Raw genomic sequence first — 72,089 nt, 5'->3', positions numbered from 1 at the left:
CTTTTTTAAACCTGGAAAATCTCACCTCAAGGAACACCTCAGCTGCAAAAGTCATCCCAAGCGGAGCGCAAAAGTATCACAATAAGGCTGCCTCCACCTCTTTTTCCTATGGACCGTCCCTAACCCTAGGTAGATGGACCTGCCTCCACTTAGGGTCAGGGTAAGGGTTACGCCTTGGGTTGGGGTTTTTAAACTAGGAAACCCAGAGCTCCAAGCACACTGCAGCTGCCAAAGGATCTCAAGGGCAGCGCAAATGTTGAACAATATGGCTGCTTTCACAGCTTTTTCCTCGGCACCATTCCGACCCCTAGGTTGATTTACCTGTCTAGGGTTATGGTTACGATGAGGGCTTTTGTTTAACAAGGAATTTCTGAGCTGAAGCAATTTGGCCGCTGCAAAAGGCATCCCAAGGGGAGCGCTAAAGTACCACAACAAGGCTGCCTCCACCTCTTCTTCCTGGGGACCGTCCTTAACCCTAGGCTGATTTACCTGCCTAGGGTCAGGGTTAGTGTTAAGCCTAGGTTTAGGGTTTGGTAAACCACTGAACCCTGAGCTCCAAGCACACTGCAGCTGCCAAAGGCATCCCAAGGGGAGCACAGAACTGCCATAACATGGCTGCCTCCACTGCATTTTCCTTGGCACCATCCCTAACTCTAGGCTGAGTTTCCTGCCTAGGGTTAGGCTTAGGGTTTAACCTAGGCTAAGGGGTTTTTTAAACTAGGAAAGTCTGAGCTCAAGGAGCACTGCAGCTGTGAAAAGCATCACAAGGGGAGCGCATAAGTTCCAGAACATGGCTGCTTTCACAGCTTTTTCCTTGGCACCATCCGGACACCTAGACTGATGGACCTGTTTAGGGTTAGGGTTAGGATTGGGATTCCGGCTAGAGTTAGGATTAGGAGTAGGGTTAGGGCAAGGGTGAGGACTAGGGTTAGGGTTATGGTCACTATTAGGGTTAGGGTTAGGTTTAGGGTTACGGTTACATTTACGGTTAGGGTTACTTTTACGGTTAGGGCTAGGGTTCGGGTTAGAGTTGATGTTTAGGCTTAGGGTTAGGGTTAGGATTAGGGCTAGGCGTCGGTTTAGGTTTAGTCTTTAGGCTTAGTGTTAGGGTTAGGGTTAGGGTTTCTTAAACCAGATAAATCTTACCTCAAGGAACACTTCAGCTGCAAAAGTCATCCCAAGGGGAGCGCAAAAGTACAACAACCACGCTGCATCCTCCTCTTTTTCCTGGGACTATCCCTAACCCTAGGCTGATTTACCTGCCTCCCATTACTCTTACAGTCAGGCTTAGGGTCAGGGTTAAGCTTAGGGCTTCTTAAACATGGAAAATCTTACCTCAAGGAGCACTTTACCTCTAAAAGTCATCCCAACTGCAGCATAAAATTACCACAACAATGCTGCCTCCACCTGTTTTTCCTTGAGACAATGCCCAACCGTGGGCTGATTTACCTGCCTAGGCTTGGGGTTAGGCTTCTGCCTAGTGTTGAGCCTCCTCTTAGGGTTAGGTTTAGGGTTTAGGGTTGGGCTTGGGTTTAGGGTTTGGTATACGGTTAGGGTTAGGGTAAGCGCTTGGGTAAGGGTTGGGTTTATGGTTAGGTATAGAGTTAGGGTTAGGGTTAGGGTTTAGGATTAGGGTTAGCGTTAGGGTAAGGTTTAGGATTAGGTTTAGGGTTAGGGAGAAGATTAAGGTTAGGGTTAGGGTTAGGGTTAGGGTTAGGGTTAGGGTTAGGGTTAGGGTTACGGTTAGGGTTACGGTTAGGGTTACGGTTAGGCTTAGGGTGAGGATTAGGGTTAGGGTTAGGGTTAGGGTTAGGGTTACACTTAAATTCTGGGTAATGTTAAGGGTTTCTTAAACCAGGAAAATCTCACTTCCAGGAACAATTCAACTCTAAAATTCATCCCAAAGACACCGCAAAATTTCCGCAACAAGGCTGCCTCAACCTCTTTTTCTTTGGAACCATCCCTAACCCTGGGCTGATTTATCTGCCTATGTTAGGGTTTGGGTTAGGTTTAGGGTTACGATAAGGGTTAGGGTTAGGGTTCAGTGTTAAGGTTAGAGGTAGGGTTTGGCTTAGGGTTAGGGTTAGGATTAGGGTTACGGTTACGGTTAGGGTTAGGGTTACTTTTACGGTTAGGGCTAGGGTTCAGGTTAGAGTTGATGTTTAGGCTTAGGGTTAGGGTTAGGTTTAGGGCTAGGCGTCGGTTTAGGTTTAGTCTTTAGGCTTAGTGTTAGGGTTAGGGTTAGGGTTTCTTAAACCAGAAAAATCTTACCTCAAGGAACACTTCAGCTGCAAAAGTCATCCCAAGCGGAGCACAAAACTATCACAATAAGGCTGCCTCCACCTCTTTTTCCTATGGACCGTCCCTAACCCTAGGTAGATGGACCTGCCTCCACTTAGGGTCAGGGTAAGGGTTACGCCTTGGGTTGGGGTTTTTAAACTAGGAAACCCAGAGCTCCAAGCACACTGCAGCTGCCAAAGGATCTCAAGGGCAGCGCAAATGTTCCACAATATGGCTGCTTTCACAGCTTTTTCCTCGGCACCATTCCGACCCCTAGGTTGATTTACCTGTCTAGGGTTATGGTTACGATGAGGGCTTTTGTTTAACAAGGAATTTCTGAGCTGAAGCAATTTGGCCGCTGCAAAAGGCATCCCAAGGGGAGCGCTAAAGTACCACAACAAGGCTGCCTCCACCTCTTCTTCCTGGGGACCGTCCTTAACCCTAGGCTGATTTACCTGCCTAGGGTCAGGGTTAGTGTTAAGCCTAGGTTTAGGGTTTGGTAAACCACTGAACCCTGAGCTCCAAGCACACTGCAGCTGCCAATGGCATCCCAAGGGGAGCACAGAACTGCCATAACATGGCTGCCTCCACTGCATTTTCCTTGGCACCATCCCTAACTCTAGGCTGAGTTTCCTGCCTACGGTTAGGCTTAGGGTTTAACCTAGGCTAAGGGGTTTTTTAAACTAGGAAAGTCTGAGCTCAAGGAGCACTGCAGCTGTGGAAAGCATCACAAGGGGAGCGCATAAGTTCCAGAACATGGCTGCTTTCACAGCTTTTTCCTTGGCACCATCCTGACACCTAGGCTGATGGACCTGTCTAGGGTTAGGGTTAGGATTGGGGTTCCGGCTAGGGTTAGGATTAGGAGTAGGTTTAGGGCAAGGGTGAGGACTAGGGTTAGGGTCACTATTAGGGTTAGGGTTAGGTTTAGGGTTACGGTTACGTTTAGGGTTAGGTTTAGGTTTTTGGGTTACGGTTACGTTTAGGGTGAGGTTTAGGTTTAGGGTTACGGTTACGTTTAGGGTTAGGGTTACTTTTACGTTTAGGGCATGGGTTCGGGTTAGAGTTGATGTTTAGGCTTAGGCTTAAGGTTAGCGTTAGGGATAGGGATAGGGATTGGTTTAGGTTTAGTCTTTAGGCTTAGTGTTAGGGTTAGGGTTTAGTCTTGCTACTAGGGTTTGAACTAGCGTTAGGGTTAGTGTTAGAGTCAGGGTTAGCTTTAGGGTTAGAGTTTAGGGTTAGGGTTAATGTAAGGGTTAGGTTTGGGTTAGGGTTAAGGAGAAGAGCAGGGTTAGGGTTAGGGTTAGGGTTAGGGTTACGGTTAGGGTTTTTTAAACCAGAAAAATCTTACCTCAAGGAACACTTCAGCTGCAAAAGTCATCCCAAGGGGAGCGCCAAAGTACAACGACAATGCTGCATCCTCCTCTTTTTCCTGGGACTATCCCAAACCCCAGGCTGATTTACCTGCCTCCTATTACTCTTACAGTCAGGCTTAGGGTTAGTGTTAAGCTTAGGGCTTCTTAAACATGGAAAATCTTACCTCAAGGAGCACTTTACCTCTAAAAATCATCCCAATTGCAGCACAAAATTACCACAACAATGCTGCCTCCACCTGTTTTTCTTTGAGACAATGCCCAACCGTGGACTGATTTACCTGCCTAGGCTTGGGGTTAGGCTTCTGCCTAGTGTTGAGCCTTCTCTTAGGGTTAGGTTTAGGGTTTAGGGTTGGGCTTGGGTTTAGGGTTTGGTATAAGGTTAGGGTTAGGGTAAGCGCTTGGGTTAGGGTTGGGTTTATGGTTAGGTATAGAGTTAGGGTTAGGGTTAGGGTTTAGGATTAGGGTTAGCATTAGGGTAAGGTTTAGGCTTAGGTTTAGGGTTAGGGAGAAGAGTAAGGTTAGGGTAAGTGTTAAGGTTACTCTTAGAGTTACGGTTAAGTTTTGGGTAATGTTAAGGGTTTCTTTAACTAGGAAAATCTCACTTCCAGGAACAATTCAACTCTAAAATTCATCCCAAGAACACCACAAAATTTCCACAACAAGGCTGCCTCCACCTCTTCTTCCTTGGAACCATCCCTAACCCTGGGCTGATTTACCTGCCTAGGGTTAGGGTTTGGGTTAAGGTTAGGGTTAGGATAAGGGTTAGAGTTAGGGTTACGTGTTAGGCGTAGTGGTAGGGTTTTGCTTAGGGTTAGGTTTAGGATTAGGGTTTACTTTAGGTTTAGGGTCAGGTTTAGGGTAAGGGTTAGGGCTGGGGTTAGGTTTTATCGGGTTCTTTAGGCTTAAGGATTAGAGTTAGGGTTAGTGTTTACGGTGAGGGTTAGGTTTATATTTAGGTTTAGGGTTAAGGCTGGAGTAAGGATTAGGGTTCAGCTTAGTGTTAGGGTTCTGTTGAAGGATAGTGTTAGTGTTAGGAATGGGGTTAGGCTGTCTGAAACCTGGAAAATCTCACCTCAAGGAACACTTCAGCTGCAAAAGTCATCCCAAGCTGAGCGCAAAAGTATCACAATAAGGTTGCCTCCACCTCTTTTTCCTATGGACCGTCCCTAACCCTAGGTAGATGGACCTGCCTCCACTTAGGGTCAGGGTAAGGGTTACGCCTTGGGTTGGGGTTTTTAAACTAGGAAACCCAGAGCTCCAAGCACACTGCAGCTGCCAAAGGATCTCAAGGGCAGCGCAAATGTTCCACAATATGGCTGCTTTCACAGCTTTTTCCTCGGCACCATTCCGACCCCTAGGTTGATTTACCTGTCTAGGGTTATGGTTACAATGAGGGCTTTTGTTTAACAAGGAATTTCTGAGCTGAAGCAATTTGGCCACTGCAAAAGGCATCCCAAGGGGAGCGCTAAAGTACCACAACAAGGCTGCCTCCACCTCTTCTTCCTGGGGACCGTCCTTAACCCTAGGCTGATTTACCTGCCTAGGGTCAGGGTTAGTGTTAAGCCTAGGTTTAGGGTTTGGTAAACCACTGAACCCTGAGCTCCAAGCACACTGCAGCTGCCAATGGCATCCCAAGGGGAGCACAGAACTGCCATAACATGGCTGCCTCCACTGCATTTTCCTTGGCACCATCCCTAACTCTAGGCTGAGTTTCCTGCCTACGGTTAGGCTTAGGGTTTAACCTAGGCTAAGGGGTTTTTAAACTAGGAAAGTCTGAGCTCAAGGAGCACTGCAGCTGCGAAAAGCATCACAAGGGGAGCGCATAAGATCCAGAACATGGCTGCCTCCACTGCATTTTCCTTGGCACCATCCCTAACTCTAGGCTGAGTTTCCATCCTACGGTTAGGCTTAGGGTTTAACCTAGGCTAAGGGGTTTTTAAACTAGGAAACTCTGAGCTCAAGGAGCACTGCAGCTGCAAAAATCATCACAAGGGGAGCGCATAAGTTCCAGAACATGGCTGCTTTCACAGCTTTTTCCTTGGCACCATCCCGACCCCTAGGCTGATTGACCTGTTTAGGGTTAGGGTTAGGATTGGGGTTCTGGCTAGGGTTTGGATTAGGAGAAGGGTTAGGGCAAGGGTGAGGACTAGGGTTAGGGTTAGGGTCACTATTAGGGTTCGGGTTAGGTTTAGGGTTACGGTTACGTTTAGGGTTAGGGTTACTTTTACGGTTAGGGCTAGGGTTCGTGTTAGAGTTGATGTTTAGGCTTAGGCTTAAGGTTAGGGTTAGGGATAGGGATAGGTTTAGGTTTAGTCTTTAGGCTTAGTGTTAGGGTTAGGGTTTAGTCTTGCTACTAGGGTTTGAACTAGTGTTAGGGTTAGTGTTAGAGTCAGGGTTAGCTTTAGGGTTAGGGTTTAGGATTAGGGTTAATGTAAGGTTTAGGTTTGGGTTAGGGTTAGGGAGAAGAGCAGGGTTAGGGTTAGGGTTAGGGTATAGGGTAGGGTTTTTTAAACCAGAAAAATCTTACCTCAAGGAACACTTCAGCTGCAAAAGTCATCCCAAGGGGAGCGCAAAAGTACAACGACAACGCTGCATCCTCCTCTTTTTCCTGGCACTATCCCAAACCCAGGGCTGATTTACCTGCCTCCTATTACTCTTACAGTCAGGGTTAGGGTTAAGGTTAGGCTTAGGGCTTCTTAAACATGGAAAATCTTACATCAAGGAGCACTTTACCTCTAAAAGTCATCCCAATTGCAGCATAAAATTACCACAACAATGCTGCCTCCACCTGTTTTTCCTTGAGACAATGCCCAACCATGGGCTGATTTACCTGCCTAGGCTTGGGGTTAGGCTTCTGCCTAGTGTTGAGCCTCCTCTTAGGGTTAGGTTTAGGGTTTAGGGTTGGGCTTGGGTTTAGGGTTTGGTATACGGTTAGGGTTAGGGTAAGCGCTTGGCTTAGGGTTGGGTTTAGGGTTAGGTATAGAGTTAGGGTTAGCGTTTAGGATTAGAGTTTGCGTTAGGGTAGTGTTTAGGCTAAGTGTAGGGCTATTGTTAGGGTTAGGGTTAGGGTTAGGGTTAGGTTTAGGGTTTCTTCAACCAGAAAAATCTTAACTCAAGCAACACTTCAGCTGCAAAAGTCATCCCAATGGGAGCGCAAAAGTACAACAACAACGCTGCATCCTCCACTTTTTCCTGAGACCACCCCTATCCCTAGGCTGATTTACCTTCCTCCTATTACTCTTATAGTAAGGGTTAGGGTTACTGCTTCTTAAACATGGAAAATCTTACCTCAATGGGCACTGTACCTCTAAAAGTCATCCCTACTGCCACGCAAAATTACCACAACAATGTTGCCTCCACCGGTTTTTCCTTGAGACAATGCCCAGCCGTGAGCTGATTTACCTGCCTAGGGTTAGGGTTAGGGTTCCGCTAGGTTTAGGATTTTTCAATCCAGGAGACCCTGAGCTCCAGGCACACTGCATATGCGAAAGGCATCTCAAGAGGAGTGCAGAAATGCCACTACATTGCTGCCTCCAATGTTTTTTCCTTGGGACCATCCCTAACCCTAGGCTGATTTATCTGCCTAGGTTTTGGTTTAGTTTTAGGATTTTTTTAATCAGGAACCCCTAAACTCCAGGCACACTTCCACTGTGAAAGGCATCCCAAGGGGACCGCAGAAGACCCACAACATTGCTGCTTTCACAGTTTTTTCCTTGGGACCATCTAGAACCCTAGGCTTGTTTACCTACTTCCTAAGTACCAAAGCCACTCCCTCACTCCTCTCCACAGCTATAAAGGGGAGGGAAAATTTAATGAAATGTTCATGGGTTACATGAGAGGAGATCGTCAAATACCATCATGGACAAAATAGGCGTTAATTAGAATTACGAATTAAATGTATTGCTAACAAAATCAGAGCAGAATAATGCGAAGTAAAATAAAGCCTTAGAAACACTTTCCCCCCAACCCTCCCTCCTTCCCAGCTCTGCCTCCTACTCCAGCCGCATAAAGCAAGAAGAAAATGACGGTTATGATCAGTTCATCACGTTTTCTATCTCTTACTGCCCAGGAGAGGAGTTGCTCCCTTGCTCCACCCTGGGTTCCCTCCTTTGGAGAGAACTCTGTGAACTTCTCCAATGTGTGAGTCCATCCCAGGGGCAGCAGTTTTCCCCAAACCACTGCAGAGTTGGGTCACTCTTGCATGGTGTGCAGTCCCTGAAGGACAGGCTGCTCTAGCGTGGTCTCCTCTCTCCATGGGCCTCTCACTGGGTCACAGCCTCTTCTCAGGCACTCCCAGCTCCTCCACAGGCTGCAGGTGGATCTCTGCATCCCTGTGGATCTCCATGGGCTGCAGGGCACAGCTGCCTCACCATGGACTGAACCACAGGCTGCAGAGGAATCTCCCCAGCTCTGGTGCCTGGGGTACCTCCTGCCCTGCCTTCTCCACTGACTTTGGTGTCTACAGAGTTGTTCCTATCACATATTCTCACCCTGCTCTGGCCACAACTACAACAGCGCAGTAACTTCTTTTTCTTTCTTCTTAAATGTGTTAGCCCAGAGACGTTGCCACCACCTCTAATTGGTCCAGCCCTGACGAGCAGCACATCCAACTTTGGAGCTGCCAGGAATTGGTTCTGCCAGACACATAGGAAGCTTCTAGCAGCTCCTCCCAGAAGCCATCCCTGTAGCCTGCTGGCTACCAAAGCATGGCTGTTCAAACCCAGTGTACCCTCTAAGGGGTAAAATAAGGAAACAGATCAGAGAGTATGTTCATTGCTGCTGGTACTCCCAAGTTCTTGGAGGAAACCATCCATGTGAACATTGCACAGTGCTGTGTCCCCACATGATGCTTGGGGTTATCACAATGTGGCTCACCCTGCCTGGGCCAGCTCTTCAGCAAGGAAAAGAGGCATCTCACAGTCCTGCTTCTTGTTTAAACAGTAGATAAATACACTCTGCCACTCACTTTATGAGCCAAAGGGCTGTTTTCTGTTAGAGTTGCCTATGGTAATGCTAATATGGAACAGTTTTATGAACACCATCAGCAATTCCAGCACAGTCCTTCAAACAAAAGAACTGAGAAAAAGGAAAAAAATGTAAGAAATAAAGTACAACATATGCAAAACCTACCAGTGCCTTTACAAGGTTTCTTGTTCTCCACCATAAAGCAAGGCAATCACAAGGCGTGCTGAAGTTTAGCTGGTGTTTTTCTGTAAAGACAAAGAGAAACAATAATCTTTTGCACAAAAAATAATTTTTACACATTAATATGGGGAATCTTTCATGTCTTACAGCTGTTTTCCTATACTCTATGGAAGAGCTTGTGCCATTTCTGTTAGCCTGTAGCCTAAAATGGCCTGTGAATGCCATGAGACATTATTTTTAATGTTTTTCTTGTTCAGAGTATCCAGTACATGTCCTTGTATGCATTTGATGGCTGCAGTGACACCCACCTCCAGAGGTGTATTTTACAACACAAGACCAAGCTGTGTTTTGGACTCCCTGGGGCCCAAAGCACAGTGGTATTGTGTTGGAGGTCTGTGTAAGGCAGGAGGATGTAAAGCTGGGGCAGCCACATCATGCTGTTACTTGGGTGTCCTTCCAACCATCCCCGGTCCTCATTAGAAGCAAAACTGTTCAGCATTCCATCCCCTACAGCCACCACTGGTTTTCACTGTTCCCTTTGCCTTACCCTTTCCAGCAGGCACAAACCAGCACAATTTCAGGCCATTGTGAGGTTTTGTGCTCCTCCCCTGCAGAAGCTACAGCCTGACACACTTGAAATGAGAAACTCACCCACACCAGCAGACATTATTTCTAACTATTCCCTTTCTTTTGATTAATCAGCTGCATCTCAAGCAGAAGTCAATCAAAAAACTGGGTCATAGTCCTTCTGGCTGCAAATATGTAGTATTTCCTACACACCTATAATGTTAATGGTGGCATAAGCATCTATATCTTGATCAGATATATAAGTCGGGGAGATTTCCTTAAAAGTTTTTGCATAGTCCCACAGTACCCCCTTGAGTATCCCATAATGTTCCCAGTAATCTCTAGTAATCTTCTTTCCCTCTTATCAGCTGAGAAGTCTAGGATGAATCCCTTTGAGAAAGTCTGCAATTTCAGAGGTCCAACAAGTAGTGGCTGAAGAGTTTTAGTCTTGGATACTGTGCCTTCTATCCCTAGTCTGCTCAGCTGATGTTGTTTTGCTTCTTTATCAATTTGCCTATTGATTGCTCCCAATTAACTGGTAATGTCCAGCATCATATGGTCTAAATGGAGCAAGTAAATTCACATCTTTCCACATAACCTTGAAAAGAGGAGAAAAAGCATCTCTGAGAAGTTACTAGGAAAGGCTGCTCTTCAAATGTCAGAGGGACTTGTAGCGCTAAACATGCATCTCCAACATCATGCATCTCTTCTGCTTTTCAGTTTCTCAGTTGTCTCAGGACAATAAGCACTTGAGACCACTTGGTCCTAGTGGTAAACAGCCCTTGAATCTATCAGATTTTGTTTTTGGTTGATCAGTTTTAGGCTGCTGCTACATTGCCATCAAGGCTTTAGGCAGAAGTTACTTGACCTTATTTTTCTGTTTCCTCCCTGGTGAGGAAATACTTCTTGTAGCTTTCATTGAAAAGAAATTATACCTGTATTTAAGCTTCCCCTCTTTCGGCAGCACCTCTGTGATATCACAAGTGCCTCTCATCTGACATCTCTGTTTGGCATCAGAGAACTCATTTTCTCATTTTCAGGTAACATCACTTTGGTGAGGCCTTGCTGCTTCAGGTGAAATGAAGGTAAGGATTTTTTTTCCCTGGATCTGTGTTTTCCACAGAAGGAAGGGGAAGGTACCCATAACAGGAGCAGGACATTTGAGCATTCACATAAAATGCAAGCAGCATATTGTCTGGCCTAACATGCATCTCATATGTAATGAACATCTGCATTTTTATGAATGAACAGCCAGATGGATATGCCATTACATTAGGGCATACTTCACATGACTCTTTGATCTTTAGTTTCCTTGTTTTCTAGGCAGTAGAAGGAATTAGCAGAATATTCTGCTTTCTTTTGATGCAGAAATTGGGACTTGAAATGTAGTAATCAGTTCTATTTCATCCTTTCAGTCAAGTAAAATTGAAAGATAAATTAAGGAACAGATTATCTGGAAAAATGCACATGTGTCTCAATGATAATAGAAAGAGAATCACAAAATCAAGGTTCTAGAATGGACGAACACCAGAATTAGGCAGGAGCTAGTTAATATAGGTATTGGTTTTGTGTGGCTAGGTTTTGGTAGCTGGGGAGGCTCAATCTTACCTGAGAAGCTGCTAGAAGCTTCTCCCATGTCTGGCAGAGCCAATACCAGCTGCCTCCAAGAGGGACATGCTCCTGGCAACGATTGAGCCCATCAAGAATTACAGTAATACCTGTGTGATAATATATTTAAGAAGGATAAAAAGAGTTGTTGCACAGATCCAATTGCGACCAGAGAAGAGTAGGGTGAGAACATGTGAGAGGATGTCTTGGTTTGAATGACAGGTATCTGCCAAGGAAGGTAGAAACCTCCCTCGGAATGAAAAATGTTACTCACTTCCCTCCAAATTATTATTATAATGATAAAAGTAAGGGTCTTTCAGGTGAAGGTATGGGAAAAGGAATAACAGTTCTTCACTAGTATGCATATGGATAACAAGACAAACAAACAATGACAGCAACAACACTAAACGGAACCTCAAACCCAGTCCCACAGGCACTTTCCCTTTTGGTGCAGTTCAGGTGACAGCCGGCAGGGGCACTGGTGGCTCCTGGCCGGGCAGAGTGGGTGCAATTATTCATCCGCGCCTGCAGGGGGCGCTGCCGCGTGAGCTCACCCACCTTTCCACGTGGCAATGGAGACTCAGGTGACACAGAAAAGGGGAGGTGCTGCCTTGGCCACTTTTGTCACTTAAGTACCTGTCGTTATCATCTCTTAGGCAACAAATGGGACAAAATTCTCTGAAGGAAAGAAGAAGAAGAAAATAAATTCCTAACCTCCAGCAGAGTATTAGCTCTGCAGACACTCAGGTCAGTGGAGAAGGAGGGGCAGGAGGTACTCCAGGCTCCTGAGCTGGGATTCCTCTGCAGCCTGTGGTTCAAACCGTGGTGAGGCAGCTGTGCCCAGCAGCCTATGGGGATCCATGGGCATGCAGAGATCCATCTGCAACCCATGGAGGAGCCCACACTGATGTAGTTGGGTGCTTGAGAGGAAGGAAGCCTGTGCTGGAGCAGGCTCCTGGCATGGATCTGCAGGCCCATAGGAGAGCAGCCCATGCTGGAGCAGATGTTCGAGTAGAAGTTGTGACCCTGGAGCAGGCTGTGCCTAAAGGGCAACACTGGAGCATTTTATGGAAAACTGTTGTCCATGGGATGGACTCACAGTGGAGAAATTATTGGAAAACTGTCTTCTGAGGGAGGAACTCCATGCTGGAGCAGGAGAAGGACTCCTCTCCCGGAGCAGCAGGAGAAACCACAGGTGATGAACTGACCATAACCCCCATTCCCATCTGCCTGCACTGCTGGGGGAGGAGATAGAGCTGGGAAGGAGGAAATGTGTTTTTAAGATTTAATTTACTTGTTATTATCTGTCTCTGATTTTGTTATTAATAAATCCAGTTAATATCTCCAAGCTGTTTTGCCCATGACAGTATTCAATGAGTGATCTCTCCCTGTCCCTTAGCTCATGAACCTTTAATTATCTTTTCTTTTTTCTATCTCCTTATGGAGGGGAGTGAGAGAGTAGTGGGTGCTGGGCATCCAGCCAGGGTCAATCCACTACAGTCTTTTTGGTGGAATGATTGTGATCATGAGGATTTTGTGATAGGGATAACAACTGGGAGGGGTAACAGGCAAAACAACTGTACTGGACAATGTTAGAGAGTGGAATGATCATGCAGAATTTTTCTTGTAATTGTGGTGACCAGACAAGGGGTAGATTATATGTAAATTATCCACTTTTGTTCAATATTTGGATGATGCTATCTTGATTTTTGTGGGGGTAATTTTTGTTTTGTTTTGTTTAGTTTGGCTTGTTGATGTAAGTGAAGGCTTGTGATGAATGTGGATTTTAATGATAATCCTTTAATATGTGATTCATAAAGGTGATGGGAGGAATGCTGGAGTAGTCCTGTAGCTCCTCCACTACCAAAACTTGGCCACACAAACCAAATTCAATAACTAAACCTCTGAAAAGAAAAATTAAAAAGGGTAGTTTAAATTGCTCAGTATATACAAAAATAAAGACATTTAAAAGTTGTCATCTTCCTCCTGTCAATGAACATATTGAAAAAGAAAGATGAGTTGCTGGAGAAAAACTACAGGAATTCCTCCTGGAAATAACTTCACCTTCAAGACACTTTCAAACAGTTGCAGCAATGACAGAAAAGCAAATAGGAAGGGTACTGAAAGCTGTAAGTAATCTGAAATTAACATCTAGGGAAGAAAATGTTGACTGCATCTAAAAAGGATGTTCATCTAGAACTGATCTTGAACTGGTGACCTGATCTGGGTTGAGGCATTCTCCCTCAGTTCCCTCCTCCACAGCCTTCAGCTTTGGCCAATTTTCCCCTCAACATTCCAAAAAACATTCTCTTGCTTGTTAGTTCATCTTTTCTTGTAGCTGAGTTTTGTTATATTTCTTTTCATTTGCAAGTTTGCTTCTTACGCCAAGATCTGTTGACACATTGAAGTTTTGATTTATCAAGAAGTCCAAATAACTCAAATACAATTCACTTGAAATTGAATGTGTTCCATAATACCATGTAAAAATTAATTGCTTTCCTTGCCTGTGGAGAGAGATAAGATGGAATTGAGCTACAGGCTATGGGACGTGCCTACAGAATGCCCTGGCAGCACAGAGAGGCTTCTTTCTGCCTGACCTTGGGGGAGGAGATGTGACATGGCAGATGCCCTACGGAGAGGAGCCTGCTAGAGTGTGCTGGATGAACATGCACGTGATGAACAGCACGTGATTGCCAACATATAATATAAAGACATTAAAGGGTGTTGCTGATGTGGAAATATGTGATAGGTCGCTTTGTGAAAAATACCATGTAAGGAAATACTGTGCCTTGAAGAAGTGTATAAAACCAGCTCATTTCTCTCGATAAATGTCTCAGTATTCCTGCTGATCTGAGTCCCTGCATCAGCCATTCGCACCTGCCTTTAATCATCTTTATACAAAACCAATGAGATCCTACAGTGCCTAGGCTAGAGCAACAGAATTGGGAAAGGAATTCCAGTTTTAGGATGCAAAGCATCAGTAACTGCATCACACTGAAAAACTTTAATAGAAGTCTCTGAAGGGCTGCAAGCAACAACAAGCAACAAATTTATTTCACTGATCAAACTGAGGAAACAATGCCAAGAAGATATTAGGGAATACTTGAGAATTTAGATATAAATGTGCCATTTCAAATCTTGTCATCGAGGTACAGAAAACCAAGACTTTTGTTTCAGAAATTTTGAGTTGACTTTAAGAATTCCATTCATCATTGTGCATTAGAGGTGACACAACCACCAGAGACAGCAGAAGAATAACTGTTTCAATCCCTGCCTTGCAAAACAAATTGAAAATTGCCCTTGCTTGCAGCTGAGTGCTGTGCATCTCCAGTTTGATTAACAGTGCCACAGGCCAGGTAGCCAAGAGCCATTCATAATTGCATTACAATTCTTTATAGATTTAATTCTATACAAGAAAAGCTAAGCTGGACAGACACCTTGTCAGACTGTCTCAGTAGTACCCTATTCTTTTTCATCAGTAGATCTTGAAGTGCTCAAGGACTCCATGACCTTTCAACTCAGCTATCTCAACAGAAAGTTATGGCTTTCCAACAAGACAAAGCCTGTAAACTTCCAAGGCTTTTCATTTTATATCAGATAGGAGAAAAAATTTAAAGCCCAGTAAAAATATTGGCTTCAAACAACCGATATTTTTGATTTGCTCACATTTCAGAGCTCCAGACTGCAAATTTCCTCCCAAATTCTAATAATTTTCAACTAAATTAAGTAAATACAACAAGAGTGTTATACTAGGAAATATTTAGCTGCTTTTATAGTGTCATAGAATATCCTGTGTTGGAAGGGACCCACAGGCATCACTGAGTCCCGGTCCTGGCCCTGCTTTGACATGTGGATCTTACCAGTCAAAATACAGTAAGTATATTCTGCAGGAAATTATCAAGCTCTGTTTTTCCTTTTAGTGCCTTCCCTGTTGCATTTAGATATTCACCATATTTGAGTTTTCTTTCTGGAATACAAAAAGACCAATAAAGGATGAAAAGCTGACAAACAAGCCCCTGGCTCCTCTTTGTCTTCTGCCAAAGCATTGCTGAGTATCTTCGACAACAACCTTTCCTCAAAAACACTCTCTCTCAAAAATATATCAGAAATTGACAACAGCTAATTCTTTCTATTTAATAATTTCCCTGGGCATTGTCCTCTCTGCCTACTAACTTCTTAGTTCATCTGTTTCTCTCTGCACTGGAGGAGCCAGAGGTGGAGCACTAAGCTGAAAGCATCTTGTGAGAAGCAGGTAACGGAGAGCATTAGTTAAAGCCCTTTGGAGCAGCCTTGAATGACATGTGGCATAGCAGCATGAGAAGTCTTCATAAGAAAACACATTTCTGTGCAGGTATCCACATATCTCAGTATATCTTCCCTACCTCCAGCTTTTACAGCAATACTGTATTTCTGGCATCAGCCCACAAGTTATGCAAGTCAGGGAGTCTTTAGAAGGTAATGCCAATGCTTAGATTTCTAAATGCGGGGCTAAATAAAAAATATTTCCAAGGCATTGAATTTGAACATTGCACTCCTAATATATACAATAGAAGTCAGCTGGACCTGTCAGACATTCAACCCTTCTGAAAATTTGGCTTGCCAATTACTGAGTCAGGAGCCTTACGTTAGATGTATATCCACTGCTGACCATCCAAGCTGCTGCTTTACAGATTTCCACACCACCAGCCTCTACAACTGCTCAACAGAAATGCCACACTCACAACGTGCAATTACTACGCCCATTCCTGTGTCAAGAATTATTTATGCATTTAATTCAAAATGCCTTTGAGGTCTTCCCCATCCCCCACTTTTTGTTTCAATAATTATTTGATGGGGAAAACAGTTATGGAGAGCATTTGTTTTCACTGTTCTCTGTCATCCTTTGAAAAAACAGTCCAATTTCTGCTTCATATTTATTATGGCAATATTTGGATTACAATTTGAATAAACAGCCAGGGGGAGTTTTGCTTATTTGTAGTTAAGTGTTTCTCAAGAACAGGGGTAGAAACTTCTGGTCAGTGTTGCTGCAACAGGAAGTACAAACTAATATTTTCCAAAGCTCACTAATTTAAATTACCTTGTGTACAAACTGTCAGGAAATCAGTAGGAAGCCTTGCAGTGATTTTCGCCTTAGAAGGAGCATGGTGGAGAGTGAACTAACACACAGAGTCACACACCACATGGATGAGCACATTTATAGTAAAAGACAGTATCTGGGCAAATGTGTGGTGACTGACCACACTGAAGCAAAGCTTAGGTGCAGCTGCTCAGAGGAAAACCCATGCAAGTCCCTAGGTCCAACAGGCTCCTGCTCATCATGCCTTCCTGGAGGCTGCAGGTACAAAATAACACATTCCTGCTGTTGGATATGGGGCTACTTAGAGTCTTGAGGCCAGTGATGTTCATTAATGTGTGTTCATTAATGTCATTGCTCTGACTCTCACTTACCTAATACTGTGCATGGTTCACTGATGCACAAAAGCCAAGACAGTGTGGTAGACAAAACATAGGCTAATGTGCCCTGTGCTTGGTATTCCTCTCTACACTATAAAACCCTTTTGCCTCAGCAGTGGCACTGGAAACCAAAATATTCCTTAATTAGGTATTTGTAGGTTTGTGCTGGACCAGCACAACCTTATTTATGTTCTATCGTGACTTCACTGATGTTTTCTGACTGGATTGGTTAATGCTTCTGGACATGAGTCCCATTGCTGCAGCAAATCAGAGCAGCTGGAAGAGGCAGTTCTCCAGTTGCACAGCTGGCTACACCAAAAGAGTGTCTGGCTCCTCACTTAACATATGTCACTTGGTATTAGGTGATTGCCAGAGATCAAATTTTTTTCCTTCCCCTGTCAACACTGCCCCTATTACAGTTTGTGTAACCTCTGTAGAGGGGTGTTGTTTGCATTAGTTTCTGCATTAACCATTTGTAAGTAAAGTCACATTTAACTCTGATTTTAGCTGAACCCAATTTTCCTATAATTCATTAATGTTGCTACAGTACCATCTCGAACCATTCAGACTTCACTCAAATGTTGTCCATGACATATAGTGCGGCTGCAAGACCATTTGTAAAAATAAGCAAAAAAAACCAGTTCAATCCCTTTGACTAAACTTTGCTTAACTCTTTTTTTGTTTGTTTGTTTGTTTGTTTTAAAGGGCTTGAGGGGTTTTGTGATTTATTTATTTTTAAATTCTGCACTAGGGTCCATAACTGAGGGTCTCAGAGAGAAGGTCACCTTCCTTCCCCATGTTTCCTTGCTCAGATGCCACCTACCAGCTGCTAACTTTATTTTGGGGTGCTGTTTATTTGTGTTTATTTGTGTGCTGTTCCTGCTAGGACAGGAGCCACTCAGTCTGTGCCTCATTGTCACAAGGGAAAAACATATCTCCACTGGTAAATTCTTCATTTCTCTAGAAACAGTTTTGGGAGTGCTTTTGCATTGGCCTCCGTACCTACTTTTTGTTGACACAACCAGACTACTTCATTTGAGTCTTCATACTGATATGAAAATGCAGCTCAGGGAACACAGAAGCTGTTTTAAAACCCAGCACTAAGAAACACGCTGGAAAGTCATTGCATTGATAGCTTCATCTTTAAATCAGCTCTGGGACAGAGTGAGAGAAGGGAGAGCAGTGAAAATATGTGATACTTATATTCTCCCCCTCATCAGAATAGCATTCCCAATAAACCAGCCAAGACAAACACCTTCTCATTAGTTTCCTTGAATTTAGCCATTGCCTAAGAATCTTGTAACAACAGAGTTGCAGTGTGGTTAATGCACAGGGAATACCCACAGCATTTCAACCCCACTCTACATGTGATCACTCCAGTATGGTCAACCATTGTCCTCTCATGTTCAGAGATCAAGGCCCCTGCCAGACGGAGAAAGAAGGAACAGTTACAGGTCAAAACAGGGTAGGTTACTCTGTAATTACAGACACAGATCAAGAAGAAGAATGGGAATGTTTGTATTGAGGAATAATTTGCACACAAGAGTCCCAATGAACAAACTGGACTTTTCCTTCTTGAAGGACAGAACTTATTTCTTCTTTTTGTTACTCATGCCCTGTCTTTTTAAGGTTGTTAAAAAGTGCTGCAGATGAGCACTTTCAGATCCACAGATTCTGAATATTTCAGTTGACAGAACATACATTTATTTATTACTTTCGAAGAATAAAGCATGCTTGGCTCAAATATAATTATATGCTGTACATGTACCTTATATTATAAAAGTGATTAGCAAATGACCTAAGCTTCACTTTAAGTGTGCATTGGGACCAGGATCTCTGTGTTGCAGATGGATACACTCAGCATAGAAAAAGATCTGCTTTGCCACATGCAGTTAAAATAAGTCTCATCAACATCCCCACACATATCCCCCTTACAGAAAAAAAGATCTCTGGAAATCATACTGTCCAATCAGGCTGTCCAATTTCCCTTAATTAAAGTTGATGCAGATTCCTTTAATGAAATAAGATTAAACATGGCTTATCAATGAACCAGTATTAAAATCCTGTGCTGTTTGTCAACATGCTGGATCACAAGGCAGATATCTAGGTAATTACAAACCATGAACATTACCATGGGATTCTAGATATGTCACCAAAACATAGCAGTTTGCAATTCACAAGCCACATTGTGCAACTTGCTTTAACGCACCTTATTAAACACTTAAGAAACAATTTATAAAAAAAAAATCCCACTTCTTCCCACACTGCTAACTAAGCTCAAGCTCAATGCTTTACAAAGATTTATTGCTATCACAAGTGCTTTACTACCAAAGAGTGTGATCAGCTGGCGATGGGCAGATGTGGGCAGGAGGTTTTGGAGCTGAGGGAACACTCACAAACATCCTCCCCATAACTGAGGCTGCTGAAAGAGGAGGCGTTAATCCTGCAGCAAAGCCAAACCAGCTCCTACAATCCCTGTTCCTCAAATCCCAGTTTATGCCTTTCATCCTCTTTACTGGGCTTGGTTCCTGTATCATTTTTCTCTGTTTGCCTTACAGGAAATCGAGTCCAGGGTCCTCTTCCCTAAGAGCAGGACCTTGCCTTCAGCTTGCTGTGTGACTGCAGATGAACCAGTTGCAGTGATAGTCTGACAACACACATTGCCGTTACCAAAACTTGCCATGGATACAGCACAGCACCATTTTCCCCAGAAGCATTCTTACTTTACCTGTTCATAAACAGGACTGGAAGTTGAAATAAACAGGGCCACGAGACTTCTTCTCCTTTTTAATGCCTTTATTAAAAGTGATCAACTCAGGATTGGGCAGCTCGACGGGTCTGCAGCGTCCGTCGTCTCTCCCAGGGGGACTCAAGAGGAGGAGGATAAGCACAGCTCTGTCCACCAGGGGCAGAGCTGGGGGAATCCGGTCCTCGTGGGAGCCTTTAGGGTGTGATGTCCCCGTCAGATGGTGCCCCTCCCACTCAGTCGGCCTGGTCTAACTGCCGGGGTCAACTCCCATGGTCAGGGCGAGAGGGTCCGAAGGTGTTCCGTGTCTCTGCAGGCTCAGCACTCGGCTCCTCACGTCCAGACATCACTCCAGTCTCTCAACTCTTAGGTGGCTCATTGTTTTTGGGGTTTCTCAGTGGGTATGGAGTCGGGGGTCCCACAAAGCATTCTGGTCTTGGGAGTCACTTTGCATAACCCCCCCCCCACCCTCTCAGGTGTCTTCACTATTCTGGGAAAGGTACAACTTAGCCTCAGGAATGTCCCCACCTGTTACAGTCTCAGGAGAAGGGCCATTAACTCGCCCCAGCCAGGGCTTTTACTAATACAAAAACAACCATTAACAACAACGACCCGTGATTACAATAACAAAACACGCAGAACTTGGGCAGGGCCAGTGATCTGGCTGCCTCTTTGTAACTTTTTTCTCACAAAAAAATATTAACCGAATTTTTGTTCATAACAGTCCACCCTCTTTTTCTTTGATCGAGCTTGAATTCTAAGCTCGCATCAACTCACAATTTTTTGTTTTGAATCTACTATAAATCTCTTGTGCACTTTGGTAATCATGGTTACTTAACCTTGTTACTTTCCTTGGTTTCTTCAGGTTGGTCTGCACGGCAAGTACTATTCTACTAAAACAGATAAATAAGCATAGTAAAAAGAGAAATCCTCCAAGTATACACACTGTGAGAAAAAGTACTTTTTCCCATACATCCTTTTTGAAAATCTCCAGGTTGCCCTACCCACTGGGATCAAGTGTAGGAGTTTGTTCTTCATTATTTAGGGGCATGCTAACATTTTTATTTCGTTTGAAATGTTCCTAATAATTGAATTCTTTATCTTTAATACTGCCTGGAGCCAGATAACTTTGTTTAACAGAGATATTGGGATCCGAATTTGGCTTTTACAATTTTGGATTTTCTCAATTTCTATTTCACTTTGCCTGTTCTGTTTAATTTCTCCCAAATCATTATATATAGGAACTCCCAAACTTGATCCAGTTTCTTTGGGTAATAAGAAAATTGGTTTTATCACTCTAGCGGCGCAGCTGCCAGACGAGATCAAATCTAGGGGTTTAAGGCTCCCCTGAAATGTGTTCCAAAAGGAGTTTATCTCTTTTCCAGTACACTCATATAAATACTTGTAAGAAACAATTTTTCATACCATTTTCATCATTTCTTTGCTTTTCACTACATCTGCTGAGCTTGTTTCAGCAGCATCACATTCAAAGCACAACCAGGCTTCCCCTATAGGGCACTCTCCTAGGAGTGGCTGCCTAAAAGTGGCAGTATTGTATGCTCTCCAATACACTCTCTTATTTTTCTGATAAAGGACCAATTGGGAGAGGTTAATACAATCAGGGTTAGAACTGATGTGGACTCTCGACAAGGAGCTCACTTCCTCCTCATAGAGGGGTTGGTAGCATTCACTGCACTGCTCAGCTGGGCTCCCCTGAGCACCACCAGCAATCAGAGCCGTCAGTACTACCCTTCCCAAGAGTCCGGTATGGGTCATCTTGCACAGCCTGCCCACCTGGATCCCCAAATTCCTCTTGGGGAATTTTACTGAGGAAAAGCTTCCAAGCTCTTTAGAGTCCCTTCTACCCATTTCTCTGGTTAAACCTCTCTTGGTCTGTTCCCTGCCAATTTTGGTTTCCCCTCCCAGGGGAGTGTTCTGTAGAGGATTAACCTGGAGTCTTTAGAATTAAATTGGGGAACTTAACCAGAATTACTTATTTACAGTCTTAAACTTTTTACCAACATAGTTTACACAGAACAGTTTTGAAACCTTTTAAACAATATTAGAACTCTTGATACCAATTTTTTCCCACACAGTTCAGTCTTTTTGACTCTTCCTTCTGAGAGTCAACTTTAAATCCTTTGGTCCTCAGTATACTCAGGTGAATTAACTTGTGATGTGGATGAATCCTTATCCAGTGCCCAGAGGTGAGAGTGGTGTGGACTCTGGCCCAATGCCAGAGGGAAAAACTGGGAGTCTGGCCCAATGCCAGAAGGAGAAAGGGGTGGAGTCCGGTCCAATGCCAGAGGAAGAATGGGGTGCAGTCCAGTCCAATGCTAGAATGCCAGAGGGAGAAAAACCTGATGTTGAATCCTGGTCCAATGCCAGGGGGTGAGAGTGATGTGAGTCCAACCTTTTCCTTTTGGTCTGCACCGTCGAGTTAGTAATGGAGAGTACCTGAAACGGGCTTTCAAACACAGGCATTAATGGTCTGCAATTTAATGATTTTATCAAAACTCAGTTTCTCTCTTTAATGTTATTGGTTAATTTCTCTTTTTCCATAGCTTGCATGTTTCTCTCATCAACTTCTACATACTCTGTATTTTGCAAGGAGTTGTATTTCTCAGCTAACTTAACTCCCAAAGTATTTTTATTCCCCTATTTTTCTGTGTATTTAAGTCACTGGTTTTTCTGTTCTATTTTTCAAGATCTTATCTATTTATCTCTTGCTTTTGTTTCTCACTTTCACTTACAGCTTAAATACTTCTTTCAATCCCTTACACTTATTTTTTTTTTTTCTTACACCATTCTTCTACACAATACACTTCCCTCTAAGGAGATGTGGTAAAACTTATAATGCACAATCTACATTACCTCTATTCTAATTTGTCTATATTCATTCTCACACATTCCTTCACACCCTCAAGACACAAAGTGGATCATTATTCCTAGATAATCACTGTGGCTCCCCTCACCTTGGGGTTTGCCCACAGGTCTCAGTATCCCTGGGCCTCTTGGAAGGGCCCTGGCTCTGGTTGCCTCTGGTGCACATTCACCTGTGAGGCTGTCTGCGTGTCACTCACGCTCTAACAGCTACGGCTCCCTCACACATCTGGGGAGCGCTAGTCTGGTTTGCAGGTCACACACACTCTTTGGTCACAGCCCCCACCCGCCCGGGGGACACAAGCCTGGTTTGCAGGTCACACACACACACACACTTCCACTGCCCCCTTCCCACCTGCCCGGGAAGTTGAGGCTGACTTTGTGACTCGCTCTCACACACACAACAAGACAACAATAAGGTACCTTTTACTTTCACATCACTTATTACAAGTTAAGTATTACTGGTCAGTTTTGGTGCTATTGGATATCCTTTCTACCTAGCTGTTTTTGTCTAACTTCATATGTTTTTCACTATACTATACTATACTTCTTAGTACTTTGTTGAGACAGGACTTATCTGCTCCTGTATCTACTTCAAAAATTCAAATTCTTCATTTAGGGGTCCCACCTCAAAGTTTATCAAGGGCTCTTCTAGATGTTGCATCGGGTCCCCTATAGTGTAAAGCCCCTGACCCTCTAATTGTCACCTTTAAGGATCTTCCCTAAATTATCTTGTTCCCTGGCTATTGCCGCATCGAGACTGAGCTTTCTACAAAACCTCCTGACGTGTCCTGCCTTTCCACAGTAATACAAATGCCGTTCTCTCAAAGGGACTTGGGGTGTCTCCATCCCTCTTGTACCTGACAGTACCGGCCTATCCTTGCCTCCTCCTGGTGGTGGACCGGCCCACCCTGCACTTTCTCTAGCTACAGCAACCATGATTTTAGCCTTGGCCTTTGCTTTATCTTCCTCCCTCCTTAAATACACCTTCAATGCCCCTCTTAATAACTCATTATTGTCCTTCTCTTGCCAATCTTCCATCTTTTCCAGTTTTCTCCATATATCAGGCCAAGATTTGGTAACAAATTGGACTTTTAGCAGCATTTGACCTTCCGGGGTGTCTGGGTCTATTCTAGAGTACAACTGGAAGTTCCGCCTTAGGCGGTTAAGCCAGGCAGCAGGAGCTTCATCTTTCTCCTGTGTACCCTCAAATGCCAATTGGGTGTTAGTTCCTTTGGGAACTGACTCTTTGATCCCCCGTATTATCAAAGACCTATATTCCCTCATGGCCTCATGGCCTTCCTCCCCTCCTCCTGGTTAGGGTTCCAGCTGGGATCCGTTAGTGGCAATTTCTGTTCACCTGTTGGCACCTGGGGTCCTGGACTGTTATCTTTCTCACAAATTCTTATGCCAGCCGCCCTTATCATCTGGACCTCTTCTGGGGAAAATAATATACTCAGGATGGAATTCATCTCCCCCCAAGTGTAGATATTTGGACCTAGAAATTGATCCACTTGGTTGGCTATGCCCACTGGGTCCTCAACTAAATGCCCCAACTCTTTCTTGAATCCTCTCACCTCAGAAGCAGTTAGGGGAGCATTCACAAAGCCAACACCTCCTGCTACTCCTCCCATAGGAACCTCTCTGAGGGGAAACAGTCTCTCTGCCTTGGAGGTCTTGGATCTGGTGCTACAGTACGGCCCATCTTCAGATGCCAAACTACTTTGAGGGATATCTGGGTTACCCTGAACTTTCTGCCCATCAGCAGGTGTATTTGCTGATAGCTGTTTATCGGGCGAGGAGGCATTTGTATCCCAACTAGGAGGAGGTAAAGGGACAGCAATAGGAGGGGGAGAGGGACCTGAGTAGATATTAAGCGGAGCTGGAGAAGGGGTGGAGAATGCAGCAGGTGGAGTAGGCACTTGTGGTGGTGCAGAAGGAACTGGAGGAGATACTGGGTTCATCATAGTGGAAGCTGAAGAGGTAGAAGGAGGAGTTTGAGCAGGTGGTAATGAGATGGCAGCCGGGGGAGGAACCGGACCTGCCATTTGAGGTGCCTGAAGAAGAGGATTATAAGGTGGAGGGGCAGAAGGAGGCAAATAATCCAGAGGGTCCCATCTTTTACTAGTTCTATCATCCCCTCCTTCATTCCCCTCTTTCTTCCTCTGTACCTTACAAATTCGCACCCCTTCATCCCCAACAGCGTTCTTTAACCAGCAAGCCACATACAATAATTGCTCAGGATCAGTATCTCTTCGAGCTGTCAGATAATTATTTAATTGTTGGCACATCCACTTATCCTTCGTCCCACACCAAGGCCATCCTCCTTGCAACTCTAATTCTGGCCACGCTTCCATACAATAATGGATCATTTTCACTTTATCTAATCCCTCCATGGCCTCTATAGAATCCCATTTTACTAACAGTTCTCCTAAGGGACTACTGGGAGGTATATCTCTCAGTCTCTTGCCAGTCTTTTTACTATTACAACCTCCCATTTTTCAGGTCTCAATAAAAAATCCTGAAGGTGCCTCTACTGACCGGGAATTTCAAAAAGCCTTGTTTGAGGAGCTTCAGCCTCCTCCACTGAACTTCAAATTTCTGCCTAATGCTCAGGACTTTATACTGAAACAACTGCCCAATCTCTTGATTGCCCAACTTCCCAACGTCAGGTCTTACATCTATTGGGACTTGAACACACGAAGCCTCGGCTAAGAATCCGGGTCGTGCCTGACTCCCTCAGTCAGGAAAAACAACTGCCTGATTTTTAGTTTGCCTAACCCACCAATTTTTAGGCTTCACCGTATCAGGACTTAAAGCAAACCACAGCCTCCTTCGCTGGGGTTTGTGCCTGACTCCTTTGTCAGGACTTACTTTGCCTGCAGGGCTTGTGAAACACCCGAATCCTTCTCGGGACTGACAAATCTTACTCGAATCCTTCTCGAGACTTACAAAAGTGCCTGACCTCCCTTTGTCAGGACTTTGGGGTGCGTGCCACTCATACACAGTAATTCACTCCTCACGCCCGGAGTGGGGGGGCCCTTTATTCCCCCTTGGGAGAGGACTTCACTCACGCTAATTCCACTCGCTTTCCCCTGTTTCTGGCCTGCCCCTTCACAGGAGTCAGGAAACGTGGTACTGAGGGGTCCCTCTCACTTCGAAGGTCCGGCTGCTGGCCCTCGTCTCACTCACACACACATGCGCACGTCTCCCACTCCCGCCACCAGATTTCTCACCAGTCTGGTGCTCCGGTGCTCCTCTGCATCGCTGTCCTGAGCCGATCCCTGGTCCTGGTAGCCAGCTGTCCTCTGAAGATCCAAGATGGCCAGTCCTGAGTCCTCTTGCGGCGTGGCTATCCCAGACGAGCGCCCCAGCTGAAATAAACAGGGCCAGGAGACTTCTTCTCCTTTTTAATGCCTTTATTAAAAGTGATCAACTCAGGATTGGGCAGCTCGACGGGTCTGCAGCATCCGTCGTCTCTCCCAGGGCGACTCAGAGGAGGAGGATAAGCACAGCTCTGTCCACTAGGGGCAGGGCTGGGGGAATCCGGTCCTCATGGGAGCCTTTAGGGTGTGATGTCCCCGTCAGATGGTGCCCCTCCCACTCAGTCGGCCTGGTCTAACTGCCGGGGTCAACTCCCATGGTCAGGGCGAGAGGGTCCGAAGGTGTTCCGCGTCTCTGCAGGCTCAGCACTCGGCTCCTCACGTCCAGACATCACTCCAGTCTCTCAACTCTTAGGTGGCTCTTTTTTTTTGGGGTTTCTCCGTGGGTATGGAGTCGGGGGTCCCACAAAGCATTCTGGTCTTGGGAGTCACTTTGCATAACCCCCCCCCCCCCACCCTCTCAGGTGTCTTCACTATTCTGGGAAAGGTACAACTTAGCCTCAGGAATGTCCCCACCCGTTACAGTCTCAGGAGAAGGGCCATTAACTCGCCCCAGCCAGGGCTTTTACTAATACAAAAACAACCATTAACGACAACGACCCGTGATTACAATAACAAAACGCGCAGAACTTGGGCAGGGCCAGTGATCTGGCTGCCTCTTTGTAACTTTTTTCTCACAAAAAAATATTAACCAAATTTTTGTTCATAACAGAAGTTTTTCAAAATACTTTGAGAAGTTATGAACAAGGCCTCATTCTTCTTTTACTGAAATTAAAGAGAAAGGAGCTCTGTTATTTTAACAGGTAAGTTTGATTCTACTGATCAGCTTACAATTTGTAATGCTACATAAGATAAAGTTAAACCTGGAAAATTTCAGCATATTTTTGAAAGATCCCCCCCAAAATGCTGGTTTAGAATGCAAAGTTCCAGTACTCACAATCTGTATTTTATCTGTTTTACCAAAGGATGAACAATTTCCCCATACATGTCTCTTTAGAATTTTTTTTTTCTTTTAGCCCAGGACTGAAGATAATGTTTTCCTACTAAATTCAGTATTATAGCTCCAGAGTGAATTTCACATAATTGCAGCCTGAAGGATATCTTTTGTGAAAATGAAAAATGAACACACTATTTACCTAACAATACTGTAGCACATGCATTCATGTTATACATCAGCAGTTTGCTTCCCCAGTTGTAGCATTCTAAGATGCACCTTGCACTGCTGAGGCTCTGCTGGGAGGTTATCTGTTATAAAGAGCTTTCAGCTGCTGGGCAGAGAAAATGTCTCACTGCAAGCTAACTGTTAACTACCATAATTTGAGTCTAATTCACTCCTCCCTTCCCTTCCACACAGAGTAGCTTCCTGCTTTTTTGCAGTTTATAATGGTGCTAATTGTACTGGCTTCCCATTAAGTGCTGTCACCCCATGCTGTTATTGGGTTCAACCAGGTGTTCCTAGAGGATGGGCCACGCTTGCAGTCCTGTCTTGAGCATTTTCATTCCAGCTGATTCATAACATGCAGAATAACATGCTTTAGGGGTTGTTTTCTTTGAGCTGCCTCCTGGCAGAAGTCCAGCTACATGGCACTGCCAGGCTGGGCTGTGCCTCTGGCTCTGGGGTGCTGCTGTCTGAGCCTCCTTCACAGGGCCATGTTGGGACCCAGAAGGCTCTTCAAACTATGTGTTCATGATCTGTCAAAGGTGTAGGTTTGATGTCTGGGTGTCTGTTCATTAACCTGAATGTTAAATGTACCCTGACCACATCAAATGTGTGGGCCTTAATAGGGTGCCACATGTTCCTTGCAGTAAAAATAACTTTAGAGTAGGACAGGTAAAGTATGTTGTTAGTCAGAAGCTGAAAGGCTTTTTCAGAAATATAGCAATACTGACAGAAGGAAGAAGCAGCAGAAGAATTCCTACTCATTCTGATCTCATCCTTATTCAGAAGCTGATCCACAAACTTTAATCTGTGTTATGACTAACCTTGCTTTTGGAGGAAGGGTATTTTGAGGAGCACTTTAGAGATGAAACATGTTATAATGAACCCCTGTAGCATCTTGCTGGCAGACTAAAATCCTCCAAATTAAATGGGTGGGTTAGAAGGTCTTGTCTTGCATGGCCCTGCGCTCTGCACATGCCACTCTACTTTCACCTGACTTTCCCTTGACTGTTAATTTTTCAGCCTTCAAAGTTTCTTTCACTCTCTCTGAAAGTCGTATCTCCAATCAACTACATATGTTTCTGAAAACTAGAGTTTTTGAGGAAATTTACTCAAAGTTCTGATTTTTAAAAGTGGGATGAGATAACCAAATGTTATGAAGATAAAAAGTTTTTGACAGCAACCTAGGTTTTTTGGAGTTTCTTAAATAGTTTGAAATGTCAGTCCTTTGCAATGAGCACACACAGTCTCTCAATACCAAAGCTGGGCAGTAGAAAGCTGTACTGAATGTATCATTGTGCAACAGACTGCAGTTGAAATCTTCAGTACAGGTCCTGCCTGGAGTAGGGGAAATCAGCGGAAATTTTGGCATTGATTTTAATAGAGATGGGCTGTCAAATTTAACATTTCTGCCTTGTGTCCTCTGTGAAAAACACCAATCACCTGTTTTAAATTTTTAAAAGTTTAATAGTAATAAAAATGGTTATAAAAATAGTAATACAAATTAGAGCAATAAGAATTTGGACAATTAAGTTAGGACAATAAAGGACAATAAAAGCAAAGAATTGTGAACGCTCAGATGCTTTCCTCTTGAAAGCATGGTTCGCAAACAAAGGATTAACTCTTAAAAGAAATAGCCTGCTTCATATTCAATATCTCATACATGATTCAAAAATTCTTTTCAAACAAAGGGTGTTTGCTGGTTGTTGTCAACTTCTTCCCTCATCTTGTAAATCAATCATCTTGGTACGTTGAAGTCTGGTCCCCAATAAAGAGGCAATAATTCTTCTCTTGTGGTCTTGATGTCTTGTTGCTGTTATCTCTGTGCGAAGAATTTCTTGAGCTAGTTAGAAAAAGTATTTTACATCACATAGTTTTTATTTTAATATTATGTTATAGCCCAAAACTATATTTAACATGCTACTGTAAAGGATTATTACAGTATAACTTTCTAACATAACACATATAATATTCATTTTTACATTTGCAAAAAGCCAATCATACAATATGCATTTTTCACACCTCTGAGATGCTTTTTGTAGGAGCAGAAAGAACTTGGAAAATTGTAGAAATAAGCTGAGCTCCTGTAGGTACTTGCTTGGCTATTGGCATTTGAATTCATGTCTCTTCCCAGGAAGCAGGATCATGTCTGGAAAGTTAAGCCCTGCAGCAAAGCTGCTCCCCACTAAGGCACTACCAAAATCTAGAGCAACAGTCCCATCCTGTTCTGTCTGAAAGGATGAACTAACCAAGCAGACACTAGTTTGATGGAAACAACTTCAATTTCAGGGCTGGAACTCCCTAATGAGATACAAGGGGCAGCATTCTGCTGCCCTCAGCTGGGGTTTGATTCCTGGCAGCAGTGCAGACAGGGAGCAGTTACCTACTGCTAGGGAAAAAGCCAGAGAAAACCTGCAAAGAGGGGCCAAACTTTGCAGGGAAGCTAGTCAGGAGGTAAAATCCAATAATAGATTGCTGACTTGCTGGCTTGCTTAACATGAAATTAATTTTCATAGACTTTTTGTTTTATAAAAGGATATGAACAGCTCAGTGCTTGCATGCAGGTCAGCTCCTGGTAGGATTGATATGAAGTGGGATAAGAACTATGAGCAGGAGGAACAGTTTCTGACTACACATTCTCCATCATATATGGAACAAAAGTATTCCCTGCCCACATTTATGAGCAGTAGAAATGGGAAAGAGTGAGAAATAGGGCTTCCAGTTAATTTTATCCATTTCCTTTCCCATATCCCCATAATGTTTGTTTCTTTTCCCAAACATCAGATTTTTTATGGCTTTAGAAAGTCAGCAGATACTGCCCAAGCTATGGAGATCACTGAATCCCTTCTATACATCATATACATAAAACATCTCACGCACCTAAATCTTGTAATCTTCTGCACTGTGAACAACTACCCTAAGTTAAACCTGTTGCACAAAAGTTGTAAAATGAATAATTTTTATAAGTGGCAAAGAGAGGTCAGGATGCATTTGCAGAGAAATAAAAGCCATTCATTATGAAGGATGGTCATATTGCTTTTACCTATAAAATTCCATGTTGTAAATGTACTGAGACAGTCATGAGACTTGAAGATCTCTTGATCCTGTTTTGATACACATGAAAGTTATGTATAGCCATTTCTTAGCAGGCACCAAAATACAGAATCAAATATCCATGGATGTCTTCTTAAAAAAAAAAAAAAAGCACATATTTAAATGTCTCAGTAAGGTAGGGAAAAGTTCTGATGATGTGCAATGGATAATAAGCAGAAGTACTTCAATTGCAGAAATAATTTTTTTCAGTACTTCCATCAAAAATAATTTCGTAGTAATCCTAATAACTTCTAATGAAGCTTCAGGGTAAAAGTTCAAAAGTGTGTTTGTGTCAGATTCCAAAAAGTATTAAAGCATCTGAGAATATACCAGGTTTATGATTCTACAGAACTATCAGAACTATAAGCAAATTTATGCAGCCAAGAGTATAAACAGACAACACTATTTGAAAAACCCCAAACCTTTCTTATCATTCATACTACACCTTCATCTCTGGAGAAACAGTATTTTCTGGAGAAATCTTGCTAATTCTCCTTGCTTTAAAAAACAAAACTGAAATCACAACATACTTGAGACTAGCTTTGCAGGGGGGTCATCATCCCAGCTTTACCAACTGAGGGATTTCACAAAGGATCCAGACAGCATCAGAGTAGCATGACTGGTCCCATGGAAAAACAAATGCTCAAAACTGAGCACTATTGTAAATTCTGGTGCATCACTAGAAAGCACCAGATGAGCAGTTCTCAATGTCAAACACCAACTGCCAGCACCAAACACTTTCCAAACTGTAATCCAATATAAGATAGCAAATGAAGTCCTTGAATATATTACCCAGAGCTTCTACAGAAAGAACCTGATGCCTGAAAAATATATATTGAATCTGAAAGCAAGACTCCTACTGATTGCAAAAGGCTCAGAAAGAATCTTGGTAAAATTTCCATGTGACAAAACTGGGCACCAGGTGGGGTGGGGTGGAGAATGTATGAAGTGAAAGGAGAAATGTGTTGACTTCAGAATGGAAAAATAATAAAGTGTAAAGAAATGTCTCATGGGGCAAATCTTGCACAGGCCAGTGACAGCACATTACTCCATGTACTTAAATCCTCAATTACTGATAGTATGCATTACAAAATTATACTTATCTTCTGAGGGTAGGTGTCACAGACATCTTTCCATGAAATCCTTTCCTTAGGATTTTTTCCTCTAGAGAAGCTGTGAGGCCTCAGGGACAAAATGTAAATAATGCTTATCTGCTGCTGTGGAATGCAACAGGTGGGTCTGTGATTGGGCTCATGTGGATGTTTGGAACTAATGGCCAATCACAGCCCAGCTGGCTCGGACACTTTGTCCAAGCCACAAATCTTTGTTATTCATTCCTTTCTATTCTTAGCTTAGCTAGCTTTCTGAGATGAAACCTTTTCTTCTATTCTTTTAGTATAATTTTAATGTAATATATATAATAAAATAATAAATCAAGACTTCTGAAATATGGAGTCAAATCCTCATCTCTTCCCTCATCCTAAGACCCCTGTGACCACCGTCACAGGTAGGAGCACAGAATTTTTAATTTTTTATGCTCACAATCTAAAGCCATGACAATTAACCTTTTAAGTGTATGCTGCCAAAAAAAATCTTTTGTGACTTTTACATTTTTTGGTAGTTAGGAGCAAATTTAATCCCCTTCAGTGTCTTTTTGGACATGTAATCCTTGAGAACTAGAGAGAAATTATCACAATCAGTAATCTGGCAGGTGATGATGGCAAGCACCCACCCAAAGCTGCTGGGTGTCTCAGAGCTGTGCCTGCAATCATTCTGCTCCTTTATAATGAAATTGATATGGCAGGACATGGAGACAAATGGAATAGATGCCAGGAGATGGCCAGGATTGGCATTATATGTTCCCACTGGAAGATCATGTGACATTGATTACACATATACACCTTGCCAGGCATCAAAGAAAGCTGCAGGGAAAGATGATATATTTTTTTACCTGGTGTGTGAAGTGTGCTAAAAAGAGGCCCCAGGTACCAGGAGGAGAATTGCCTGATGCATCCATTCTTTCCTGTGCTTGTCTTCTTGTGCAAGCATGTATTTTATGTTGGTGACAGCCACTAAGTGACTGGCTGCCTGTGTGCAGGAAAATACGACTCCATTTAGGAAATGTAGAATCTGCCTGAAAAGAGAAGAAAAGCAAAACATTGGAAAGATTTAGAAGTCAAAGAAACTAAATGCCAAGGCAATCATCTTCTGAGAAATAAATCAAGGTATCATTTTCATACACTGTCAAATTATGACAGATAAACAGACCATCTAAAGAGAAAATCCTTTTAATTAATTTAAAAAAAAATTGCCTTCTGGGAGGGCCAGCCAGCTGATATTATGTATTTCTAAGGCATTTGTCACTAATGCTTTACTTTGAAGCTTTCACTTCAGTGTTGTCAACAAAATTACTCTCCCCATTCAGTACATGTAACCAATTTCTTATAGATCCATCCTGCTCAGACAAAACTGACTGTCATGGCTCAATGTCTGCCCCTTCAAAAGGCGTTCCACTGGAAAACTGTAACACTTCAGACAATCTGCATACAGTTTGTTTGTCATGAGGCACACTGTTAGTTTTTGAAGAGCTAACATGAATGAGCCTTTCATATTTTAATAAGCAGGTGCAAAAAGAAAGAACTAAAATGTCCCATTTTTTGGGACACATTAAACTGGGTGTTTCAGAGGATGCATGAAGCAGTCATAAGGCTTGAAAAACAGCTATGGGAATTAATTTCCAAGGCAGTTGAAAAAGGAACTTAATATATCTGGTATTGGGTGTTGGAAGTCATATGACTTTTTTTCTCATCATTATCCCAATACTTCCTAGAGCTCTGTACTAGCCTTTTCTATACTCCGAGAAACTCCTGTGAAAATGACTGTCATCATATTCTGTGCAACAGGTCCTGACAGAGACAGGACACAGACACAGACAGAGATATGAAGCATTTTGGTAATGTATGTGTTGAATAACAATAAAGACTGATGTTTCTTTAATACCTGGGAATCTCAAAGACAGAGGATAATGTAATACTCTTGCTTTCTCTTTCACTTTCTCTGTGAATTGGTCTTATTTTAGTAAACACAGGACCAATTTCATCCACTTCAAATCCCTGTTCTGTTGTTTGTAGAAGGCAGTAGCTGTCAGCAGTAGCATTTTCACATCTGCTCTTGGCTAAACATCGTAAATTATGCTAAAATGGCTTCTGTAAAGATGCACAGCATGGGAAGATTGAATTTGCTGTTTTAAAAAGACAGTGGAAAAATATCAGATTTCAGTTGAAACACCAGATAATGAGAAATGCGTAGGAGTAATTTTCTGTTCTCTTGTTTTTATAGGAGGTAGAGAGAAGTACAGAGTGGAAATCAGGAGAAGCCATTAGGACAGGCTCTGTCAGTGCCTTTTAAGTCAAAATGCTTATTGACTTCAACAAAATATTAATCATGTTAAAGGGATTTGTCTGCTAAATGAACAGGACTAATGTCAGGGTCAAGTTGTGTTGTTTCAGATTTAAGTGCACAGCTGCATTGGCTGATCCATGATCAAAATCTGTGGCAAATGGTATCAAAGACAGACCTGAAGGCTCAGGATCTTGCCATGCTAGTGGTGCAGTTAAGCTCTCTTATCTATATCCAGGGCTCTTTTTTGCTAATTGCTTGGCAATATCTGCTGGCAGATGTTATTTCTAAGGCAGAACATTTTCAGCTTTTGCAGCCATCCAAGGAGAGAGAGAAAGGAAATCCAAGTTATAAATGATCAAATTGAGAGCCAAATTTATAAGAAAATTTAGCGATGATTTATTAGATTGTCAGCAAAACAGAATTTCAATTGGCAAAAAAACCCCGGGATCAATGCTTAGTGAACACACGGACCTGACCCCCGAATGTCAGAGTTCACGCATGCCATTTTGCACAGCAAGTTTTTATACAGTTTATTCTGCCTGAGGCAGAGATGACCGAATGTTCCTTTGCATCCCTTCACATGCAGAACCGGGGCTATACATGTGCAGAGTTAGACAAAAGTCCAGTCCAGGTGTCTAGATGTTGTCAGAGCACTCCGGAGAAGTTGGCATTCACATGGAACAGGGTGGTGCTGGTGATCACTGGTAGTAGTATGTTGCGGTGTGTTGTAATAACCTGTCTTAAACTTCCGGGTCCCTTCCCCAGGTGTGCCAATACCCCTCTTCCCCTTCCCCCCTCACCCCCTGCTGGGCTGTCAATCAGTTTTAACATTCCAGCAAGGCGTCGTGTGGTTCGTCACTTTCAAAGGATGCCCCTCAGGCCTGGGGGTCATTGGCCTGTTTAGGTGTCCCTCATCTCTTGAGACCCTGCCCCTCCCACCTGGTTGGTGGCTCACCTGTCCCTCCCCTCCCCCTGTCCCGGAGCTTAAAATGTGAATCAGACCATGTGCTCGGGATTCTGTTGGAGCTGTAACCAAGATTCAGACCTCTGTGACCATGGAATAAAGCTTTGGATATCAACCCTCCAGCAGAATCCGTCTCCTTTCTCTTCACCATCGCCTGAAGCTTCCTCCCCTGAGGTAAACGGAGTTCCTAACAAGCCTGGACTTGTTCAGCTGCCCAGCTGCAACCTTCAGCAAGCTAAAGGTATCTCTGAGGTGATACGCCACAGTTGCCACCTTTGGCCCAGCAGCAAGGGTCAGACTGGCCCTTGGCACAATCTACTTGGTAATATTGGGATTCATATTCCAATAGTAGTAGAGACAATCTTCGAGGTGTGAAATCACTCTTGAGTGGTCCTGGCATTCCAGGGGAGTCAGTGATCATCACTCAGGAAGGTTCCATTCTTACGTTAAAGCACTTGATACTGTCGTCTGGGAACGGGATGAAAAAGAATAAGACTGTGGTCCCAGCTGGGGTAGTCAAAAGACATAGCTTAGATCTTATAATATTTTATACATTAATAGCATGAATTATCTTTACCATATGCTACAAAGTGAAATTCAAATTTTCACAATGAGGAAGGAAATAAAGTTGCAATTTCTTATTTCCAGGTGAGTTACCTATCATAAATTGTGAGGCTGCAGGCTGAATGCAATTAGAACTGGTCAGCCCTTCCATTGGTCCTTTTGGAGAACAAACCCTGAGGTGAGAGCAGCTGCATCATCCAGTGAGGCAGATCAGATTTATAAAGCCATGCAGTGTAAAACAAACACACTCATCCTAAAGCAGAAGGTTGAATGTGGCCACTAGCTTCCCATGGGACACATTCTCTGGGTTTCACAGACCAAATTAAGCCACCTATTAAGCCATCAGTCTGTTTTGAGCTGTAATGAACATGCTTCATATTTTGTTCTGTGCCTGTCCTCAGCTGCTGTCAACAGAAAAAGCATTTTAGATCTTCTTGAGAGAGGTGATGTGTGAGTGCTTTGACTATGACAGCAAATTAGGTTAAAAAGGGTTCCCTGAGCAATTGTTTCCTATTCTGTCTACCACAAAGCCCAAGAGTTGACAGAAAACAATGAAAACAGGTATCTTGTGAGACTTCTCTCATCCTCCAGTAAAGTCTCGTCTGAATCACAGTTTGGCTGTATCATGTTACCAATTAAAAGTGTTGAAAATGTTAAAAGTGTTGAAAATGTTAAAAGAAGTATTAGTAATTGTTGAAGGCTTGGACATTTTTCCAGATAATTTGAATTAATGTAGTCAGATTTCCCTAAAAAAGGAAATGTGGCCTCTCTCCTACCTTGGAGAATGTCATTAACTGTTCTTTTAATTTGGGAGCAATGGATCTTACATGTTTTGTGGCTGGGTATTCAGTTCTGGTTTATTTGTTTTCATACAATATAGGTGAAAGGAGTAAAGAATGCCCTTGCCAGAGCTTCAATGTGTAACACTTATGGCCATTCCTGAGAAAGTAATTACAATCTTGAACTTTTAAAATGGCTTTACATCTTCTTCAGTACATATGTACACATAGTTTTAAACTTGGGCTTCAGGAGAAATATACTCAGATGCATGTCTTCCCTTCAAGCTCTTGATATTGTTAGATGTAGAAACTTTTCCCTAGAAGTAAGATTGCATGTCAGCATGATGCTGAGCTTAAAATGACCAAGTCATACTTCTTAGAATTGCTTTCGTGAGGTTAGGTCAGGGGATAGAGATACAGAGGTGAAACCTGGCGTGAGAGGGACATGGGGACTGCATGGCTTAGTGAAAGATTGTGCCAGTGAGGCTGGGAGATTTAGAGGCTATGGATGACTTCCTTTCATCATTTTACCCTCATATTCTGCCCCTGAAACTCTATTTCATGAAAAGACAAACATTTCTCCAAAATACATCCTTCTGCAAGGATGTCCCTTTTGATGGACACAGGCTTTTTTTATGTAAGCGACATGATTAATGGCTCTCTTGTCAGCCATTCAGGGAAGACAGGAGTAATCTCTGGGCCATTTGCAGGGGATTTAAAAAGGCTCTAGGGAGTTCAGGCGATCTGGAGCAGTGAACAGGGCATAGCAAGCAGTGAGTGTGCGGCACTGCAGCTTGCAAAGGCAGTATGAGCAGGAAAGGGAACAGCCACCTTTGTGGTGGTGGGTTGTGTGTTGAGTGGCTGTGGTCTTTTGGCTGGCTGTGGGATGTTGTGTGGTTTTTTTTTTGTTTTGTTTTGTTTTTCCCACAGTAATGGTTTACAAACAATCAAAAACCATTGCTGCTGCTGCCAGCAAGAGTGTGCTAAGCTAAACAAAATCCCCTAAGAAGCTGTGCAGGCCCCTGGCTGCAGACAGTGTGTAAGCCTGGTGTTAGTTCCAGAGGACAGTGCATGAGACATCTGCATGCAGTGTGAGTGTTCAGCTCTGTCTGGTAGCAGAGCTTAAGGAAGAAATGGATAGTCTAAGGAGTATTAGGGAGAGCCAAAGAGAAATAAACCCGGGGAGTTACACCCGTCCAACCCTGAGAGAAACTCAGCACTAATCACAGGCACTCTGCCCCTCTTGCCATCAGGCAGCAGGAGAAGACCAGTAGATGGGGGGGATGGAACTAGTCCTTGCTTAGGAGGTAATTAAATTCCCTCCAAACCCCCATCACCTTTTCATGTGCCCTTACAGAATAGATATGAGACTCTTGTTCCAGAAAGTCAGGCAGGTGACACTAAAAAATAAAATCTGTCTGGAGGTCCCCCATTTGCACTTTGTCTGTCAGAAGGATCACAACTTCAAGTACTAAGAAGAAAAGAAGGGTAGTTGTAGTAAGTGACTCCCTATTGAGGGGAACAGAGGGCCCTGTATATGGACCAGAACTATCCCACAGGGAAGTCTGCTGCCTCCCTGGGGCAGGGATATCATCAGGAGACACCCTGAACTAATTCAGCCCTCTGATTATTACCAGTTGCTGGTTGTCCAGGTTGGCAGTGATGAGGCTGACAAGAAGGGTACCAGGGTAACTAAAAGGATTTCAAGGGTCTGGGTTGATTGGTTGATGGGATAGGAGGACAGGTGGTGTTCTGTTCAGTCCCTTCAGTAGCAAGAATGAATGATGAAAGGAACAGGAAAACTGCCTTTATCAATGAATAGCTTAAGGGTTGGTGCCATCAGTGGAATTTTGGATTTTTTGATCATGGAGCTACTTTTACAGCATCAGGCCTGCTTGAGTAAGATAGGGTCCATCTATCTAACAAGGGCAAAATAATTCTATCCCATGAGTTGGCAGGGCTGATTAAGAGGCCTTTAAACCAGGTTTGAAGGGGGAAGGAGATAAAACCAGGCTCTCCAGTGAGGACCCTCAGGGTGATAAACCAGAGCTGGGTGAAATCAGCAGTCCTGCTGAAGTTCATGTACAGTAATGAATGGGTAACAAACAGGAGGAGCTGGAAGCCATGGTACAGCAGGAAAGCCCTGGCGTTGTCACCATCATAGAAACATAGTGGGAGGACTTGCACAACTGAGTACTGCAATGGATGGCTACCAGCTCTTCAGAAGAGACAGGTGAGGGAGGAGAGGTGGCGGGGTGGCTCTGTGTATTAGGGAGGCTCTAGAACTTGAGATTAATGACCATGAGGGCGAATGCCCATGAGTAGGAATCACAGAGAAGACCAACAAGGCAAATATCCTGGTGGGAGTCTCTTACAGACCACGCAACCAGGATAAAGAGGTGGATTAATTATTCCGTAAGCAGCTGGAGGATGTTTCAAGATCTTCAGCTCTTGTTCTTGTAGGAGACTTTAACTTGCCAGATATCTGCTGGGAACTCAATCCTCAGAGAAGAGGCAATCTAGGAGGTTCTTAGAGTATGTAGAAGATCTTGTTCTAGCTGGTTAGTTAGCCCACCAGGAATGCGGCTCTGCTAGACTTGCTGCTTACAGACAAAGAAGGGCTGGTGGGAGATGTGGAGCTCAGAGACTGTCTGGGGAACTGTGACCATGAAATGTGAGTGAAACAGTTCTCAATATTCTGTGAAACAAGGAGGGGCACCAAAAAAAGTTCCAGACTGGACTTCTGGCGGGCAGACTTCAGCCTATACAAGAGATTGATTGAGGAGTATCTTGGGAAGAGACCCTTAAAAATAAAGGGGTCCAGGAAGGATGGACATACTTAAAGAAAGAAAGAAGTTTTAAAGGCCTCAGAGCAGCCTGTTCCTATGTGCTGAAAGAGGAGCTGACAGGGAAGATGACTGGCCTGTATGAGCAGGGAGGTTTTGAAAGAACTACGGGAAAAAAAAGAGGGTGTACCTGTGGTAGATTGTTTTTCTGCTGTAATTTTAAGGTGCTCCTTATTGTGAGTTTATAGTGGTTTGTTCCATGTACCCCGTTCAGTTTCCTCAATGGTTTTGCCCTGAAGTTGTTTATACTATTTTCCCACCTAATCTTCTGTCAGTCCCCATGTCAATCTCCCTTGCACCTCCCTGATTTCCAGACTCTTTTCTACCAATCCTGGAAGTACTGCCCTCTTCCCTTGTTCATCAAATGTAACCCCACCCATTTCTCTAGAACCTTCCTTGTCTATCACCCTTCCCTTGAAGTTCCATTGGTATGCCAAGCCTGATTCCCTCCCATGTTATCTCCTATTGGTTACCTAGAATTTGATCCTGCCTATGTTCCTCCCCTGCTGTCCTACTATTGGTTATCCTCCCCTAGTACCCTCCCCTGTTCTTAAGTTGCTGTTACCCTGTTGGAGCTTGGTCACCTGTTATTTGTGTGTGGACTCTGTGGGAGATCAAAGCCTCTTGAGAGCTTATACAAGTGGTCCCTCTCGTCCCCTGTTTTCTGGCTTCCTCGACTCGGGATTCCTATCAGCAGCCGCACAGAGCAGCTTTGCTGCCTCTGGGAGTTGGGCAGCCCTGCTCTACTGCCACCCAGACCGACCCGAGGGGCGGAGAGGGGGCAGCCACTCTTTGCACGGGCCAGGATGTGGGAGCTAGCTGGAGAATCACCAAGAGACTGCCTGTGTCATGTATCACTTTTGGAAAGAGGGGCAGGCATCTCAGGAAATGTTTAAGGATGTTGCTAGGTCCCGTAGGAAGAAAATTAGAGAGGCGAAAGCCCAATTAGAACTTAATCTAGCCACATTTGTAAAAAATACTAAAATCTGGTTTTATAAATACATTAATGGCAAAAGGAGAGTCAAGGAAACTGTCTATTCTTTATTGGACATGGGGGGGAAATACATTTACGAAAGGCGAGGAAAAGACTGAGGTACTTAAGACCTTCTTTGTCTCAGTTTTCAACAATAAGATAGGTTGTCCTGAGGACAACTGACCTCCTGAGCTGGTCGATGGAGTCAGGGATCAGAACAGTTCCCTTTAATCCAGAAAGAAGCAGTTAGTGATTTGCTGGCTACTTAGATGCTCACAGGTGTATGGGACCAGAGGGGATCCATCCTAGGGTGATAGGAGAGCTGCCGAAAAACTTGCCAAGCCACATGTCGTGATTTACCATCAGTCCTGGCTCACCAGAGAGATTCCCAATGACTGGAGAGGCCAATGGGAGCCCACTCCAAAGAAGGGCCAGAAGAAGGATCCAGGAAACTCCAGGCCTGTCAGCCTGACCTAGTGCCCAGCAAGGTTATGGAATAGATCATATTGAGTGTGGTTATGTGGCATTTAAAGGACAGATAAGGGATCAGACCCAGCCAGCATGGATTTGGGAGGGGCAGGTCCTGCCTGACCAGCCTGATCTCCTTTTGTGATCAGGTGACCCTCCTGGTGGATGAGGGGCAACTGTGGATGTTGTCTGCCTGAACTTTAGCAAAGTCTTTGGCACCATCTCCCATGGCACAGTCCTGGAAAAGGCGGCAGCCCACAGCTTGGACAGATGCAAACTCTGGTTTAAGAACTGGCTGGACAGCTGGGCCAGAGAGTGGTAGTGAATGGTGTTGCATTCGGTTGGTGGCCAATCATCAGTGGTGTCTCCCAGAAATCTGTGTTGAGCTCAATCCTGTTTAATATCTTCATTGGTAATCTGGGTGAGGGGATTGAGTCTACCAGATGACACCAAGTTGGGGGCCAGTGTCAGTCTACTGGAGGCTAGGAGGGCTCTGCAGAGGAACCTGGACAGACTGGATAGATGGGCCAAATCCAATGATATGATGTTTAACAAGTGTCAGGTTCTGCACTTTGGCCACCACAGCTCCCTGCAGTGCTACGGGCTGGGGAGAGAGTGACTAGACAGTGGCCAGGCAGAAAGGGACCTGGGAAAGTGTCCTGCTTTAAAAGACAGGTGTCTGCCAAGGAAGGCAAGAACCTCCTGGAAGGCAAAATATGATTCCCATCCTTCCAAATTATTATAACTTTTAAATCACAGGGCTTTCAGGCAAAGGTATGGGAAAAAGAAAACCAGTTTTCTACTAGAATATATATAACGAGACAGACAAACAAACAAACAACAACAGCAGCAACACCAAACAAAACCACAAACCCTGTCGGAGCCTCTCTCGGCTGTCGGGCACTTTCCCCTTTGGTGCAGTTCCGGCCACAGCCGGCAGGGGCGCTGGTGGCTCCCGGCTGGGCCGGGTGGGTGTGATGATTCTCCCACTCCTGCAGGGGGAGCTGCGGCGCAAGCTCGGCCTACTCTCCCTCACGTGGCAATGGAGACTCAGGTGGCAGAGAAAAGGGCAGGTGGCTTCCTTTGCAAAACCCACAGGGAACAGCCGGTCTCAGCGCTGCTCTGTGTGGCAAGCTGGACTGTAGCAGTAACTTCTGAGCACAGACCTGGAACAGCAGAGCTGAGGAGACCAAACAAAGTGTAGCAATAACCCTAAAGAGGTGGCAAGAACGGCATGGGGCCAGGTGGACCCGGGGTGTCAAGCTTAAGTGTAGAAAAAACCCCTGGAGCAATGTCAGAAAGAGTGAGGGCTGGGTGGTCCCGGGAAGAGAGAAAAGGTGAAGGGGGGGGGGGGGGTTTGGGGTTTCTCCTGGCTCTCACATGTCCCATGTGATGTCCTGGTGACAGCAGCAGCATCCAGGCTCTGGCAAGCTGAGGGGAGGTGGGAAGCATCCAGGCTCTGGCAAGCTTCCTCCAGAGGGAAGGAGGAGGTGGGGTATTGGGTTTCCCCTGAGGCACCCAAGCAGATGGTGAGGGTCTCTCCCAGTGAGTTTGGGTGTTGAAAAGTCCCAGTTCAGTGGCCACTCTTGACCCACAACAAGGAGAAGCACTGAAGGAAGAAACTGCAGTAGCAGTGAATCTTCTCTGCAGCAGCAGTCCAACACCAAAACCACAACCATCTGTCCTCTGAGATGGACAAGGACTCCCTCTCCCCAGCTAAGAGACTGCAGAAACTACACTACCTCCCCACTACTCCCCAGGACCAAGAGGACACACCCTTAAGCTCCTCCAAGGGAAATTTAAGCTGGATATTTGGAAGTTCTTCACAGAAGGAGTGACTAGACACTGGAATGGGCTGTCCAGGGAGCTGGTAAATTCACCATGTCTTGAGGTGTTTAAGAAAAAACTGGATGTGGCACTCAATGCCAGGGTAGAGTTGAATGGGTGGTGTTAGGTGATAGGTTGGACTCAATGATTTCAGAGATCTCTTCCAACCTAGTCAATTCTCTAATTCTCTGAATATAGGAGTTGAAAGCTCTTTCTTTGCCCTTTCCCACAGTAAAAATGCATCAGTACATCACTACAGTGACCTGGACAGGTAACATCTCAGGGCAATATACCTATGTAAGCTCTAATCAGACTTAGTCTTGCCCCTTGAGCTGAGATTGCAGACAAAGTGGTATTTTCCTCATTGGGAATACCTGTTCAAGGAGGTAAGGCAAGACCGCCCTCAAGTCCTGCAAACCGCACAAAAAGAATCATGGATTCCTTGGTCCAAAAAGCTCTTCCATTACTGTGAAATACCTGAATTCCCACTGCTCTTTCTAAAAAATTGTTGAAATGCAATACTGTCACCTTACAGGTGCATTGCTCCCCTCAAAGCTGAGGCAAGGGAAAAGGTAAGAGCTAACTCTTTGCTTTCACAGCAGCCAGGGGTCATTTACAGGTGATTTCCTGCCTCTTGGCTGGAGAACTGTAACTTCCTAAATTTTAAGAAGTGAGCATACCTTGCATGAGAAGTCCTTAAATTTATGGGTAGGTGTAATATCTTTCTTTGGGTGGTTAACTGAGGCACAATCTTAAGAGTTCTTTCCTGTCTCTTCTGTTGCAGGGTGTGGCATGACATCCATCACCCACTCCCCCACCACAGATAGTTGATGCATAAACAGATAACCTAAGGGCTGAAAGGTTCAGCAAGCACCAAAAGTGCTCAGGCCTTAGCTAAGAATCAACATCTTAGTCTGGAGAGCAGATGTGAGAAGAGATAAAAGAAATATTCTTGACTAAGAGACGCTGTTTTACAAACCATAAAAGACACATGAGTTATTGCAGAGGTAGAAGCCTTCTACACACACACCCTGAAAGTGCAGGAGACCTTTCCCTGGAGCCTGGATGCAGATTCCGTGGTTACTTCTCTGGGGATTGAAGGAAAGGATTTTGATATGTGCCCCACCAACAACTGGATGGCAAGATACATTGAATCCTAAGTTACAGTATTTCTTCACTAGGTGTAACATTAATAGGTATCTTTAACCTCACGCTGTGTGTATCTACTAGTAGTCTCTTCTCTTTTTGTCTTTATTCCTTTGTAGTATTACTTTAAGTCTTATGTCAGTTAGTTTTATGTCTATTAAAAAATAATTCATTCTATAATAGACTGAATCAGCCATTATTAAAAAACTTGTGAATGAGAGTGGGCTTTGGGGTGCTGGCTGCCTCAATAAAGCTACTGCCTGCTGCCAGAGGCTTGGGCTAAAGGAGAGACTTCTCTAAACCCCCAACCATTCATAACACAGGGTAGACATAGGTATATGTTCACATTTGCTCAGGTTGTAAGAAGGGAGTTACTTGGCACAGTGAACTCCCACAGCACCCACCAAAGTAAAAAATAAACTGTTTTCTGCCAGGCCAGCATTTACATAATGATGAGCTCCAATTACCCTCAGCTCACCTCAAGACCTCCAGTCTTGTAGTGTTTGTGATCATTCTGAATAGCAGAATATCATGTATATTACATTTTGGCATCTTCAGACAGCAGACATCTGCAGTTTGGCATGATGATATGTGGCTGTTGATGACTGAAAAAGACAAAGTTAGGTATATTTGGACAGACTGTTCCAAAGCTGCTCCTGAACCAGACTGCAAGAGATACACATCACCTGCAGCTCTCACTGACCTTCTCCTTGCTAATGTAACCATGCTTCTATAACCATGGTTCTGTGCTTCTGTGTTACTCATAGTTTCACTGAAAACCTTTATGGTGTCTGGTTATTTCCAGTCTACTGAAATCTGCTACTGGTAACATCTGAGTAAGAGTGCTCGCTCTGTAGTGCTCTCTGCCCTCTTCATTAGCAGTTTTTCAAAAATGAGGCAGAAATAAATGGCCTTTGAGTAATACATTATGGGCCACTTCAGTGCGCTCCCAATATCAGCAGTGTTCCAGAGCATCACCTATTGAATGTGCCTGATTTCTTTCAGCTAATTCATATGCTACTCTAAATTTGACTTAATGAGTACAGAACATTATGCAGATCAAGAACATTCAGGGCCTTCAGGTGGTGTAAAGCAGCTGCAAAATCCTGAAGGGTCAAAATGTACCCATGAACTGCTGTTTTCTGGGAAAGATACCCCGTCTCTCTAACATTACTCCCTTAGTAAGGTTCAACCTAGGCCAACTTCTGCCATCATGACATATGGCAGGATTTTAACATTCCAAGGACGTGGTACCTGGTGTCTCGTCTGTGACTCTTCAGGCAACCTGTGTGCTACAGCAGCTTTTGGAATTTGCCTGCCCTTTCCTATCAGGGCAGCTGGCACTCACCAGCAGGTGCATTTGCCATGTGTTTCCCTGATGAAAAAGAGACTGCAATATTTTCTGCATGATTCTCTCCTTATTTATTTATTTTGCACAGATGTCTCCTGCCATCTGATCAAAGGGACTGAAATCCTTATCTTAAAGGTACTTGCTGGCTAAGTTCTGTACTACTCCGGCGCTCATTTCTCATTTTCCTCTTGGATCTTAAATGTTTCTCCCTGCATTCTTTCTGTTTCACTACTCCACCTTCCTTCTGCAAATGTCAGTCAGCCTTTACTCTTACGTGTCTGTCCTCCCAAATTAATGACCTTTGATTTGTAGAGAAGAACTGTAAGTTTTATCTGGGAGTTATGTGGAAAGAGTTGCTTTTGGAAACCTCTCACATTCACTTGTTTCCCCAGGCTTTTTATTTTTGTCAATCAGCATAAATTCAAACAGTCAGGGTGCAAGTGGAGTCAACCACTACTGGGAATTTATCAGAGGCACTGCAAAAGATTTTGGTCGTTACAAACTGCTTTAAAGGGTTTTTTTTCAGCCTTAGAAGTTTTAGCAAAAGAGCAGAACACATTTCTAGACATATATAGCAAAACCAGAATACATTTTGAATGTGTTTGATTTTTATATAGTGATTTCCAACACTTACAAAAAGATTTATCATGGAAAGATCAATTTTCTCTGGTTCTGTAAACAGTTATCAACATGTTCGTAAAACATCAGATAGAAAACTCCTGACACCGTCTCATTCTTCCAGTGAAAAATTAAAGCATTAGAAGGTACAGTAGTATCTTGAAGAATGTGGATCTTGATCCTATGACTTAATTGCCATGTCACACTTTTCTGCTCTTAACTGCTTATGCTTAGTCTGTGTGCTGAATAACCCTCGATGTAGCTGGAGCCAATAGACAATGCCCAATCAATCAATCAATCATTTGACAGTTGACAGTCAACAACAGTTAACAGAACAGTTAACCATCAAGAGAAGAAAGGTCTTTTAGAGACTGAAAGTTATTTCTCACTTCATGAAAATAATGAACCTTATGGACTACCCCAGAAATGGCACAGAGACAGGAGAAAGAATAAAAATACTACACCCAGAATAATCTTTAAGCAGTGTGAAACCAGCAATGAATGAAGCTAAGCACTACCTCTGATTTAAACTTTGCACAGGATGTAGTTTGGGGTATATATTTCAATTGTTGCTTTTGATAAATATGTATTTTTTGAAAATACAACTGGCTTATCTGAACAGAGTCAGAACATGACAGCTGATGCTTCTTAAGTAATTTCGGCCCTGCTGCTTGGTCTACACAGCTCTTGTGGATTCAAAGTGAGCAGCTCACATAAATCTGCCAGGGGCCTCTGCCAGTGAGCTGCAAGAGTTTGAACATGTGAACAAAATCACTCTCCTAAGTAAGTAATAGGTCTTGAGCCATTACAAACAAATAATTACACTCAGGATCCTTGCCTTTCTCTTTTCAGCACATGGTGCCAATTGGTTGTTCTGTGTGAAAGATTTAGGATTGGCTCTGTAATGACATTGAAAGTAAACATTAACAATTAATGTAATGCATTATCACAGTATTTTTAAATGGGTGCAAATTGATTTTTGAAGAGTATCCAAACCAATCTGTTTTAGAGTAACTGCTAACAGTAACTTACCTCTTTGTGGTGCTTAGCATTTACTGAAATAAGAATGCACTATTCTAAAATTTATGAGAATTTATATAGATGTTCTAATGAACTTATCAGAAAGTGCAAAAGTCTTCAGTGAGCTGCTTAGGATGGGCTTCTGACAGCATAACTGGTATTCAAGAGACAAATTGTATTCCAAGATAGTTATTAAAGTCCAGCAAGGCCATTTGGTGGGCCTAAACAATGATGTGTAATTCAGTATGAATAGACATATAAAAATCTGATATTATGAAGTGTTTCTCAGCTACCAGGAGCCTTGCTGTTCCTGTATTGAATAAAAAGCACTCAGAAGTTATGTCTACTATTTACAACTTCAAAATCAATTAGTGCATTATTATGGTTAATGTGAGAGTTACAGGAAAGCTGTGATAAGAAAAAACAAATGGAAGAAGGAAATACACAATTATTGAAAGTCCCAGTCTTGGTAATGGCTATTTCTTATTAAATATAAATGGATGAGAAATGTCTGTCTCTAATACTCTTGTCAGATCACCACAGGGTAACAAAATTATAAATCATCTCCCACAGGCAAACAGTTTTTTGTGTAGGAAAGAAGCCAGATGTTCAACTGACTTATTTGGATTCTGCTGAAGGAGAGGCATCTAAGTGAGTTTGAGAGACAAGAGAAATGAACCTGAACCCCGGTAACAGTTTACAGGAACTGTAATGCAAATGAATGAAAGAATGCAAAAAGCCAGATCAGAAAATCATAATTTTATCATCCTGCTAAGAAGGTGAATGCTCTCCCTCTATTAAGTCATCAATATAATGGATTATATTGTAGGTTAACCTAATGGATTATACTGTTTGGAACTCAACATTTTGGTAGATTTGGATTTGAAAACACATAAATGGACTTTTTGTTCCTGATAGTCAATGAGTTATCTATAGGGTGCAGAAGTTTGCCATGTGGAGTTGGAACTTACTTAAAACATGTATCGGTCAGCAGGGACTGAGCTCCATCCAGAACAGTGTGTAGCAAAAGATAGTTGGGTAACACTGATCAACCAGTTATGACAAGGTGAGCACAAATATTTTTCCACAATACATCAAATTTGAATAAGTAAACTTGTTATCTCACGGAAACAGACTCTAGATGAATGTCTTGTAGTTCTCTGCTCTTGCTAAGGAAAGCAATAATAAAGCCCCCCAAATGTAAAGCTTTTATAAAATCTAATAAAAGACAGTTGTTACAAGTCTGGTCAGTGTCAGTCTGGTCACATTAATTCTTACTCAGCATAAAAGCTTTAGCCATTCTATGTCTTCTCTTGTTTCCACATATTTATCTATTTAAAAAAAAGTAAATTATCCTCATGCACATTTTAGATTTATGCCTTTCATTCCAGCTTTATTATTTTCATCTGGTCCCAATTGCCTTATTACATTTTTGTGTTGCTCTTGCCATCGAGCTGTTGGTGGTGATTACCACTTCAAAAGTTAATATTCATCCTGGAAGAGAGAAGTATCATCTTCTTCAGCTTTGGTGAAGTCCCCAGTACCAACTTCCGAAGAAAATGCCATCACCATGAACAGGAGTTTGACAGTGAAGGCACACTTCAAACATTATCTTTAATATCTGGAGGCCAGGACTGGAAAAAAAAGTCCTTAACTGTCTACATCTGACTCCTGCACTTGCTCTAAAGTGAGTACTGCATGCCCTAACTCCTCGCATTTCCCAAAGGTGTTCTTTTTAAATTCTCTTGAATATCTGCGATGCTGCAGGCACATCTGGACAGACCAGTGTGGGAGTTACAGGCAGGATAAGCCTTTCCATATGGTCAGGTCTTTGTGTGGTTAAGAAGCTACTGAGCTGCAGTAAGTGGCACTATGAGGACTTAAAATCTTCTTTAGGGCCAAGATGTGATAAAGCCTCCCTAGATTGCATTGAAACAGGCTCTGGGTGCTTCTTTACATCATGAAAGCTGGAGGATGGTGAAGGGTGAGGCAGGTGTGGAAAGTGCACAGTTTGTACATCTGTCACTCCAGCTACAGTGGAAGAAGCCACTCACCTCCAAACTGAGCACAAGCACTTCCAAAACACTCTTGTACCCTTTGAATCAGGCCCTTTGTGAAATAAGTCACCTTTTACTCAAAGATATGTTTTTACATGCTCTGTGAGTCCATCCCTTTACCCATTCCCAGCACATGGAGAATCTATTGTTTCTTGCTTGGCCTATAGGTTTTGTAGGCATTAAAGTGTCCATGAGCACAGGGCAAAAGCAATTAGCATTTATACCTGGTAAATGAGATTCAAATGCTGGAACTTTCTCAGTCACTAGTAGTCACTGATGCTTCTGTCACTCCCAGTTAGCTAAACCATTAATTTTTCTGGTATGATAAAAATCAAAATCCTGCTCCCAAACTGTAACTTGCTCCCAGGACGTGTGACAGAGAAAGAGAACTCAGCTGAAATCTGAGTGAATTCACACATGTGAATCTGAAAAACGTTACAGTCATCTTTCTAGAGTTAGCACATGCAAGCTAATTACAGTCCCTGAGCAGAAAAACACTTAGTATGGGTTTTAAATTAGTGTGACTAAAAGTAAGAGATCAAAGTTATAGAAGCAGACTGCAGTTTTCACAGGATATCTATGGAGTTAACACCTAAACTCCTGTTTTCTGCAGCAAAATATCAGTGTCATGTTTCTCCTTAGCAGCACATGACAGATCATGGCTGCTTCTGACTCTTTCTGGAAACCAAAGGGACCAAAGTTCTTTCTAAAGAGCACTCTACAGAGCTCTACAGAGGGTCACATGTGAGATATTTTCATGTTTCCTACAGGCCCCTTGCACATTTGCTATGTTGTTTCCCCCTCTCTGTTGAAGTAATAAATCCTTTGGGGCTGAAGCTGCCTCTCACTGTGGTATAGCACACAATTTTGCTTCAGGTCTCAGTGGAGGCTTTTGGCTGTTACTGTAAGATAAATTATAGCAGGTAACTACAATATAGATGCTCTGTAGTCTTCAGAAGGATCACCTGTCCACAAAATTAGTGTTTCACGTGTCTCAGCTAAAGTTTACTTGTTTCTTGTTTATTTATTAATTGAAAATACCTTGTGCCTAAAGGTAAAACAATCAAAAATTATTAGCTTTCATATGGAGGAAGAGATATCATTTTAACCACGGCTTTTTTTGTTGGCTACAGTTGGCAGACCCTCACACAGAGGCAGAGCTTTTTGATTTGGTCAAGTAACAGATCATTAAGCACAGCACCAGGCAAACCCAGAGAACTAGGAAAATTTATAGAGAATGCCTCCAAAATACTTCAGCTTCAAGTTAAGCAGAACATACCTTTCACTTGTTCACTCTGGCCCACTGACTCAAACAGTAAATACACTGGGCAATTTAATAGGTGGCTGATGCCAGCACCTGTGGCTACAGATAGGAAGTGTACTTGATGCTATAAAGAGCAAAGTTGGTAAATTTGCTGTAGGATCACAGAAAGGATGTTTCTCTTTAATGATTTCTAACTGACAAACCTCTTGCAAACAAGACGTTAGTCGATTTCAAACTAACAAACCTCTTACACTTTGGAAAGCCCTTCTCATTAATTCAGCATTCACGAGTGGTAACAAGATTGTCATCCCTGCAGCACGGGATGTACAAAACACATTCCTGAAAAACTGAAACTTGAGAAAACCTCCTATCTCCCAGCAGCTCTTCCTCTCCCATCACCTTCACAAAACATTAACCTTAAGGCTCACCCAGACTTTCATTTCTCAAACTGTGAATAAAGGAGAAGCCTCAGAATCTGAGATACCAACAAGCAGAATGTAAAGGGGCAGTGCTGCAACAAGATGGGAGGTCCTGTCCTCATTAGCATCCCTCCAAAACAGAGGTTAGGGATACCCCTCAGCCTGGAAAGTGCTTCCTAGGGAGACAGTTCTGAGTGCTACTCAGACCTACAGTAAATCTGGCTGCATTTGCACCGAAATTTGATTAGCCATTTCAAACAAAGAGAAGCATTTAGCTTGTTCTAATGTTTTACGAAACTTGCAAACCTGCAGGAGTTTTCCTGTGTGAACTGTCTCTAATTACTGCTGTTTTCTTTTAGCTTTAATCAGAACATGGAACATCTGCTTTGACGTTCATCTCAAGGTAAAATGCTGATACTGTGAATGGCAACATTGTCAAAATGCTCTGATATGTTTCATCATAGTTACATTTTTATTGTCTTCTTTAAAAATTTAAAGGAAAAATAAAACCACTTAAATATTCCATTTTGAAAAAATTAGGAGTTGTTCTCATGAAATAAAATTCTGACAAAAACTTTGAGGAGTCGTGTTATGCCATGATGTCCTGCAGCAATGAAGCCCATACAACTGCAGTTTATGTGCAGCAAGTCCTAGTACTTATTTCTCTCTTCCAGCAAAACTCACATCCCAAAATCAGCCAAATTTGGGTAGAGGTTTTGCACACCTATTAAGATTGTAGATAGGCAGCGGGGTAGTAAATCCACTTCTTTTGCAGAGTGTGTTACATTTTAATGTTTTGTTGATGACATTAGTTTATTTAGGGTGAGAACATCCTGCTGTGAACTACTTTAATATGAGAAAAAAATAACTTTGTCACTGGACAATGGATGTATTTTCCAAGTTTCTTTCCACAGGTTGTTTTCCACAAACTTGTTTGTTTTTTGTCAGAGGGATGAAGTACACCAAACATCATAATAACCCAGACAGAAGAGGGATCCTGGGTTTGGAGGAGTAGAGAACAGTCTCAGTAGTAGAGAAAAGGTTCCATATGAAGAGAGCATGATATTGCTCTACACCCCTCTGCAAATTGACAGACAGCAGTGTATTTTGGTCATAATAATCCATCACAACACAACTTCCCATCCCCCGAAATGATAAACCAAATTAAAGTTGGGTGCAAAGAAAGTGCAATTAAAACTGATTTTTTCCAAATTTCATGAGAGGTGGCCTAAGGCAGAGATCTGCACAAGAAAAAATCTGCTCCACAGAATACAGCACTTGGCTTTAATATTTTTCTCATTAAAGTAAAAGCCCTAGGATGGGTTAAACAAGTGACAGTGCAGGAATGAGAAGCAGCAATGTCTCCCTGCAGTAAAGGGGAGCTGTACTCCCTCCTTCCATGCTGAAAAGCAAGGGAACAGACTTCATTTACATCCTCTTCTGTTTATTTCATGCACTCTTAAAATACACATTCCTTTTGTCAATATTCACAAAAGAGGAAGCCATCAGTGAAGTAATGCATTTTGCTTAGGGAGAAATGTAAATTCTCTCACTTTGAAGCACAACCTAATTCTCACCTCCAGAAGTCAGTAGAATGTAGCCATGATATTTTCTGAAAAATCCTTTCCTTAGGATTTTTTCTCCTGAGAAGCTGAGAGGCCTCAGGAACAAAATGTAAATAATGATTATCTGCTGTTGTGGAATGCAACAGGTGGATCTGTGATTGGTCTCATGTGGTTGTTTCTAATTAATGGCCAATCACAGTCCAGCTGTCCAGATTGTCTTGGTCACAAGCCTTTGTTATCATTCTTTTTCTATTCTTAGCTAGCCATCTGATGAAATCCTTTCTTCTTCTTTTAGTATAGTTTTAATATAATATATATCATAAAATAATAAGCCTTCTGAAACATGGAGTCAACATTCTTGTCTCTTCCCTCATGCTAGGACTCCTGCAAACACCATCACAGTAGAAGACCTTTCTTAGAAAGCAAATTTTTGCACAAATGTACAGTTTCATTCTGGCTATTTCCAGATCTGAGGATAATAACTTGAAAGTAGGTAAAATATGTCAAACCGAAGGTCTGCAGAGGTCAGTATTCTCCCTCTAATTGTGAATATGGAGGCAGGCTGTTCTGTATCCTGTACATTGTTGTTATTTGTTGTCCCCTGCTATCAGCTGTTTTCCCTGTTGTTTTTTTCATTTTCTCTTTTTGCACTTTCATGCCCTATAAGACCTCATTGTTTACTTAGGTTCACGCCTGGCCATATGAGGAGGCTCCAGTATGAAATGGATAGAAGTGCATGGGAACAGAGCAGAGAGTCAGACTTTTCCAATTGGGATGGAATCCTAGCCTTCTTCTTCTACTGTGTTTGTTAGCATCTGGGTTTATTCTCTTAAGCTACAAACCATAGGTTTTTGCTGGTCTGCATCAAAACAAGTATGAATATAGACTACAAACCCTGTCCTGAATCTATAATGGATGACTGCTTAAACTGTTCAGAGATGCTCCATGAATATTTTAGTTAGAGATAGGTCAGCCTACGAGTAAAAAGTACAGTTGCCTCTTACATGGCAAATGAACAGGTTTAGAATGGTAAATCAACAGCATTTATCTCCATTTTTCCAAAGAATGCCTAAACCTTCTTTGAAACTTTTGAATACATGGAAGAATTAAGCGTCTATACTCTGATAGGGCAGCTGTCAGAGTATATACCCCACTAATTTCAGTGAGGTTGAGAGATCTTCAGGAAATCAAATGTTGCATGAGGTCTAATATTTGAAATTTTTCCTTGATGTCTGTAAACAAAAAAAGCTTCATCTTAATCTACAGAAACTATATTTTCTTCTCTTTTTTTTTTTCTGGATATCATCAAAAACAAGGCTTGATTTATCAATATAAAGCAAAACCAGATGAAAATTTACAAACTACATACGTTGTTTCTAAAACTTAGAACAATTGTAATATTTATTTCCTACAGAGCATACATACATACATACTACATAGTATCACTAGTAGAGGTATCAGTGTTTGTGACTTCAGTTATTGAAAACTACAGGTAAAAAAATTTCTTCGGTACTTGAATTTTCAGTACTTCACTAGAAATTAGTGTCTGAGTGTGACAGTGGTCACAGGGGTTTTAGGGTGAGGAAAGAGATGAGAATGGTGACTCTATGTTCAGAAGGCTTGATTTATAATTTTATGATATACATATTACATTATAACTATACTAAAAAGAATAGAAGGAAAAGTCTCATCTCAGAAGGCTAGCTAAGAATAGAATAGAAAGGAATGAAAAACAAAGGTCTGTGGCTCGGACAGAGATACCCAGCTCTGCTGTGACTGGTCACTAATTCCAAACATTCACATGAGGTCAGTCACAGATCCACGTGCTGCATTCCGCAGCAGCAGATAACCATTGTTTACATTTTGTTTCTGAGGCCTCTTAGCTTCTCAGAAGGAAAAATCCTAAAGAAAAGGATTTTCACAAAAGATGTCTGTGACATCTGAGGAACAAAGTCGAATGTGCATCTTATGCTTGCATTCAGGAAATATTGTATATATTACTTTGAACACACTGGGGAAAAGTCTACTCTAGAGCTAAGGAACTGATGACTGAAAGAAGTTATGAATACAAACTCTTCAACTATGAATATAACATATAAGTCATATTCATAATACAGAAAAACCTCTAAAAATTAAATGGGATGAACCTCTGACTTTTATCCTTTCCCTGTTTGTAGATTCGGATGTTCCCCAACGTCTTACAGAAAATATTTTTATATGGCACTTCAGACCTAGGAGCAATCTTCCAGTCTATAAACTCCACATTTAATTTCTGTTGGCTTTCATTTTTCTCATCAAAATTTACTCTCTAAATTACACTCCCCAGAGTATTTTCACTGAAGATAGCAGGACAATCCCAGTAAGGACCTAGGTTGTAACAGGATGTTCTTGTCAGTTGGCCCAGAGGAGTCAAGAAAGGTGGGTGAGACACAAATCTAACCTTTTGAACTGAAATCTTGCTCAAAGATTTGAGCCAGAAAGCATTCTCCAATTTTTCCTATTTGACCTTGTTATGGGTCAAATGGGAGCTTCAGACAAGCCCTGCCTTAGGCTAAGACTTTTGGCAGCAGCTTGAATTTTGGCAGCTTGCCCCTAAATCACTTCAGCCCACAAGTTGTCCAGAATGGTAGATGGGGTCATTATAAAATGCATTACTTATTGAATAGATAGAAGATTAAGAGTCAATAGGCCTTAAACAGAGTTACTTACTACACAGTATAAAAGAACCACTAGTAGATTACATGAAACTGTGCACAAGATTAGGGTACCTATATTAAAGCTAGCAAAGAAACAGTTTAGATTAGAAGGCAATGTAATTTATCACTGAAATGACAATAGTGTACATAGAGCCCATTCACTCAATCCCCAGCAGAGTAAGCACAAAGAATTGGTGTCATGACTTTGGGGAGAAAGCTCCACATGTTTCCAGGGAATGTGCAGAAGATTTCTGCTTTGTGAAAGTTTGATGTAGCTTTTAGAGTTGTAAAGTGAAGCGTCTGTCAGTCAGAAATTCCAGCTTATCTTCCTACATGTGCTTCCACAGCAAGATGTCCACTGTCACCTAAAACCATCAATTCCATGGTGCTGAACTAACTCCATCAAGGCAAACTGTCCTGATTGAGTCATTGCACCAAGGCTTAGGTGAGCATATGTGAGATGCCCTGAGTTATTTCATCAGCTAATGAGCAACAGATATGCTCTCGTGTGATGGGGGAAGATGCCCTGCGACAGACCTTGCTGTGGACCTCACAAACTGAAAAAGCTAAGACAAGTAAGTGAGTTGATGATCACAGGGATGGCTTCTGTTTACTCTAAAAATGTCATGGCCAAACAATGCTACTGGTCAAATGCCAGTTTTGCAGGCATTAGCAGAGGTAAAGAGATGTTTTTATATTCTGGAAATCTCAGCTGGAGGAAAAAGAGTTTAGTACCTTAACAAGAACAGACACAGTAAAGATGAGGCATTTACTTGTATAAATAAGTAAAAAATCTGCATCTTGAAGTCCATATCCCAAATGTTTCACTCAAGTCTTACCTCCATTTTCATATTCAGGAAAGCTGAAAGGACACAAGGAATAGAGGCAACCAAATGTTCAGAATTAAATAGAATAATGTAATATATAGCAAGTACTAAAGCTCAGAAAAAAAATCAGGATATGCCAATGTAATTGATATTCCTGTGCATTAAGACATAGCCTTTTAAAACATGATATTACGCTGTTTTAAATAAGAACTTTTAACTCATCATTACTAGATACTTTTCTCACTAAACACCTATAAACTCCAGACTAAATTTCTTGTCTAGGGTGAATACAACACTAAAATTTCCCTGTTGGCACTCCATGCATTACTATAGAACTGCTTGGGGAAGTCATCAAGTTCAGAAGTGGAAGGTCCAACACGAAAAACTCAGGTCTGTCTGTAAGAACATGGTGTGAGTGACTATCTGTAGGGATAACTGGCATCTCCAACATTACACTGAGATACTTTGAACGAGCAGGATAGGTCTGAGTCTGCCAGGAGATGAGCTGGTAGTGTCTGTCACTGGAAATGTCGGGGAAGGTCCAAGCAGCAGCTCTGACTGTGAGCCCATTTTGCCTCAAAGTGCATGTCAGACCATGCAGCAGTGGTGGCCCTCAGACAAAAACCAGCAATTCAGAAGAACTTAAATAATATCCATTTGCCATCTAACTTCCAGGAGCCAGACAACTGCCTCCATGATGGCATCTTTGAAAATCTCTACAAAGCAATCTCTCAGAAGTCTGCAGTTCCCAAGCTCCAGTGCCCCTCTTCACAATGCTAAGATGATGAAGTGCACTATTTATGGATTCAAATGGTACATTCTTCTCCCAAAATAATTGTTGTATAATTGGGATAATGTCCTTCATTGTCTGCCTAGGTGAAACTTGGGTAGAAAATAACTCCTGGCTTTCAGCCATTTGATCAGTAGTCAGAGCTGACTGAAAACTTACCATCACAGCATTCAAGAATAATTAATCTTTTTAAATAAACAAAATATGTCACAGTAGCACTCCTCTTCCTTACAATATTTTATAGTATTTTAGATTGAAATAATTTTAAAATGTCTTTTCCCCCTTCTAAAAACTCTTGCAATAATGTACAAAGCAATTACGACAATATTTTCCACCTTTTCTCCTCCTCAACCTCTTCCTATCATCAATCCTCTTGTATAAGCAGATGACAAGATTGTGATAGGGAGTTATTACCTCCGTATAGACAATAGGTCTAGTGATCATGCCACTGCAGCCTTGGGAAGGTTTCCAGAAGGAAGTTAAGAAAAGGTCTCCAGATTCCTGAGAGCTTTACAATGTGAAACAGGGGAAACTGAATCAATTTGGCATCTAAAAGAGAGGGTAAAGACTCTGATAAATTTCCTGGATGTGTCCACAGTGCTGTAGTGGAAGTAAATATATTCAAGTACCCAATGGGATCTCTGTAGCTGTAGTAATATGTTTGGCATGTTAATTAACTCTGAGTTAATTATCCCTGAGCTAGTTAACTCAGGAGTTAACACAACTTTCAGAGCAAATTTTGCAGAGAGCTCTGAGTCCTGGTTTTGCTGAACTGAAGGAGCAGAGAACTTATCTTGAGAAATTTGAAGCCATTTGTGGCACTGGAAAGGATTTTATCCTCTTGACTTCCATGTCTAATTTGGAGAGGTTGCACTTTTGATAAATGTATGAAAACTATCCTTCTGCCTTGCACTGAAAAATAAAATTTCAAATCCTTAAAACATCTTGCAGAACCAGACCCAAGGGCAGGAACTGCACCTTTGAAATATCATCAATTATGATATATGGAAAACATGTGAAACAACAGGTCAGCATCAACACATCAACAGTCCACACCAGCACTAAACACCTGTGTGAGGGCAAAGATTCAGACACCTGTGAATGCATACAGATATACCTCTTCAGGCTCACCATCTCAGGCACCCTTGGAATATAACAAATCACTGCCTCTCACTGCAGGATTTGCTTAATAGCGAGCTCTCACCTCTTGGCAAATCCTGCACAGTTTCTCATTAGCAGTATTACAAAGATATTTTCCCTTAAGTATCCAGCATTTCTACTGGCAGGGCTGAGCTCCAAACAAGAGCAGAAGCATCTCCTATGAAGTTTTCAGTAACTCAAGGTCTTTAACACCTTCTGTTTTAATACTCTTAAGCAGAGTCTGAATCTGTTGCTATTTGTCTGTGTGGGCTGTATTTCCACATTTTTAAAACATTATTACAGCAATTCTTTACATCACAATGATGTGACCTGACTAGATTTCAACAGAGTGAGCAGCTTTATGTTTCAACATTTTAGGAGAGATTCTCCCAGACAAAATGGTGATTTAAGTATGGAAAGATTCAATGACCAAAAGAAGCCCTCAAACGTAGTTCCATATGTGACATTCAGGGGAGGCTAGAAGCTCCCTTTCTCCTCTCTTTAATATCTTAAAATGTTAAATGAGGAAGACTCAATAGGAAGTAGCTAGCAAAAGTGAAGAGAGAATTATACAAGAATCAAAATATGGGAATGGAGAGTAATTTTCTGAATCTAAACATCCACACACAGAAAATGAAATTATTCATTGAGAAATAAATCAGGATTGGAGATAAAGTAATTTGGTGAAGAAGAAGTAGTAACAGATATCTATCTAGGTTAAGAACCTAGCTGTAGTATTATGTATCAAATGACTGATATTTTTCATCTCATTTGTCTTGTTAAACGAGCTCAATTGTTTGTAACCTTACCCCACTGATGTCATGGCAAATATCTATCAGGCAATCACTTTTCCACAGAACTGCTCAGCCCGCAAGATTAATAAAGGCAGACCACACAGATATCCAACACCCATTTCCTGGCACTCTAAAAAACCTCCTGCCTCAAGACACCCTCCAGTTACTTCCTTTGTCTTCCTCCACTATTACTTTTTCTCCATTTCTGAGCATCATCTTAGCTCACACATGTTGGTTTTCCCCTATGACTTTCCTGTGACTTCTTATGGTGGGATCATTCTCCTCCTTTTATAGGTGGGAGCACTGCAGCATAATATGGTGTCAAGATGAGAAAAAGTATAGGCAGCTGTGGCCTCTTCCATAATACAGGAGGAAGAGGATGACAAACATTAAGATACAACAGAAATTAGGAAATAAACCAAAACAAAACAAAAACCAAAACAAACAAAACCCAAAACAAACAAACAAAAAAACATCCAATTTGGCTAGGGCATTTGAGGAATCTAATGCTTTGAATACTTTCAGGGCATTAATAATCATTATTAATAGCTTTTCTGACATCTTAGTCCTTCACATTGAAGCTGTGTTTTAATTCACTAAATAGTCACCTGAGAAACCTGAAATCAAACAAAAAAGAGGTCTCAGTGATAGAAGCATGGCGATATGGCACAGAGTGATACTCTCTGCCTTGTTATCTGTGACCACCAGAAATACAGACAGGAAGAGAGAGAACACAAGGGTTGCTTTAAGATGTGTATTAACTCAGGCTGTCAAAGAATAACCCCAGAAATACATCTGCAGCAAACTCCTGAAACAAAGAATTACCTTATGCAACAGCTTCAGAGGATGAAACTGCATTTTTGTCTCCATAAATACAGCTTCATAATTTAGTGTCTCCTAAATGTTGTCAGTAGAGAGAAGGCTCTAGAAAATAAGTAGCTTTATGTGGTGAGTAGTCTGCAAGCTGCATGTACTTCTTATGACAGTGCCTAGCATATACACAAGAGTCACACAAAACAAGCCCTCCTGATGCCACAGCTAGCTGGAAAATAGAGAAGAGCCGTATGTTTAGTGTATTCCTGAAACTCCACTCACACAAATACAAACTTTTTTGTCCACTCATACATCAAACCTTTAGAGATAGAACCACCCAGATTTTTGCTGCTTTCTGGAGACAAGAAACACAACCAGTGTAAGGGTTGCACGTTAATTTTGTTTAGAGAAATCTTGATCCTTTTGCACATCTCTTATTTGGAATAGGACAGTCACCAACATGAGCTATACTAAATAGCCACAAAGAAGTGTTTGTAACCTGGTTAACTTTCCATGCAGAGAGATTTATTTAACTTCTGTAACAGAGAGATTTCTCTTGCAGAGAGAAATCTTCTTAAATAGACAGATAATTCAGAGAAGCACTTTGAACTCACGATTTCATGGCTCCTGCACTCTCTCTTAGTGACATCTAAATTTCCCTGTATGTGCAGCACGGGAGGTGGTATCTATTCACACACTTTTGAAGTAAACAACTCAAATATTATAAAGTCTAGAGTACCCTTAAAAAGCCACCCTTGGTCAAGAGCCATCAAACAGTTGTTGCATTTATTCTGGTTTGGTCAGTTTTGGTTGGGTTTGGCTTTGTTGTTTTTTTAAAATATAAATTTATTTTCAGCATAAAATGTCTCCACTTAACTAAATTTTATCCATTTTCAATTTACCTAATTTTGCATTTCACTTCTGCCTTGTAGCACTCCATCTCATTTCAGGGATAATGTTACCCAATTTCTTTATCCCTTCTCTCCAGACACAGTAATTATCAGCTCTGAGAAATCAAGAGGGCAGCTTCTCACAGAAACCGTAATAATAAGTATTTTAAAAAATTGTTTAACAAACTATTCTAGATATAATAATTAAATTTCCCCCTGAAATATAAGGTTTCGGAGCTGATCATTTCTTTTATACTGTTGAATAAAAATGAGTTTCTTCTAAAGAAAGTGCTCTGACAGATATGCTACAGATTTCTGCCGAAGTGATTTCAGCTGGCAGTGCATCTCATTGCTTCTTATTTTCTTTTCTCATTTCATACCCAGCCAAGATGACCAAAGTATAAAATCTTAAAGTAAGTTTTCTCAAACACATGACCTTAACATGTGGTTCAGATAGACACATAATGTTTTTGGAAAACCCCATTTTCCTGATGCAAGATGAAATGTCACATTAATGGGGATTGCTGCAACTTAATGGGAATAAACACTACATCTGTGATAACCAATAACTTAACCAATGAATGGCTAAAATGCGTTTTAGCTTCTAATCTGTGACCTACTGTTTAGGCTCCCATCAATCTCAGGGATTTTTTTGTCCACAGCTGAATGGAAAAAAATATTTTTCTATTGAAAAATCTAATTTTACATAGGTAAAAAATTTGCTCTGTTCTTTTTTTCCTCTTTGGGAGTTTTCAAATGATGAAATCTTTCCTCTGTATCCCTCAGCCAAGGAAACAGAAGTGACATGATGCTGATACATATTAGAACAAGGCATTTGGAAGGGTGGGTTCTGACATCAGCTGCCAAATTGCCTCCCATGGAAAAGCCAAGTCACTGGGAGGGTTGGAAGCACAGGACAGGAAGACAGTGCACTGCTGGAGAAGTTCAAGCTGCTTTCACCCTGATTCAGGGTGTTTTTCAGTTCAAAGGCAAAGTAGTTGGAAGGAAGCAACTTGGTTTTGAGAAGCTCATCACAGACCCCAAGAAAAGATGGATGTTTTGAGAATAAATTGCATCATCAATAAGCAAAAGGATTTGTTTTCTAATTTTACACTTAGTTTTACAGAACTTTCAGACAAGCAGCTCAGTACTTATATATCAGTATTTCAAAGTACATGGACATTGACTTTCCAGAAAGTCCATGAAACTCACTGATGTGTTCAGCAGCAGGGCTGCTGAGCATCCCTGCAGTGAAGACTTGTTCAACCACTGGCCTCAGCCTCTTGAGAGCCTATAGACAACCAGATACTGAAATCTGCTAAAATAATGCAACTTTAGGCAAAAATAATTGCTTTAGTTGCAAAGTTTGAGATGTCACCTGCAATTCAGTTTCAAAAGAGTAGAAATCTTTTTAAAACCCTGTTCTGGCTTGGCCCTGACCGATTGAAAGGGAAGCCAAGAGTGGGGTTACCCTTTGCACAGTGCATGACATCACTGACTACAACAGTAAGTCACAGGAAAGGAAGCAAACCCACCCAGTCAGGTTTCATGTAACTTTTTATTAAAATATAACTTACAAATAACACTTCTTATGAAATTACAGAGTCCAATTGTAATTCCTGAATTTTACAGCTCAGCATGAATATTGCCATATACTTACAAATGGTGTAAAACAAGTACATTGGGATCTTTAACACAAAATAAACTTGTTTGATGGAAAAAACTATTTTATATATCTATACAAAAAGGATTTTTTTCCAAACAAGAGCTACAATTAAAACTAGCCACTACCTTAATCTAACTACTAACTAAATCTTCAAAACATAGGAATGGCTTCACATTAAACTAATCCATGAGAAATAGACCTAACATATGTTACTATATATTGCTACTATATTTTGTAATATTATTGTTAGTTATATTATATTATATTGTATTATATTGTATTATAAACATATATTACCACTGCATTGCATTAATATTGTATAATAACATCTATTAGAAGAAAGGTCTATGTGGTGGATTGCAGCTGGTTCCGTGTTTTAACATTAAACAGTTGCAGCACTGGAAAACCCATAATAAAAGTTCATATTTAAAATTTTCAGTTTCCTTTAGGAATCCAGATGAGCTCTTTTCTTTGGCGGTGTCTCATCATCTTCATCATCAGGATAACCAAATACTTCAAATAGACCTCTCTGCTAATTAGAAAAAGATAAAAAAATGAAATTCCCACATTGAAAAAATACATGCCGCATATCTGTTTTGCTCCCAAGTCTTAGGAGTGAGCAATAAAATTCCTGCCACAGTTTTCTGTAGCTGCTCAGAAGCTAAGATTCAAATAATTCTCAACTGTAAAAGGCACAAAATAGGTATCACTTCCTGCATTTTGTCTGCTTAAAAACACTTATAAATTCCCTGATGGGCAATAGATTCCAAAAAAGGCAATCTTATCGGTATATCACACACACAGGGCACCAGCTGGGCAGGGAAGAAAGCCAAGGAGTAAGTTCAGTCATGCAGAAGAGGCAAAATTAACCTGTGCCCACCAGATTAACAACAGACTCCAGTCCCACCTTATCCTCCTTGAACCTTACCCCAAACTAATCAGGGTTTCACTCTTAGTGAAACTAGTCCGAGATTTGGGTGAATTTGTCCCTAACTAAGGTACCCTGTTACAAGGCTTTTGCTGACTGTTCCACATTACACCCAGTAAAGTTCCACGATGCTGCTCTACTATCCTATGTAAGGACAGAAGCTTCCATAAAAGTTCTCTCCCACCTTGGGGGCTGTCACCACTGTTGTCAGGGTTGTGTATGTTGGATAGGAGCCATTGGAGCTTGCTGGTGATGTTGGAGCTGCCTTCTCTTCACCTTCACTGAACTGCACATCTTCATCCACCTGTGAGACTGCTGCTTTGACAAATGTCTCACCAGGTAATATGGAGGAGACACTGCAAGAGACACAGGACAAGTGATTGAAGCTTTGCCTGATGTTTCATACTCAGACAGGTCATAAATGGCTTCCAAAGCTTTAAAATTAATTGACTTGGAAAAGGTAATCCAGCTCCAGCCCTGCTTCCACCTGCACCAGAAGCTTCACAAATACCCAGGCAGACTGATAATGAGGCAGACTGAATCCTAACTCAGAAGAACAAAGCAAGATTATGCTTTTCATAAACTGAGAGTTTTCTGAACAGAACATTTAATCTATTGACCACATCAGCTCTGCTCAAAGAAAGGTAGATGGGGGTTTACTCTAACTCAAGGAGTTTTCAGCAAGAATGAAATCCAACCCCAATCCCAGCCACCTGCTTCTGCTGCTCTTTGGGAAATTAAAAACTAACCAGCAGGCCTGCAGAATGGCAGTCACTGGCAGTCTCATAAGACAGAAACTGGGCCATACCTGTTCAGTTTCTCATTTTGCTGGTATTTTTCTTGCTCATATTTTGTCTTCAGTCCCTGGAATGTGTGAATGTTTTTGACAGATTCCAGTGCATCAGAGAAGTTCTCAACTATATGTGCAATAAGGAAGTGAATATCCTCCTGAGTAAAAACATATACAGGGTTTCAGTCTCAAATGTTTACATACAGAAAGTCAGAAAGCTTTTAACTTTTTATTTTGGAAAGTAACTGCTTCCTTGTCCAGAACCAAAATATTGTTGTCAAGAGCAAACAGGAAGCAATCGGATTTATTCTTAGGAAAAAAGCTGAGATCTAGAAAGAATTATTAAACTTCCCTTAGAAATAGACAATAGACTCAGCAATGTCCCAGTTCCATTTATGACTCTTCCAGCAAAACAAGATGTTTGCTATCTTGGAAAAGTCTGCCTTTTGCCTCTTGCCCTGCAAGGTCATGGACATGTTGGTGCTAAGGCTGCTGCTGAACTCACCTTTTGGATGAATTCAAACAACTCCATTGAAGCAGATTTGAGCAGGTTGCACTTATTCCGGTTGTCCAACACAGCATTTACAACTGGTTCAAACAGGTTTCCCAGAGTGATGTAATGGTTATAAAGTTCATCTTTCAGGCCAATTATCCTCCTCATAAAGCGAAGAGCACCTGTGTGAAGAAAGATATTCAAGCATTCAAAAACCACATGCCAGGCTCTCATCTTCTTGTGGAAGAATTTAAAAACCTGGTGTTACCCCAAGAGGAAGATGCACCCCAAAGTGCAGAAGCAGATTTGTTGACTGCTCACCTTTTCAGGAACCATGGATTTCTTTCTCAAGTCCAGCAGCAATGCATTCCAGCATGCATAAAGTTCATATATTAACTCCCCACTGTGCTTTTGTCCTTGTTCCCCTCCCAGAACAAGCCCTAAGTCTTTAAAGATCCTGGTTCACAGAATTTCACTCACTCTCCACAAGGAGAACCAGATTTAGGACATTATTAAGAAAGGACACCATTTCCACTGAAATGAGGTAGGAAATCTGATTACAAAGGATCCTGCCATGAAGATTTGAAAGGATCTCTGTAGAGATTTGAAGATTTGAAGGGAGACAACAATCCTCTTCCCACAAGAAACTGCATTAGTCTGTACTTACAGACAGCTGCTACCTCATTTTTTCCAAATTACTTAATTGTAGCCTGTAAAACCCAGCAAATGAACAGGAATTCTGAGTTCAAGTGTACATTGGTACTGGTACACCTTCCACACAGGACACACAAAGCCTTGAAAAAGGAAATCATGACAGCTCCATACTCACACAAAGCTAGAAATTTGTGTTTGGATTTCATCAAGACCAGTGTTCTTCTTAGGAAATCTTTCTTGATAATGAAAATCTTCATGTGATACTTGTGCCGTTCCACACAAAAAGACAACAGCTGCAAAACTGAGGCAAGTATTTCTGCTGTTTGATAATTATCTACAAGAAAAAGTAATGCCATAAGTTGTACAAAGAAAAAAAATAATGTACTGTCAAAGTACACTGAGCTCAGTTGCTATTGGAGTTCCTGACATATTTTTAGTGAACTTTTTGTTTTACTGGATTGCTTTAGGAAGCAGGACATTGGGTCAGAGCACAACAACAAACACAACTGTGGCTTTTTTGCCTTTACAGTACATATTCTTTAAAATTAAACTAGTAAAACTATGGCATTATTCTCAATATACATGAAGGAAGCACATCTTTACAAAGTAGACCATCAAGCTATGTCAATATTCACAGCTTCAGGAAAGGGCTATGAAACGTCCTGCCCCCAGAATCCCTGTCCCTGGAGGAACAGCAGCTTGCTGGCACACATCACAGGTTTATTGCTGTTACCAGGACTGTAAGGCCCTTCAAAGGGAAAAAAAATTAAATTGTCATTACCTATTTCATACCATTCTTCTGATGTATCAGCCAGAAGCGGTGCTGTAAGAACATGAATGTAACGGTCGTAGAAGATATCGAGAAATTCAAATATTTCTAAATTCTAAAACAACAATAACTTCATTAAACACTGCATTCACATACAACCTTTTAAATAAAAGAGTAGTAACAGAAGAAACATCCTACAAAGAATTCTACTGAGTTCTTTGAATCTGCAGCACTGTCTTCACACAAGATCAATTTCTTCATTTTGGGACAAACTTTTGTTTCTTGTGTCTCCAAACAACCTAGCTATCACTAAAAGAATTCCCAGCATGGATGCAAATATATACTGGAAAGAACATCAGTGACTCAAAGTGCTTGACAAAGCGTACTTAAACCATTCTGAAGTGCACATAGTTTTGCTCAGAAGAACCTGTAAACCATTTTTACAGGTTTTACAGGTATTCGGGTACATAACTATGTATTAAAATATTTCAGGATTTATCATCCAGATGAGAGAGCTATGGTCAGACAGTGCTATGGCACTGACACGTGCGATTGTGTGGTTTAATACTGGCACGATGACCCAGACACATACCTTTCATCAGAAAATTAGCTTATCTTTTGCTTATTTAAAGTCACTATCAGACCACAGTACCCTCAATTAAAGAAAATTTTTATATATAATTTTTTTATCCTCTGCCCACAATAATAGCAATAGAGAATATCAGGCTTTTAAGTTTACCAAGACAGTATCATATTTTCTGCCATTCACGTTCTCTTACACTAGCTATGGCCAGCATTTTTTCTGGATCAATCAGAGCACACAAAATCTCCATCAACTGATTATCTCCTCCAAACTCAGGGTTTGGACTACAGATTATCTGCTCAATGACCTCAGTGATGAGTTGGGTATCCTGCAAAAAAAACCCAAAGAAAGAAATGACAAAATAATTACTCACAAGAATAGAATGAGTTCCCCACTTTCTGCAATTTTTTTAAAAATAAGAATTAAAACAAAAGGCAGAAATTTAGGTTTTATTTTTCTGGTTATTTTCCTGTTTGCCGTAGAACTGGTATATTCAACAAACTCCAAACCACTTTTACTTACATTCTCACTCCGCTGGGCCTCTTGCATTACAAATTGTTGGACGATGGCTGGACTAAATTCTACTAGATAAGACAATATATCCGTAGCAGCAGCTCTAACTTGCAGATCACCCATTCCCTCACAAAGAAAAAAAAAAAAGATTAATTTGTTAGAGTAAATAAAGTTTGGTACTTATTATCATGTGAAGCTGCAAAGAGGAGGCAGTTAAAAACTGCAGAACATTTTGTTACAAAAATTTTCATGAGAAACACGATAATATGGTTACAGAAAAACAGTAAGGAACCAGGCAAATCCTTTTCCTACTATTTTCCTCCTTTAGAAAGGTCACAAGGCTTTCTGTGTATTTGAGAGCCCTAACTTAGGCTAGAAACATTCACAACATCCTACTTGCTTCAATATCTAACTTTATTGATATTCTATGCCTGCTATCCACAATTTATTAATTTTATACTAAAGGACCAACTGTACAAATCAAGGTGTACCACAGTTTCTGTGCCCATTTACAGGCAACAAGAATCCAAAACTTTCTTTGAGGGATGTGATTTTCTCTGATTAAAAAAAACAACAATGAAGCTTCCACATGAAAAAGTCTTTTTCACCTTTTGACTACCTTGTCACAGGGGCTTCACAGCCCTCAGACTTTTTCATCATGAAGTCTGAAAAGTAAAAATAGTAAGAGCAGTGAAGCCAGGCTACTCCAGAGCAGAACTGTGGGCAGCTTCTGGATTCTGGACATTACCAGAAAACTCCACTCTCAGCAGAGCAATACTCTCCAATCAGACATATGAAAAGGTGCTCAGCAGATAAAAAAAAAGAAAAAAAAAGAAAAAAAAAAAAAAGAAGAAAGGCTACATGGCTGTGGACTTTTCTCACTTTTCTCATTTTATTAAAACCAATTCTAAGTTTTCACTTACCATTAACCTTTCAAGAGTTGGAAGAAATCCCAACTTTGCCAAAGTTTGAAGAAATGCATCTCTTTTCTCAGGTAATGTGAAAGAAAAGGCACAGAATTCCTTGAAAAACTTCATCTGGTGCACAGGAAAAAAGAAAAAGTCTTATGTATTCGAGTCAGAAAACTCTCTGAAAGGAGGAAACAGTTACAATTTGCACTGGAGGCATACTGCCTCTTAGAAATACTTCTAAGACTGCAGAACTAAGGACAGTTTAGCTTTCTACTTCATCCCTCTCATTTAAAGTCTTTGAGGAGTCACTGAGACTGCTGACTTACCAATTCACATTGTTGCTCGCCAGCAGTAGCTTCATTTGTTAATTGTGCAAAAACTTCAGGCAAAAATTCCTCATCTTTCTGTGGAGCATGCAAAAAGAACACAAATTACACAGGGCCTTCTGGAAAGTGAAAATATGATCCTTCTATGATCACACACTGCCATTATTTTTTATCACAAAGAAGGCAAATGCTAGAGTACACACCCAGCACGATAATTTCCTGCACTTTCAGAACTCCTCCTGTGCAACTGAAGCATCTCCAGGACACCAGAGCCACAGGTAAAGCTGGGCACAGGGGATGATCCCTAAAGCTGATCCCTAAATTTGTCTCTACAGTGTGGCATTTCCTTTCTTTCTCTGCTGTGCCACCCCTATGCTTTGCTGTTCTGCCAAAGCCCACAGACTCCCTGTGGGATTTGTTACACCCACACACACATCAAAAAGACAGAGACAGACAGTCCTAATTTGTTTCAGACTCCCTCAGAGCACTTTGCACATCAACTTCTAGGGAAGCAACTGGAACACTTCTAACATAAAAAGTGTTAACCAAGAGAAAACTTTGGCCATACTGTACCTGCACCGTTCATACTACACTGTGAACACCCCAAGAGGATCAGTTTCCCTCTTTTGGATCCACAACATTGCAAAGCACCTTTTCAGTCCATCTCTCCGAGGATTCCATTAACAGATTGCAATTTGGCTGCAGCCACATTCTCCTGAATCTTACTAGCAGTAAAACCAGCTCTCCCACATGAAAGCACTCTGCTTTGCCAAGATGGGAAACTTTTGTGACTATAATGTGCTTTTCAGATTCACATCCTCTACTGGTATAAGATATTTAAGGATATATAGGACAACACTACACTTTGTGTTAAGCATTTCATTCTTTACACTCCAAGAAACCCAGGAACATCATAATCTCTCAAGTGTTTTGGCACTTTCTGCCATATCTGTCCACACATTTCTCTGCACCCTTTTACATGGAAAACAGTGTAATAAATGTCCCTGGAATGAAATACTGGAAGTTGCATGTTCCTTAAATACTTATATAAAACCAGTTTCAAAGGTTTTTTGGCAATCAAAGAGAAGGACTTTATTTTGTTACAGCCAATAAAAAGTATTAAGATATTCACCTGAAATTTATCATTTTGAAAATACAAAAAATCCAAGGTATCAGAAAGAAGGGAACGCATTCAAAACATTGTGCCTGTGATTAACTTACACAGTGTTCACCAGCTTTAAACCATTTCCAAACTACAGCCAGAGGGATCTCTACAGATCCCATCTAAGCCACATTAAAAAACACTTACCTGCAATGCCTGTAAAATCTCCTCTTTGCTGCAGCTGATGAAGGAATTGAGGGTAGAAAGAAAACCCGCTTCAAAATCTGATGGATTAGGCATGATGATGGCGTGAATGTACTGTGCCCTAGATGTCTGGCGGATTTTTTGCCTGAGTTCAGGGTCTTTGATAGGAATAACCTCCTGAAGCTTTGCTGTTTTGGTTAAGAATTCCCTGTGCCATGCTGGCTGAGCCAAACAAGGATCATATTCAAGGCATCCGACGACACCCAGAATACACTCATCAGAAAACATCACCTCAAACAGAACGGCTTTGTCCAGGTACAAAATTCCTCTCACAATGTCAAACAGAAGATGCAATCCTTCAGTGTTCTTTACACTCTCACAGACTTGGAAAAGCTGTAGCAGCTTTGGAATATAGCCTTCGTTCTTCAAGGCCAGTGCTAGCTTTTGCTTACGGATGCGTGAGAGGCGAACAGAAGTCACTAGGTCTGCAATCTCTCCAAGTCTGTGGAGTTCACAGGTGGGAAGGTCTATCAAATTACTAATTCTACTCATTTCTTTAGGCATTCCTCTTCTGACTCAAGAAGGTCCTGGGTAACTTCCAGAGAATGACACCAATACCCAAAGGGGACAAGAGGAGCAAGACAGGAGCAAGACAGGAGCCCACTCTGCACTGTCCTCCTGATGCTCTGCCCCTGCAACTGCCTCAGGTGTTCTTCAGTCATTGTGATGTCACTTGGATCGGACCCTGCTGATTGGTCCATCCCTCTAACTCCCAGACTCCAGAATGTTGGGCTCATGACTGTCCAGGGTCATGGTAAGTGACCAGTAGCTGTTGTCTGTTGGTGACCTTTTAGAACTTCTAGAGCCCCTTCCAGTACCTGCTGGGGGCCTATAAGAAGGCTGGAGGGCAGCCTTCTTACAGGCTTTTAGAGCCTCTTTCCAAGGGCACGCAGGGAAGAGGGGGAATAGCCTTAAGCTGTTTCTATTGGATATTAGGAAGAAATGCTGGACAATAAAAGTGGTGAGGCATTGCCAAAGGTTGCCCAGAGAGGTTGTGGCTGCCCCATCCCTGGAAGTGTTGAAGGCCAGGCTTGATGGGGCTTTGAGCTACATGGTCTAGTAGAAGATGTCCCTGCCTATTGCAGGGGCGTTGGAACCAGATGAGCTTTTAGGTCCCTTCCAAACCTAGCTATGATCAAATTGTCATCATGGAAGCAAGCTGGGACACTTCCCCAACTGCACTACAACTGAGGGCTATGGGCTTTTCAGAAGAAGGAGGCTAGGAAGTGTTAAGGAAACTTCCCTGTCCAGCCACCCAAGAGCCACTCTGGAGTCACTCTCACATCACCTCATGTGGGACCAAAGGCTTTCACAGCTGTATCCTCCACTCTCATGCAGTCAGACTAGGTTTCCTTACCTGCTTAACTCTGGGTTTCCCATAGCAGAGTCTCAGATGTCCAGATCCTCAAAATAGTTTAATCATGGTTCAGTAACTAAATAACAAAATAACAACTCAAGCTGGCACCTCTGAGGAGGAACCTTAAATAAAGAAACTCCTGTGCTTTTATCCCCTCACTGTACAAGGTCATGAATGTCTGGGCTCATCAACTCCTACTGTGTCTCTGAGTCCCCTGCTGCCCCACAGGTCCCTGTGCCGTTTGTAATGCAAAGGGCAGTTCATGGCCTCTTGCCTTGGGCTTGGGCTCCTGCCCCCTCCCCCCCCCCCCCCCCCGAGCTCAACATGCATCTTGTACTGCAGCTGCATCCCGAGTTACCTGCACTGAATGTATTCTTTAACACCTACCTCACCAACATCTACTGAAAAAGGAATACAGCTGGCTGCAAGCAACCAAGGGCACTCCTGGAACGTGCAGAGGACAACTTCCTTATCCAGGCATTAGACGATCCACCCCTGGAAGTGTTGAAGGCCAGGCAGGATGGAACTCTGAGCAATTATGTCCAGTGAGAAGCATCCCTGCTCATGGCAGAGGGGTTGGAAAAGGATAATCTTTAAGGTGCCTTCCCACGAAAGCCATTCTATGATCCTATGATTTGGAAGAGACTTAAAATCAGTAATAACTGTACCTCTTACCCCGTGTTGGCTTCTTAATAGCAGCTGCTTTTGTCTTTTCAGTAAGTGCAAAGAATAATTCATGTTTGTGCAACATCTTAGAAGTGTTCTCTTCCTGTCAGTTACTTTAAAGCTGCTACATGTTCCTTCATACCACATTCACTAAGGGTGACACTGGCCCTTCCAGAAATAGGACAGATGCTGCAATATAGGGAGACATCAGTGACAGTGAATTCCACTAGCCTATGAGAGCTGGAAAGCCTTTTGAAAGCAGATGACAATGAACAGGTCCAGTGTTTCACAATTAAGGGCTTGTCCCAGCTTTTTCTACCCATGGTGATTCCTTGAAAAACGTATAAATTAAACAACACACACTTTCAAGATAATATTAGCATAGAAGGTAATATAAAGGCTGGTGTTTATTGGAGGTGTCCAGGGGCATATATGGAAAATGGCCACAAAATGCACCCCTCTCCCCCCCCCCCCCCCCCCCCCCCCCAGGGTAAATGCAGTTTTTTAAGTTTAGCAAATTAGCATAATCACCAATTAGAGACATAACTGGTGAGGCAATTTTCCCCACTTAAACCCTTCCCTGATTCCCACTTCCCCTTTTTAGGTACTAAACCATTCTTGATGAAAATGCATGAATGTATCTCAAAGAGCTGGTTTTGACCTTGGCTCCGAGGGAGAACCAAGATAGGATAGGGGCCTTGTAACCCCTGGGACTTGGAGCTCTGGAATATATTTTGTCTTTCTGTCCAGGCAAAAAGGTAAGGAAAAGCACTGGGAGAATGAATACACTAATGTTATGAACAGGCAAAATGAAGCCAAGATCTTCTAAAAGGCTCGGACCTGTTTACTGAAAGTCAAGACAACCAAAGAGGAGACCCCAGGGTAAGCCTGGGGCCTATGCAGCAAGTCAGAGTTACAAACTAACAAAACTGTGTGCTACACAGAGTGTTTCCTTGGACACCAGCTCTGCAGAAAGACCCAGGTGCTCAGCACCCAGGGGTTTTAAAGTCTCTTAAAGTGTCGGGGTTGATGCACTCTCAATCTGGTCCATAACATGGTGCATTTCTGGCCAATCATTCTAGAGTTCTGAGGCTTCATTGGCTGGTTAGTCTTCCAATCATATTTCATATTAATGTCATCATCTCATGAGGTAGTTTTCTAGAAAATTCCCTCACCCAGATCTCACCACCCCCCCCTCTAGTGGGCACACATTCCTATTACAGCACATTTAACTCCATAACTTATTACTCCATAACTTATTACATAAATTAAGCACAAGAATTTATTATATTAATGAACAATTTATAACCTTACCTACAAAAGCTAACTTTATTTATAGCACTAATAGGCTACAAATATATCTGGAAAGAATACAGAGAACATGTAAGAAAAAAAGGCAAAAATCAATTCAGCATCAATGGAAAAATGCATCTGAAATAGGCATGGAATGAGTCCCATGGAAAACAACACACAAAATTTTCAGGAGGTCTTTAGAAAACAGTAGACTATATGCAGGAACAAATTGTGATACTTTTTCTAGTCAGAATCACTTTAATATAAAGTTTTTACTGGAAGATGTTGATTTATTTTTAGTAAAATAATCATGGTAGAAGTCAGTTTTGAGGAATTTCTTGTTTGAGCTTTATGCTATGTATCTTCTTTTCATAGTTCTGATACTCTGCTTCCTTTTGCCTTTGAAAACACTTTTCTAAAAAAAAAAGAAAGAAAGTGTAATAAATGAGAGAGATGAGAATTAAAATGCTTCAAGCCTAGTCACATATTTTTAATTTTCATTTTATGAAAATGGTCAGCTCTGGATTTTCACTTCAATTAAAATGTCATAAACCAAGAAAAATATTTCTACCTACTCCATCAAAACATGCAAAAGTACTTTGTGAAATATGAATTGAAGGATATTTGGTCTCCAATGAACCAGAGATCTGTCTTCCCATTTGTGGAGATGGTGGGGAGGAGGAAGTGATGAAAGCATTTCATAAAAAACATCAATTTGATATGGAAAATAAAGGACTTTTTAAAAGACTGGCTAAAGCTTACAGATATTAGCTATGAAGTGACAATTTTGAAACCAAGTATTTAGTCAGCTAGGAATAATTCCCACTTTCTAAAATTCTGGTTTTATAAAGATCAGCTCAGGTCCATTCA

General features: G+C 42.0%; 1 protein-coding gene across 1 annotated transcript; it reads right to left on the bottom strand.

Moving 5' to 3' along the window:
- Positions 1-25,244: 25,244 nt before the first annotated feature.
- On the bottom strand, positions 25,245-68,604 carry LOC131555080 (serine/threonine-protein phosphatase 4 regulatory subunit 3B-like). The gene is given in 12 exon segments (XM_058800765.1): positions 25,245-25,430; positions 61,683-61,854; positions 62,307-62,446; positions 62,794-62,963; positions 63,611-63,769; positions 64,217-64,319; positions 64,984-65,115; positions 65,310-65,426; positions 66,224-66,337; positions 66,538-66,615; positions 67,847-68,400; positions 68,403-68,604. Coding segments are annotated over 12 exon segments (2,127 nt in total).
- Between the last annotated feature and the right edge of the window lie 3,485 nt (positions 68,605-72,089).

This window comes from Ammospiza caudacuta, chromosome 3 (genome assembly GCF_027887145.1).
Source record: "Ammospiza caudacuta isolate bAmmCau1 chromosome 3, bAmmCau1.pri, whole genome shotgun sequence".
In the NCBI taxonomy this organism is placed as follows: domain Eukaryota; kingdom Metazoa; phylum Chordata; class Aves; order Passeriformes; family Passerellidae; genus Ammospiza; species Ammospiza caudacuta.
This window is presented reverse-complemented; position numbering and strand designations above follow the sequence as displayed.